Below are 71,810 nucleotides of genomic sequence, written 5' to 3' on the forward strand. Positions count from 1 at the left end.
CTCAGATGGCTCCCCACCACCGAGACCATAACTCGTTGTGGGGTTGCCCTAGACACATGGAGGCAAGCTTGGCATGCCCAGAATTCTTGCCTGTGAGCCCTGGTGTGTGGGGGAGGCATCTGAGCAGGGTGACACTGCTAGTAGGAGGCTGTGAGTAGGCCTGCTGTAAGTTTTGGGTCGGTAGGAAGGTGAGCCAGGCACGTGTTTTCAGGCTGACCTAGGCATGTGGAATCAAGCTTGGCATGCGCAGAGCTCTTGCCTGTGAGCCTTGGTTGGTTGGGGAGCTGTGAGTAGGCCTGGTTTCCTGTGGCTGTGAGGTCAGTTCCACCTGAGGTCCTGATAGGCTTGTGCTAAGCAAATGGCTGCTGTTTGTGGTTGTAAGGTCACTACTGCCTCAGTGTCTGATAGGCCTGTGCTGGTCATGTGGTTGCCTTCTGCGGTTGTGAGGTCTTCTGTGCCTCAGTGTCTGATTTGCCAGTTCTGGTCATGTGGCTGTTGTTTGTGGTTGTGAGGTCACTTGTGCCTCAGGGCCTGATAGGCCAGTGCTGGTCATGTGGCTGCTGTTTGTGGTTGTGAGGTCACTTGTGCACCAGCACTTGATAAACAAGTGTCAGGCCCATGGCTGCTCTTTGTGCTTGTAAGGTCACTTCTGCCTGAGCCCCTGATAGAGTAGTGCCAGGCACATGGCTGGTGTTTGTGGTTGTGAGATCAGTTGTGCCTCAGTGCCTGATAGGTCAGTGAGGTCATGTGGCTGTTGTTTTGGTTGTGAGGTCACTACTGCCTGAGTCTCTGATAGGTCAGTACTGGTCACATGGCTGCTGTTTGTGGTTGTGAGGTCACTTCTTCCTCACTGTCTCATATGCCAGTGCTGGTTATGTGGCTGTTGGTTTCATTTTGAGGTCACTTCTATCTCAGTGCCTGATAGGCCAGTGCCAGGTCCATGGCTGCTGTTTGTTGTGAGGTCACTTGTGCCCCAGTGCCTGATAGACCAGTACTGGGCACATGACTGCTTTTTGTGGTTGTGAGGTCATTTCTGCCTCAGTGTCTGATAGGCCAGTGCAGGGGCCATAGCTCTTGGTTCTGCTTGTGAGGTCCCTTCTGCCTGTGATATGTGCTAATTTGTTACATCAAAGTGAGAAACAGCCTTGAAACATCCTGGACTGTGATGTGTGCTAATTTGTTACATCAAAGTAAGAAACAGCCTTGGGAACATCTGGGGGAACATCCTACATCCTGTGGTGGGGGCATGTACCCCACCTGAGATAAGGGAGTTGAGATAGCGAAGCGGCAATGTTAGTTTAGATAGCCTAATATGGTAATGGCGATGTCACACAACTGTGAAATATAGCACGACCTCGAAAGTTGTAAAATATATGCGTGACCTGAGGGTCACCACTCACAATGCAGAGGGCTGAAGAAGACCTCCTAGCAACAGCCAGCGCAACCGCAGAAGTTACAGGAAATGCCACATATACCCGGAGCTGGAATTGCATATAAGGAGACTGTGAGGGGGGTATTGGGCGCGCCGTTGGTGGAGCAGGAGACTCCCCGGCCGCCCAGCGCTGTTTTGCTTACTTGTAACTTGCTCAATTATTCTATTAAATTGGAATTTATGCAACCCGGCCCGAGTGGTTGTCAATTTGTCGCGTTTACCTATAACAATTTTGGTGCCGTGACTTGGATGCAGGCTTCCCTGGTTTCGGGACTCTGACTCAGGGGAGGCACCCCATCTTCGGATGGCCCCTGAGTGGGTAGTTCCCCTACCAGAACCTGTATTTCCGAACCCTAAATCAGGACAAGTAAGCAAAAGAACTGCAGTACCCCGTAAACTTTGTGCACGAAGATCCGAACGAAGACTCAGGACTGAGTGAGTATATGTATGCGGTTCCGTTCGGTTGGGGTGGGATACCCAGAGCACGTGAGAAGTCCCCAGGGGAGTGCGGACCCTCCAGGAGAGGGGGTCCTTGTGTAACAGGGGACGGAGTGAGTGCGGACCCTCCAGGAGAGGGGGTCCTTGTGTACGGAGTAAGTGCAGACCCTCCAGGAGGGTGATTGTGTAACAGGGGACCGAAACGGGGCACCCGTCGGCCGACTGGGCCGCCCGCTGCGAAGGGACAACCGTCCTAGCAGTTAAAGACTCGGGTGGTGTGAGTGCGGTGCCCTGCGGAAAGAAAGAGAGTGGCTGAGGTGGGTGCTCCGGAAGATGGGACAGAAAAAGAGCAAGTCTTCTGATCCCATGGAGGGCTTTACAGTACGGTTACCAGATATACCGCCCGATAGCCCTTTAGGATTAATGATTAAGTACTGGAACGATAGGCCCTCCAGAAAAGGCAAAAGTCGAAAAAAAAATGATACATTACTGTATGCAAGTATGGGGCGGGAAGCAAATTAGAAAAGACCACCTTTATTGGCCAGTATATGGGTCTTTTGAAAATTGGATATGTCAGGCTCTAAATATATATGTGAATTCAAAAGAGCCCTTTAGTTTAGAAGAAAGTGAGTATGCTAGTTTATGGATAAGACCAGATACTCGGACCATGATATTTACCTTGAAAGAAAAGGGTTCAAGGAAGAAAAGCAAAACACTGGAGGAACTTCCCGTTTCTCCTCCCCCCTATATTCCCTCAGCTCCGGCTCAAAATCCAACACCAGCCCCTCCTCATAGCCCCTCTCCAACGACCCCAGACTGGGATCTAGACCCTCCTAGTTCCCCAGAAGAAACCCAAAGGGTCACGAGGAGTCAAATGAGGGGAGGTGGGCAACCTGATCAGCTGTACCCCTTGTGAGAACTCCCTATGGGAGGACCACAACCGGGGATGGGATTTGTGTCTATGCCCCTAAGTTCAGAAGACATACGGTATTTTAAGAAAGAAATGGGGAATTTATTAGAGGACCCTTTAGGGGTGGCTGAGAAATTAGATCAGTTTTTAGGTCCTAGCCTTTATACATGGGAGGAATTACAATCCATCTTAAGCATATTATTTACAGCGGAAGAAAGGGAAATGATCCGTAGGGCTGGGATGCGGATTTGGGATCAACAACACCAACAAGGTCCCACGGCAGATATTAAATGGCCAACCCAACGGCCGGACTGGGACAATCAGAATGCTGAGCATCGGACACATATGTCCGATCTGAGAACCATAATAGTTCAGGGAATCAGGGAATCTGTTCCCAGGGGGCAAAATATTAATAAGGCCTTCATGGAACAACAAAAGAAGGATGAGACACCAACAGAATGGCTCGAGAGACTTAGGAAAAATCTGCAACTTTATTCCGGGGTAGACCCCAGTACCCCTGTGGGACAGGCTCTATTGAAAACACAGTTTGTAGCAAAGGCCTTTCCAGATATTAGAAGAAAGCTAGAGAAGTTAGATGATTGGCAAGATAGGGGGCTGGATGAATTGCTGAGGGAAGCTCAGAAAGTGCATGTGCGGAGGGAAGAGGAAACCCATTGGTGGCAGGCAAAGATTCTGATGGCAGCAGTCCGAGAAGGGCAGAGAGGAAGCCAGGCACAACCCCCTAGGTCATATAACAGACCCAAAAGAAAGCCACTTCACCAAGAAGGACAACCCAGGGAAGTTGTGACGAGGGACTTGAGGCAGGTGGAGTGTTTTTATTGCCAGAAAAAAGGGCATCTGAAGAGGAATTGTAGGAAGCGAATGCAGGATGAGCAAATGTTCCAAGAAGATTAGGGGGGTCAGGGGCTCTATCTTCTGGGGACTCATAAAGGAACCGAGCCCTTGATAAAATTGAAATTGGGTCCCCAGCGACAAGAAGTAGAATTCCTTGTGGATTCTGGGGCAGAAAGATCTACTGTCCAAACAGTACCCTGGGGGTGTAAACCATCCCCAGAGAAATTACAAGTGATAGGAGCTAAGGGAGAGCCCTTTAAGGTCCCAGTAATTAAAAATGTGGAAATAGAATCAGACTCTCGATTAAGTGTTGGATCCTTTTTATTAGTTCCCGAAGCTGAATATAATTTACTGGGCCGAGATATGATGGTTGAATTAGGAGTCAATTTAGAAGTAGAGAATCAAGAATTAGTTATAAAATTATGCACCCTTACTATTGAAGATGAGGCCAAAATCAACCCTGAAGTTTGGTATACCCCAGAATCAGTAGGGAAACTAGATATTGCTCCCTTTGAAGTGAGTATACGGAACCCAGAAATCCCTGTTAGAGTCAAGCAATATCCAATGTCACAGGAAGGGAGGCAAGGACTCCGACGAGTAATCCAGAGGCTAATAAATCAAAGGTTACTGGAGCCTTGTATGTCTCCCCATAATACCCCCATACTACCCGTAAAGAAATCAGATGGTACTTATAGACTGGTACAAGATTTAAGAGAAATAAACAAAAGAACAATTACCAGGTTCCCAATTGTAGCTAACCCCTATACCATACTTAGTCAGCTGTCACCTGAGGCTAAATGGTATATGGTTATAGACCTGAAAGATGCGTTCTGGGCATGCCCCCTTAAAGAAGAATGTAGAGACTTTTTTGCCTTCGAGTGGGAAGACCCAGATACCCATAGGAAACAGCAACTCCGATGGACTGTTTTGCCACAAGGGTTTACAGAATCCCCTAATTTGTTTGGGCAAGCCCTGGAGCAGGTTCTAAGTACTTACGAAACTAATCCTCAAATTACTTTAACACAATATGTGGATGATTTGCTTTTAGCAGGAAAAACCCAGGAGGAAGTTAGATGTGAGAGTATTAAGTTGTTAAATTTCCTAAGTTTAAAGGGATTGAAAGTATCGAAATCAAAGTTGCAATTTACGGAAGAAGAGGTGAAGTATTTGGGACATTGGCTTAGCAAGGGCACAAAAAAATTGGACCCTGAAAGGGTAAATGGCATACTGTCAATAAGACCCCCGAAGAGCAAAAGACAGGTCCGACAATTACTGGGGTTATTAGGGTATTGCAGACAATGGATTGAAAATTATAGCAATAAAGTAAAATTTTTATATAAAAAACTAATAGTAGATGGGCTAATAAAATGGACTCAAACCGATAATCAAAGCCTCGAAGAATTGAAGGCTGACTTGGTGAATGCACCTGTTTTGAGTTTACCAGATATTAAGAGACCATTCTACATGTTTATTAATACACAGGAAGGAACAGCCTTTGGAGTCCTAACACAGGAATGGGCAGGGAAAAAGAAACCTATAGGGTATTTTTCAAAATTGCTAGACCCCGTCAGTCGGGGATGGCCCACTTGCCTACAAGCCATTGTAGCTACAGCCTTATTAGTAGAAGAGGCTAAAAAGATAACCTTTGGAGGAGAATTAAAAATATATACCCCTCATAATATACGAGGAGTATTACAACAAAAAGCCGAAAAATGGATAACCGATGCCAGACTATTAAAATACGAGGGCATTTTAATCCATTCTCCAAAGTTGGAAATTGAGACTACAAGCTTGTAGAATCCAGCCCAGTTCCTGTATGGGGAACCCAGTGGTCAATTAAGACATGATTGCATGCGTCTAATAGAATACCAAACTAAAATAAGAGAAGATTTAGAAGAAGAAGAGTTACCAGAGGGGACTAAATTCTTTGTGGACGGATCCTCTCGCGTAGTTGAAGGGAAACACAGATCAGGGTATGCTATTGTAGATGGGAAGTCTCTAGAGTTAATAGAATCAGGGCCCCTAGACAAAACTTGGTCGGCCCAGGCTTGTGAATTGTATGCAGTTTTTAGAGCCTTAGAAATTTTAAAAGGCAAAATAGGGACTATATACACCGACTCTAAATATGCTTATGGAGTAGTACACACATTTGGGAAAATATGGGAAGAAAGGGGACTGATTAATTCACAAGGGAAGAATTTAGTGCATGAAAAATTAATTAGAAAAACTTTAGAAGCTCTGAGGGGACCTCGGAGAATCGCAGTAGTACATGTTAGGGGCCATCAAAAAGGCACATCTTACCACATAAGGGGAAATAATCTAGCAGATGAAGAAGCAAAAAAAGCAGCTTTACACCTATTGTCTGAAGGAAAAGAGGGCCAAGATAAACTAGATACCAGGATGAGTTTTACTAAACAGGAAATAGATAAATTACGACAGATAGGAGCCCTAGAAAAAGAAGGTAAATGGGTGCTGCCCGATGATAGAGAAATTGTATCCAAAGGTGTAGCTTGGAGAATCATGAAAGAATTCCACCGACAGACTCATTGGGGAGTGCAAGCATTAGTAGATCAGTCTGGGACCAAGTATATGTGCATTGGAATATATGACATAGCAAAAAAACTAGTAGAAGAATGTTTGACCTGTCAGAAGGTTAACAAGCAGCACCTCAGAGAAAAGGTCCCAGGGGGACGATCCATAGCCAGGAGACCATTTGAGAAAATACACGTTGACTTTACAGAACTCCCAAAAGTGGGCAGGTATAAATACCTATTAGTTATAGTAGATCATTTAACTTACTTTGTAGAAGCCTTTCCCGTAGCCCGAGCAACTGCGAAATTGGTAACCAAGATATTGTTAGAAAATATCATACCCCGGTATGGGAATGTGTTGGTCATGGACTCAGACAGGGGGCCACATTTTACATCCAAGGTCATTAAAGAAACATTAGATCCTTTAGGAATCAAGTGGGAGTATCACACTCCCTGGCATCCTCAAAGTTCAGGAAAGGTAGAAAGGATGAATGGGGAAATAAAAAAACAGTTAACAAAGCTAATGATGGAAACCCAGATGAATTGGATCAAGTGTTTACCCTTAGCTTTGTTGAATATACGAACTCAGCCCAGAACTGACACAGGAGTCTCCCCTTTTGAAATGTTATATGGGATGCCATACGATTTAGAAATACCAAAAGAACATCCTAAAGTAGAAGAGAGATTATTACAGAAATATATTACAGAGCTTATGAAGAGAAGACAAGAATTGATAAAGAAAGGACTAATAGCACAGAGACCTCCACTAGATGTAGCTATTCACTGAGTTAACCCTGGAGACAAGGTTTTAATTAAAACCTGGAAAGACACGTCCTTGACTCCCTGCTGGGAGGGACCTTTTCTTGTCTTACTTACCACAGACACTGCTATTCGTACCGCAGAGCGAGGATGGACACATGCTAGCAGAATTAAAGGACCGATTTCAGAATCATCGTGGGAAGCCTTTGGAAACCCGGACAATTTAAAAGTAACCTTTAAGAAGAAACCTGGAAACCTCGATAAGTGAGACCACCTTTTGTAAAACCTAACATAGTATTTGTTATAACTCCACATTGTATTTGTTATCCCTTTGTGTGTTATGCATGTAGGGTTTGTAAAGGGAAGTAGTGGACTCATTGTTAGTACGGGTATCTCCCTAACGGCATTTGCCGCCTTTGTTACGACAAAATTGACTTATTGGACATTAAAAGATCTTAAGAAAAGATCGGTAGAATGGTGGGAAGCCTTTGTTAAAAGGAGCACAACCAGAGAAAGGTTGTACCCACGCCAACCACCCCAAATCACATAAGGCTAAAATTGAAAACACCAATTGCAGGCGGACCGCGCCGTATGTTGAGTGTCACTCTTGGGAACTGGGAAGCCTTTAAAAATCTAAAAGGCTCATACAGGAGGTTCCCCTGAAGAATACGGCTGCTGCCGAGAAGACGGTACACCCTGCTGCTCTGAAGCAAAAGAGTAGGCAGGGGAGGCAGAGACGTATAGAACTTGTGGGGATCGAGGCTGATAAGCCACCTCCTAAGCAGGAATACCCAAAATTGTAAGACCCAGACTCTTTAAAGTCCCAGAGACACTTGGCATCACGGACCGCCCCTCCAAGGCATTAAGAGTTTGTAAAATATCCGTTGACCAAGCCATGGGTCCACTACTCCTCTGGAAGATGATTGTGCTGGGCTTATTAGGAAGACGAATCCAAGGGGAACATAATGTACACCAACCCTTTAAATGGTCATTAATGAGATGGGAAGATCAAACAGTGATCCAAGTACGAAGCGTACCCGGGAACCCTACATTCACACCTACCTTGTGTGAATTGGTACCCATTAAGCCATGTTTAAATCTAAAGGGTTTTACTTTTGCCCTAGTTCTAATCCTGGGCGAGGATACTGTAACTACCCAAACTCTTATTATTGTGCTTATTGGGGATGTGAAACTATAGCCTCTGATTGGACACCTGGCGCAGGATCAGATAAGTTTATTCAGACCCAGTGGGGACCCTATGGTTGTACACCCCCCAAACGAGACTCTTCTGGAGGTATGCGTCCGTCCTCCCATTCGGACTGTAAATGTTTAATGATAAATATCACCCGTCCTGAAGATCCAAGGTGGTTTTTGGGAAAGACCTGGGGAGTCCGGTAGTGGGAGCCCGGGACTGATAGGGGTGGATTGATTTTCATAAAGAAAGAAAGTGTGCAACCTGCTCCTCAAGCAATAGGGCCGAATCTAGCCGTTAAAGGAGCACAATTAAGAATCAAACCAACGGCTGAGATAATGAATTTGACAAGTATTCCTATGAGCCACCCCACCCCGAAAGATACTGTTGTAATCTCAGAAAGTAAAGCCACAGAGGGGGTAGACAATCCTCTGTGGAAGATTGTACAGGCAACCTACAAAGTATTAAATGCTACAACCCTTAGTATAACCACCCATTGCTGGTTATGCTACGACATAAGACCCCCTTTTTATGAAGCAATAGGAGTAAATATGACATATACTGTGAGCAATGATCCCGGCTCACAGTGTCAATGGGAAGATAAGAAGAAGGGGTTGACCATGGAGCAAGTTACGGGAATGGGAATGTGTATTGGTAAAATACCAAAATCAAAGAGAAAGCTGTGTGGGTCTGTGACACTGCAAACCTACACCTCCGAAATTGGATGGATTATTCCCACCCAAGGAGCTAGGTGGATATGTTCAAAAATGGGCCTAACTCCCTGTGTCTCCCTAAGGGTACTTGGTGAGTCCCAAGAATATTGTATACAAATAGAGGTAGTTCCCAGGATCTTGTACCACCCAGAAAATGTGATGTACGACCATTGGGACACCCCTCATCTGGTCCGAGTAAAGAGAGAACCAATCACCGCAATTACCATAGCCACCTTACTGGGCCTAGGGGCAGTAGGAGCGGGAACTGGAATCTCCTCCTTAGTGGTGCAGCAGCAGAGCCTTAGCACCCTACGAGCGGCAGTGGATGAGGACTTAGAACGAATAGAAAAATCCATTACAGCCTTAGAAAAATTGTTGACATCGCTATCAGAAGTAGTTTTACAGAACAGAAGAGGGATGGACCTCTTATTTTTGCAACAGGGAGGATTGTGTGCAGCCCTAGGAGAAGAATGTTGTTTTTACGCAGATCATACAGGAATTGTTAGGGATACTATGGCAAAATTGAGAGAAGGCCTTGAAAGACGTAAAAAGGAAAGAGAAGCCCCACAAGGGTGGTATGAATCATGGTTCAGTCATTCTCCCTGGCTAACAACCTTATTGTCTACCATCGCGGGTCCATTGGCTTTACTAGTACTAGTGTTGACCTTTGGACCGTGTATAGTAAATAAAATAATTAACTTAGCAAAAAGCAGACTCGAAGCTGCCCACCTACTGTTGATAAAAAGTCAATATGAACAACTAAATGAAGATGAGAGTAAGCATAACCCTATGCTCTCCCTGGCACAGGAGGCTGTTGCTCAATTTGATGAACAAATTAGAAGGGACCAAAACAAAAGGGGGGATTGTGATATGTGCTAATTTGTTACATCAAAGTGAGAAACAGCCTTGAAACATCCTGGACTGTGATGTGTGCTAATTTGTTACATCAAAGTAAGAAACAGCCTTGGGAACATCTGGGGGAACATCCTACATCCTGTGGTGGGGGCATGTACCCCACCTGAGATAAGGGAGTTGAGATAGCGAAGCGGCAATGTTAGTTTAGATAGCCTAATATGGTAATGGCGATGTCACACAACTGTGAAATATAGCACGACCTCGAAAGTTGTAAAATATATGCGTGACCTGAGGGTCACCACTCACAATGCAGAGGGCTGAAGAAGACCCCCTAGCAACAGCCGGCGCAACCGCAGAAGTTACAGGAAATGCCACATATACCCGGAGCTGGAATTGCATATAAGGAGACTGTGAGGGGGGTATTGGGCGCGCCGTTGGTGGAGCAGGAGACTCCCCGGCCGCCCAGCGCTGTTTTGCTTACTTGTAACTTGCTCAATTATTCTATTAAATTGGAATTTATGCAACCCAGCCCGAGTGGTTGTCAATTTGTTGCATTTACCTATAACATGCCTGAGGGCCTGATAGGCCAGTGCTATGGCCATGGCTGCTGTTTGTGTTTGTGAGGTCACCTTTGCCTTAGTGCCTGATAGGCCAGTGTCGATCATGTGGCTGGTGTTTGTGGTTTTGAGGTCACTTCTACCTGACGCCCTTTTAGGCCACTGGTAGGCCCACGACTGCTGTTTGTGGTTGTGAGATTCCCTTCTGCCTCAGTGCGTGATTGGCCAGTGCCAGACACATGGCTGCTCTTTGCGTTTGTGAGGTCACTTGTGCCTCAGTGCCTGATAGGCCAGTGGTGGTCATGTGGCTCCTGTTTGTGGTTGTGAGGTCACTTGTGTCTCAGTGACTGATGTTGAAGGAAATAAGCTGTCGCCACCTTTTACCATAGGAATTATACTGTTGCCATCTGAGATTGTTGCAGGAATTTCGTAGGTGCCACCTGTTGCAGTAGGAATTACACAGTTGCCACCTTTAACTGTTTTGGCTTGACCCTAGGTTTCAGCTTATTTCCCCAATTAAAATCAAATATTTTTCCAGACCAAAAAAAAAAAAAAAAAGTTTTATTATGCGTAACGAAGGTACAGCTTAAGTTTTGTGCCTCCAAGGAGGGACCCCTCCAGAGGTTCTTAGTTCTATTTATTCCATTACAAACCAATTGCACACACCCCTCCCTATAGTCTGATCCCTTTTAACCTATCCTGTGACTTCTCTTACTAATTTTCTAGTGTGCCATTGGCGCTCTCTGTTGCTTGGACAGGTTTCTCTAGGTTACCTCTGCAAGGTCTATCTGCGATGGTTACAATATTCCTTGTTCTGTAAAAGCAGGCTCCAGCTGGCCTTGGCTGCACCTTTGGCTGTGGCTGAAGGCTTCAACTACTTTAGTGACTAGTGCTAACTGTTAGTACTCTTGGTCTTCCCTCCTTACACCCATCAAGACTACCAAGCACTGGGGCAGGCTACACAGAGAGGTTGTACCACCTTCCTCCTCAGAGGTTTGCAAGTCATAAATGAATAAAGCCCTGAGCCACCTGGTCAGACCTGATCGCTGACCCTGCTGTGGGAAGGATGTTGGGCTAGAGACCTCCTGACGTTCCTTCCAGTCTGAATGATTCTGCATTTCCTTCCATGCCAGGTCTTCCCTTGCTGACCGTACAGAAAAACATTCAGCTTCCTTGTGACCATGGAAGTAAGTCGGACAAAGGTATTATTCTATCAAGGGCCTGTTTCTTGTCCTGCTCCAGTCAGAGGAGTTCAGATTCAGGGTTGTTTGGCAGGTACCCCCAAACAGCCCTGTTTTTTCTTTTGCTTCACCTTTTATTCCTTTTTTTCCTCTTTTCTACCTTCCAAGTACTTCTCTTTTACCATCCTGATGCCATCCCATACAGTCAGCCATCCCTCTGTGCACTTTCCCCATTGGCCCTGCTTTCGCCTGCTTTCTACCCTCATTTGGGTAGAAGGTATCTTTTCTGAGATGCTTGCCATACTAATTTCTATCTTTGTCAGCAACTCCATTTAACTAGTATCTCCTTTTATTATGGGTAGTGTCCTGCAGTTCCTCATACTGTTATTCTGTCAGAAGCAGTGCAAGACAGGATGAACCATCTGCGCACACACACACACACACATACACACACACACACACACACACACGCACACACACACACACACACATACACACACACACACACACACACACACAAAGATACAAACAGCTGACACAAAGGAGTTTTGTTCCAGAGGGGCCTTGAAAGACTGGGAGATTTGGCCAACAGAAAATTCTTGACGTCATACAAGAAGTGGCAGGTCCTGCACCGGGGTGTAGAATAGCCCATGCATCAGGACAGGCTGGGACCTGACTGGTAGAGGAGTGACCCTGAGGAGAAGGGTCTAGGCATTACAAGGGATGCCATATGAACCAGCAGTGTGGGCTCACCACAAATCAGGCCAGTTTAGTATGGAGCTGCATTAGGAAGTGAGTGGCCACCCAGACAAGGTGAATTAATATCCTCCTCGACTCAGCACTGTCATGGCCACATTGGGAATAGTGTGTCCCAGTGTGGGCTGCCCAGTGCTGGAGGAATGGGGAGGAACTGGAGAGGGTCCAGAGGTGGTCTGCCAAGATGGGATTGGGGCCTAAAGCACATGGCCTCTAAGGAGAGGCTGAGGGACCTGCGCTTCTTTAGCCTGGTGAAGTGGAGGCTATGGGCAGTAGAGTAGTAGCCTCTGACTGCCTGAAGGGTTGTTTCAGAGGTGATGGCACTCTTCTTGGTGGTGGGAAACATCATGAGAAGGGGAAACAGCCACAAACTGCAACTTGAGAGGTTCAGACTGGACTTCAGGAGAAAGAAATGTCATTTGAAGGACAGTGCTGTGGTTCAACTGGTTACCCAGCAGGAGTCTGTGATCAGCCCCTGGCTTTGTACTTCAAGGACAAGCAAGTGAGAGCAGAGAGACATCAGTAGAAGTCTGGAGACCCTGGGGGTGAGAGCACAGTGGGGAAGTAGGTTGTGTGTCTATAGTCTGCAAGGAAACAGGTGCAGGCATGGAACAGCATAGGACAGCCTGTGGTGGAGCTGGCCAAGGGCTCTGCCAAGGCTGAAAGTTCCCAACAGAACTGAAGTCTTTGTCCTCTTGGCAATGTCTGTTGTCTCTGCCACCAAGGCCTACGAGAAGACATCATTTCCTTAAAGCACTGTGGCCTCGCTGCCTCCTTGTCCCTGGGAGACCAGGAGGTGCTGTACCATTTACACGCACTCAGCATTGCCCACTCCCACCTTCTTGCTGACCCCAGGAAGACCCCTGAGCAAAATGTGAGGGAGAGCATTACCCTAACCAGGGGCTGGGTGTCAGTGCTTGGACGATCTTGATAAAACACATCAAGGTTTACTTGACATCAGAGCCACCTGCACTTTTCCTTTGCCTACCTGCAATCAGTGCCTCCAACTTCCTGCTCTAATCAGCCCCTGAGGAAACTTTGTTGGTAATGGCCCTCAGTGGGACACATTATCGCTCCAAGAAACTTTGGGGTTTAATTCTGACTTTAACTTCTTGAGCAATTTGTTCAGTCTCCTCTCAGTACCTGAGGTTCATGGACTCAGCACCAAACACACCCAAGGGGCCATTAAAATACAAAAGCCCTAAGGAGCCATGTCTTTTTCCATAATTTTCTTCAGCTCTTCAATTCTTATGTGGCTAATTGGAAAGTTTTTAGAAGTGTATTTAAAAGAGGAAGCTTTCAATGAGCAGCTGGAAAAAAAAAGTGATTTTTTGCTTTTTAAGTTTTATTTTCCAGCTTACAGAATGATATCCACATTCTCCAATTCATACTGACCCAAAGTGTCTTCTAATGAAGTTTGGATGTATAGCAAAAGCAGTATTTTCAATAGCAGACCTGACTGGACAACCCTCCTCCTCACTTCTCCAACCTCACCATTTCTCTCACCAGCCACCTGGGACTTGCATCACTCTTATTAAACCAAAACCATTTTCCATTCAAGTTTGTAGCTGAATGTTACAGCTTGTATGCACCATTTCCCTTCTGCTCTCCTTAGAGAATTAGTTGCAAATAGACACAGAAGGATTTCTCTTAATTGCAAACAGACAAAAATAAAATGTGACACAGGTTAATAAAAAATAAAATACACTCCTAAACTATATGTTAAGTCTAAGCTGCCTCCAATGAGGTCCACTTTCCACACGGAATAAGTAGACCTTAGAAACGATCAATTAAATCAGGCCAGGTGAAAGATTAGTGAGATTAAATCTGCAGCAACACAGAAAGAGCAATTCATATACACAGCATAACAGAGAATTGGTAAGGCAATTTCAGGGGAAGATCAATATTTCTTCTCTTGAGATTAATACCCTTCCTTAAAATTTCCATTATTTCATCATGGAAAAACATTGATTTTTTAATTGAAATTATTCTGTCATTTCAGCTGATGAAAAATTGCTCATATTTTTTCTTTAAATGTTGAAAACAGTACTTCACCTTTTCAGGCAAAGCTCAGGTGTCTAACCATAAGCACCCAGTGGCACTTAGAGGGGCCCTAGCCTGTGTCAAAGGCCTTGCTAAAGTGAAGGTACACCAAAACCCCTTGTGCACACAGTCATTCATCTTATGATAGAAGGCAATCAGGTTGCTCAGGCATGGTTTACATTTCCCCTTGATCAGCCCATGCTGGCTTTTCCAAACCTGACCATTCATATGCTTGGAGATGGTTTCTGGGGGGGGTTGCTCCATCACCTTCCCAGGGACTAAGATGAAGCTGGCCAGCCTATAGTTCCCTGGATCTTCTTTCTTGCCCTTCTAGAAAATAGGTGCTATTTCTGCCTTTTCCCAGATATCTGGAGCCTCCCTGATTGCTCTGACATTTCAAAGACAATAAAGAGCAGCATCACAATGACACCAACCAGCTCCCCAAGCACCCAAGAGTGCATCCCGTCAAGTCTAATGGACTGCTGTGTGCCCAATTTGCCCACTTGGCATGAGGGCTCCCCAACTGTATCCTCTTCAACCATGGGTGTGGCTTCACTACCAAAGATGCTGCTAAGAGACTTGGAGACTGGGGCCGGGGGGGGGCGGGAGGGTTGGGGGAGATAGATCTTTCCAGTACTATGCAAGGTAGAAGAGACAATGAGCAACTCAGCCATTTCCCTGTCTTTGTCACTACATTCCCTGCCCCACTGAGCAGTGAAACCACATTTTCCTCGGCTGCCTTCCTTGTGCTGCCAGCATTCTTACAGAAGACCTTCTCGTTGCCTTCCACTACCCATGCAAGCTCCAGCTGAGCTTCGGCATTCCCAACTCTATCACTGCATCCATAGGCAAAGTCTCTCTCTGCCTCCTGGGTAGCCTCTTCCCCCTTTCAAACTCTGCTTGACTCCCTGCACATCACACTGATGTGTTCCTGTGTTTTGAGGACCTTGTCCTTGAAGATCCAGAATGGATCCAGGACCCATCTACCCTCCAGGGCTGTCTCCTGTCGGATCCTGCCAAGCAACTCCTGAATTAGCTGAATTCTGCTCTCCAGCAGTGCTGGGCTGTGATTCTGCTTTTTGTCTTACTTTTCTATCATCTCATGATCACTGCAGCTATGGCTGCCCTCAACCTTTATATCTCCATTCAGTTCTGTTTTGCTTGTGACTAACAGAGTCCAGAAATCGCTTGCTTGTTGATTGCTGTGTCAAGAAATTCTTTCCAACACCCTCCAGAAATCTCTTGGTCTGCTTGTGCCCAGGCCAACTGCCCTTCCAGTGGATTTCAGTGTGCTTAAACTACCTTGTGAAAACCACGATCTGTAACCAAGAGGCTTCTTCCAGATGCCTAAAGGTTTCAGCTACCTCCTCTCTCTCCACAGGCAGACATTAGCAAACTCCTACCAGAATGTCACCCATATTAGTGTGTCTGCTTATCCTTACTGCAAGGTCTCAACTAGCTCATTACCTGCTGCAAGGCAAAGCTGTTTGCACTCCAGCCACTCCACCTTTGGCAGCTCAACTTTCCCAAAGTAGCACATGTCATCATAGCTGTCAGTGGAATGATACTTGAGAATAACATGAAACATTTTCAGAAATGTTCTCTTCAAATTTTGTGATATGTTCAAATCCTAGGACTAAAGGAACTGCTGCATATGTTTAATCCAAACTCAGGAAATTGTGAAAGTTTCCTAATTTAAAATTTTCTAACTATTTCTTCCCTCTATACTTGCTGATGCAGAAAAGGAGCTTTTAATAAGAAAACTATCTCAAATTGGACATAATTTGGGAGTATGAAAACTTCCCTCTTGGCTTTTCCTTTATGTAATACTGACAGGTGCACACCAAATTAACTACACAGTAACTTAACTAACTACACTGGAACTAGACAGTCAGTATGCTGTAGCTATGCAGTAACTGTGCTATAACTAACTATGCAGACAGTATACAGTCACTATGCAATAACAGTATAAACTAAGTAATAAAGAACTTTTCAAAGTCTATACGTATGGCAGAATCCCAGAGAAGAGGTTTCTGAAGAACCTGGGCAGCCATGAAGGCAGGAAGGGGAAGAGGGATGAACTAGTCCTGGGAAAAGGTCCTGTGTAGCAGCTGCTGGACTCCCACTTCAGTGCGAGGACAAGGAGGTGATGTCCAGGCTGGCCATTCTCGGTCTCCTCTGATGCCTTTGTCCCAGCTAGGCCCTGCCAGGCGCCTGAGCCAGCAAAGGCTGCTCCTGCATCACAAAACATGCTCTCCAGGGCTGTCCAGGAGGGTGAAGGAGGGACAGGAGTGCTAGCTCACTGCAGGAGGAGAGGTGAGCAGTGCCAACCTCTTGGCACTTGTTAGCTGCTCATGCAAACTATCAAAGATGATGACATCGATGTTCATGTTCCTTGCAATCATGACACTTCAGTTATTTGCAATAACTGGTCTTTTCCAGGATGTGAGTGCACAAAACAGTAGAGGTAATAGGTGGGACCCCTTGTAGCTAGAGAAAAATTGTAATAAAAAGGGGAATTATTTGGCTCTCAAAAGCTCAGTCAGAACTGTTTTGACTCCTGGTAGATAAGCATCACTTAAAGAAGACACACCCCTGAGATGGTGTTCTCCCCCCCCCCCCAAATGTGCTTTCTCCCCCTCAACCTGACCTCTCTGTAAACAGCACATATGCAGGGGCCAATTGAGCATGTGCCAGCTAAGGCCCGTCTGGTATGCAAATATGACTATGAGTCAATCATCTCCCCCCATAAATAGGGGGCAGCCCAGAGCCCATTGAGCTCTCCTGCACAGCAGTGGACTGCACTGCAGAAACTCCTCTTGAGCAGGGACGCCTCTCAAGGTTACTCCTCGAGGTTGAGAGAGATTCCTTACCTGTGACAGATCCTCGGTAAGTGATTAATAGCACGCTGAACTTTTGCGAATTTCGCAAAACTTTGCTGAGTTGTATCTCTGATTAATTGTGCACATAATCCCTTAGACATAAACCGTTGACCAAGTCTGAGACTAGGATCGGATCTAGCCGCACCTAGGCTCCTCTCCAAAGGAGTTTAGAAAGCAAGGGGGTCCTTTCCGAACCTCGTGACTCAGTGGGAGGGTCTCCTTTGCACACACTCCTTTAGACATGAACCGTTGACCAAGTCTGAGACTAGGATTGGATCCAGCCGCACCTAGGCTCCTCTCTGAAGGAGTTTAGAAAGCAAGGGGGTCCTTTCTGAACCTTGTGACTCAACGGGAGGGTCTCCGTTGCATGTGCATCTGACCCTGTCCTTCATGCAGTAAATAACTGAGTGAACCTTGCCAATCGAACCTCATTAAATCGTTCTTATTCACCATTGAACTTTGTTAAGTCGCTATCTTACTGCAATAAACATAGTGCTGCTTCCCTCTTATGAATGAAGTGCATCACTCCTTTTGCGACAACCCCCCCCCCCCGCAGTAATAACCTATCTATTTATCTGTACATAACTAAAAATACCAGTATGCACCTTTATTGTGAGTGAGAGTGAAAAAAAGACTCCAAAAAACCTACCTCCCCCACCCCAGTTCAATAGGGATCACATTAGCTTCAAGAGCCAAAATACTGTTAGGAATGTTTCAAAATACTGCATACAGGTTAAAGAAAGAGACCCTGAAGTACTGCCAGGAGGAGACTTGAACTGTACTCTAAGTTCTGTATTTTGATGGAATCAGAAAGAATACTTGTTTTGCTTGACCAAGAAATAAAAAAAAAAGCACTACCTGGACTGCAGAGAAATCATAAGACGATCATACTTTCCATCCACCTTTTCTGCAGCCCTGTTTTCTTCTGTCTTTCAGTTACAAACATTTCAGCATCTGTAGTTCTTCAGATGTGGAATAAACATGCAGTTACTCATTGCTTGGGTATGGCTTTGTTCAGAACAGAACAAATGCAGTCATCCGAGAGAAGGTGACAAATAGGCAGTGCTTGCACACAGACGGAGACACAGGGATGCCACCCACAGCAAGCTGGAGGGTTTCTTGTTCTGGCATTGCTGACCTTGAGCACTGAGGAAACAGCAGGAGACAGCTCGAACACAACATCTGTCCACTGCAGGCAACCGAACCAGGGACATGCTTCTAGTGGTGTCTATGAACAAATTCCACCATCTCAGAGACAAGTAGAATGGGAAACAGTAAGAACAGGCAGTCACGAAAGTCAGAGCAACCTGAAAGAACGCAGCATAATGAAGGGTAGCAAAGCAAAAGGACTCACTCACCTAGAGCACAGAAGGCCGGCCAGTGCATGTCTTGGGCTCCCAGTGCTGTGCTGGGGCAAGAGAGGACAATGAACTCTTGGGTTTTGGATCAGCAAAGCAGCAAGTAGTAATACAGAAGTGACTTCTATTTAGAAGAGAAATAAAGACACATAATTGGGATTATCCCCAAAGCAATTAGGGGCAGAGGAAGAAAGCAAAACACCTCTCCAGCCTTTCAAAATTCTGCAGTCATCTGTTCTTGCCAAACAGGCACCCAACCCAGAGTTCACATTCTACTAAAGGCCTCTTTACTAGGAAAGCAGAACACAAACTACAAGGTAGAGACAAGTTCCGCCTGGGATCAGACACTGGCAGAAGTGAAAGGAAGGAGCAGATTTGTCAACTGTGGCTGCCTGTGCACCAGCATGAGAGCTTCCCTGCAAGACATATTTCAATACGGAGTTTCATCAATGGCTGGCCCTGAACCTCCCAGTGACCTTACTGATTCACATGTCTGAACTCCTCCGATCCACTGGGCCATTTCTAAGGAACAAGAAAGGAAGAGGAGAAAGGAAAGAAAACCAACAACTCCAAAGACTCCTTTTCTTTTTACCACTCGGATGTTAACTTTACCTCCATATGCCAACCATTCCCACCTTCATTTGAGCTCATCGCAAAAGATGCCCAAAGACAACACAGCTTCTGCTCTTCCCCAGGGCTCTTACTGCCACTGGCCACACAACAATGACCGTCCTCGCAAAATTCAAAGGACTGGGCATATGTTCACTGAGGAGATCAGAAGCGACACTGCCACACATTACCGGCCGCAGCAGCAAACAGCTTGAAAAAGGAAACAAAGGCTAGTAGGAGTAGATCACAACCACAAAGAACCAGTCTCCAGAAACAGGGGCTGTAGAAGATGAGACCAGAAGAAGGAAAACAGACATTCACAACAACTGTCTCAGTCATGAATGAATGAGTCCAACCAAAGAAGATAATATTCTCCATCCACAGAGGAAACAACCCCAGCCCCAAGATTAGGTAGGACTTCCAAATCTAGGCACTTCAGTCACAACCTCCATAAGTTCAGCAATTTGACTGTTTGGAAGATTTTGTCAGGAATAAGCAGGCTGAGGTTCAGGGAACTGATTAAGGAAAATGGCAGAGATGAGAATAATAGCAGAAAATGTAGAAAATGTGGGAAAAAAAGCAGAACACAGAAATTGGTGGGAAATGCAAAAAAGTAGAAGAAATCAGCAGAAAAAAAAAAGACTTCAGAAAATGGTGGAGAATGGAGAACAATGAAGGACATAAAAAGCCGAAGATGTTGGAAAACAATGGAAAATGATGGAAAATACCAGAAAAATGCAAAAAAGGTGGGAAATAGCATAAAACAAAGAACAGCAGAAAACAGGAAAATAAAAAAAATGCAGGAAATGATGGAAAACAGCAGAAAGGTAGAAAATATTGGAAAATGCCAAAAATTGATGGAATAATGCAAAAAAGTCAGAAAATATGAAAAGAATGGAAAACAGCGTAAAACTCAAAAAGTGGAGAAAAATGCAAAAATGGTAAAAAAATACAGAAATAGCACAAAATGGCATAAACAGCAGTGGGAAACAGCAGAAAATGTACATAATAGTGGACCATTCCCCCGCCTGCCAAAAAGACAACCTTGTAAAAAAAAAAGTCTTAAAAAATGCAAAAAAAAGAGTAAAAGATGTGAAAACCATGAAGAAGGTTGGAAACAGAAAATGGCAGAAAATGATGGAAAGCAGGGAAAACAAAAAAAGGGTGAAAAAGCGATATAGTCAATTAAAGGCAGAAAACGGCAGTGTATGCATACAAAGATTGGAAAAAGAAAGAAAAAAAACTGGTTGACGCAATAAATGGCAAAAAATGGCAAGAAAAAATAGGAAAAATGCACACGAAAAAAGCCATAATGTCCATAAAGCAGTGGAAAACAGCAGAAAACACAAAAATTGATGGAAAACTGGAAGCACTCTAATATAGTGGATAATGCAAAAAAGCTGGGAAATGCAAAAAAAAAAACAGAAAAATAAATAGACCCCCCCCCACAAGATGGAAAAATGCAGAAAATCTAAATAACAATGAACATGCTGGAAAATGAAAAAAAAAGGCAAAAATGCAAAAAATGGTCGCACATGACAGAAAAAGTCAGAAAACTTCAGAATACACAAGCAATGGTGGAAAATGCCAAAAACATCAAAACCTGACAGAAAATGGTGGAAAGTCCCCAAAGCCGGAAAGAACGCAAAAGCAAGCGGAAAAGAGTGGAAAGGGGAAAAATGGTTGAGAAAGCACAAAAAAGGGCAGAAAACACACAGAATAGCTGAAAAAGACAGATGGCACAAAATGCAGAAAGTGATGGAAAACGGTAGAAGGGGACAGAAACCACTTAAAATTATAAAAATAGCAGGAAATGTTGGAAAACCAACACCAGCAAACACAAAAAGTGAGAAATTAAAAAAAAAAGCTGAAAATGTGAGAAAGTGAAGAAACACCCGAAAAACCAAAAAACAAAGGAAAATGGTGGTAAAAACTGAAGAAGGTGGAAAAAGCGAGAAAAGGCAGATAACATGAAAAAGGCAGAAAAAAAGAACTGCATGCAGTTGCAATGGCAGACAATGCAAGAAATGTCAGAAAGTGTAAGAAATGCAGAAAACTGTGGAAAATGGCAGAAAATTAATAAAAGGGAAAACTGAAAACACTTGAAATATCAGGAAACACAGAAATGGGGGAAATTTCTGAAAAGGGGAAAAAATGGCCAAAACCAGTAAAAAACTGTGGAGAATGAAAAAAGAAAAATTGTGGAGAATGTCAGAAAATGCAAAAAAAAAAAAAAATGCTTGAAAACTGTGCATAATGCAAAAAGCAGCAGAAAACAGCAGCAAAGAGTGAAAAGTATTGAAAAAGGTGGAGAACATACGAAAAAGGTAAAAAAGGAAAAAAGATGGAAAAGGCAAAAGACAGCAGAAATGACAAAAATGGTGGATAATAATGGAGAACAGCAGTGAACAGTGGAAAAGAACAGAAAACACAGGCAAGTCAGATAATGTCATAAAAATATGAAAACACAAAACACAGAAAATGCAAACAAGGGAAAAAAATCAGAAAATGCAAAAAACAGCAGAAAACAGCAGAAAGCAAATAACTAGCAGATCATGAAATGAAAGGTGTGCTATGCAAAAAAGGAACTAAAAGAAAAACACTTAAACCTACAGAAATGGTGTGGAAAATGATGGAGAATGCCAACAAAATGGAAAACAGAACACACTTTAAATATCATAAAATAAGCAAACAGCAGTAAATTGTGAAAAAAGCAAGAAATGCAGAAAATTAGGGTTAGAAAATGTCAGAGAATGCACAGAGTGGTGGCAAACAACAGAAAAGAGTGGTAGACTTTGGAAAACAGTGGAAAATCCCCAAAAGGCAGAAAATGAAAAAAACTTTGGAAAATGGTGTTAACTGAAAAAACAGGAGAAAATTCAAAAACTTGAGAAAACAATGGAAAACAAAACAAAGTGAAAAAAAACAAAAAAGGTATAAAATTGTAAAAAGTATAAAAGTGAAAATGCTTACCATAATGGAAATGCAAGAATAGTGAAAAATGGTTGAAAATGAAAAAAAAAAAAGAAACTGAAAATCCTTATAAATCCTTAAAATGCAATAATGGCAGAAAAGTAAAAATGACAGGAATTTTCAGAAAATGACATAAACTATGAAAAAAAATCAGAAAATTAAAGTCCAGAGAAAAATTAAGAAAAAGCCAGAAGTGGTAGAATACAAAAAAAAGATTGGAAAGTGCAAATAAGGAAAAAAAATCACAAAAATGGCGGAAAACAGCAGAATGTGGAAGAAAGGAAAAATTACAGAAAATAGCAGAAAATACTAAAAAATTATGAAATGGCAGAAAACAAAAATGCAGAAAATGCAGAAAAGGTGGAAAACGCAAGAAGTGCAAGAACCACAAAAAAAAGCAGAAATGCAAAAAATGGAGGAAAATGGCAGAAAATGGTGGAAAGTGCAAAATTTGGTGGAAAATGCAAAGCAGACTGAAAATTGAGGAAAATGGCAAACAAAATACCTACAGAAAAAGTCCAAAGACTAGCCTGCAAAACAATCTCCAAAAGGCCAAAAGAAAAAGGCAAAAGCCCACCAAAGAAATACTCAACTCAAAAAATACCAGTCCTCCCCACAGAATCTCCCAACCCTCGTGTAAGGGACGAGAACCAAGTAACTGTACTGTGAGCCCAAACAACGCCCCAAAAGAGGGTTCCTGAAACAGGAGAAAGTTCCCAAAAGTCACGGGGAGGGGCCTGGTGTCACTTCCCTTGATTAGTGTCTCAACCACTCCTGGAACTGGGGTGAGATAAGGTTCTGGAAGTCCAAGAACTGGGGCAATAAATAGGGGCACATACGAGCCCTGGGTGGGCACTGTACACCAAACACCCCCGTGGGCAGGTCTGACGCTGGATCCAGGACTGGTGATCTCCCTATCTCTTTCTCTCAAAGTTGTTAAGTAATGCAAAGCCTACTTTGGTTTAAATATAATTGTGAGAGGGCCAATGTTTGCAGGATATTTGTTCCATTAAAGTTGATGCTTGTGTAAGGACCTCGAGTGTTATCGCGCCTTAGTCCACACCGAAGGGGATTTGCGAATCTGAGTCACTCCCCCCCCCCCCCCTTTTTGGAGGTGGAATGTGACACCACATAAAAAAAACCACACACACACACAAAATGCAGTTCACACCAACCCCAAATCCCTGCTTAAACAAAGCATAGAAACATGCATTAAAAAAACTCTGCCACCCCCCCCAAAAAGACTCTTAGTCCCCCAAATTTTGAATCTCCAAAAACAAATACTCACAACCACACACTCTGGGGTGATGTGCATCTCATGCCTGTAGTGGCCCTAGATGCAGATGGGATGGATCTTGCCTACATGCAGTGGTGGGAACCAGTTGTCGGCCCAAGGCCCTGAAGCCGTGTGAGATCCCTGGGGTGTCTGTCCAGCACTATCCCAAAGGGCATGGTGTTCCTGTAAGTCCTCTGCTGGCCCTGCCAGCCACATGCAGTTGTGCTGGACACACCAGGCACGTGACATGGTTGCGAAGACCTACTTTCAGACTATTAAATTGAGTAGTTGCACTGAATTATGTTGTGTGTCTGCAGTGTCTGAGTTGAAACCTCATACTGAAAGGTGAAAGAGTAAATGCAGTTGATGGAGCTGAGAGAAGGACCTGCCTCTCCCAATGGTACACACTGCTGTTTGGTCAGCAGGATAGCTGTGAACTTACTGGCTAGGGACAGGCTTAGCTGTCCAAAATGTGGGCACCTGTTGTCATGCTGGGGGCAAAGGGAATCTCCCTGCGAGCCCCTGCTGATGCTCCACAACAATGTGGGTGCCTCAGCAGTGCTCCATCAGAGCTTGCTGGGACTAGCACATCTTGGACCTCCTCTGGCACCTTAGATGTCTCCAGTGGTTTCTGGGTGAACAACTGACTCCTGTCCTCTCCACTGATGGTAGTGGAAGCTTAGATGAGATATTTGCATGCAGACACTTTTATTTTTTTCACACCTACACTTCGACAAGAGAATTTACACTTTGTTTAGTTTTGTGGTGTGCATGAGAGTGAGCTAAATAGTCTTCCACTTCGGGCCAGGATTAGACATCTAGACTGATTTACCTGGATCTCTGCCCTAAGCAGGGGAAAAGGAAACTCTGTGGATGTTTAGATGTCCTCTCTAATAATGGGACAAGATCATATTTATCTTAGGCACCCATACACTGATAGAAGAAAATGCACTGCTGTAATCAGTCTCTCTGAGCTTCAAGAGGCAACATAGGTGATTATTTTTGTCTACTTCAAAGTAGGTATGCTGGGGTGACCCTGCTGCCTTTCAGGAGCTGTCAGCACTGCTGTTCCAGGGACATCTCAAGGGTACACAAGGGACAAAGAAAGCCACAGCTTTGGCTGGGCCTCTGCTCCTGAGCTGGGTCAGGCTCCTGGGACCAAGGCAGCTCACAGCACCTGGGCAGGTGCTGCAGAGAGACAGCTCTGGGCAAGTGCAGCAGGGCTCCAGACACTGCCTGTGGGTGCCAAGACAAGATGATACAAATGAGAGAGATGTTAAAGTCAGTTCGGGGCGGGACAACAGAGGAGAGTTCATTGCAGGAGAAAGCTTCATAGCTCTTAACACAGTAAGTCCCTGGCAGCACAACAATGTAGCTGAGGTTCCAAGAGGGGGTCTTTCGAAGCTAGCACATCCCATGCCTGAAAGGTTCTGTCAGGATGACTCTCCCAGTTGCTCTTGCATAGAGCAGCTGGTGCTTTAGAGCAGAAATTTCCTGCCACACCATCAGAAGGACAGGGCATCACGGCTCCCTTCTCCAGGGAATGGCTGCCAGGGTGTGCACACTGGTCTGCACAGGCTCTGCACCTCAGCCTACAGACAGCACCAACATCACCTTTGTGGCCTCATCAGGGTTTATAGGACCTGCTCCTTAGGATCTGCAAGCACAGAGATGCCCCTGGACAGTGCCCTCACCCAGGAGGTTTCTCTAGGGCAGAACTGGGCACAGAGAGGGCAGGATGGGGTCTGTGAGCACTGACCAGGAAAAGATGTTGGGACAGAGAATCAGCTCCCTTCAGGGACAGCTCCAGGCAGCAGAGATGGGCATGGAATGAGAGGGAACTGCTAAGAGAATTGTCCTTGGAGGATGAATTTGGGTAAGTCATGGTCTGCTGCAGACACTTTCCTCTGAGCAAGCCCCCTGTGTCTCTTTTCGCACCCAGCAGAGCCTCTGCCCTGACAGCCATGGAGTCCAGGGCATGCACCACCTCCTCTGCAGCTATACCTGTGGCAGAGGAGAGGGGTATATCTCCTGCCATGGGCCCTTTTCATGCTGCCCAACAAAGGGGCTGAGTGCGACTGTCCTGCAATGTCATCATCTGTGAGGTGGCATGCCCAGCTGGGTAAGGTGAAGGCTTTCCTGAGTGCCCATCTGCCTCTCTCCTTGCCTCCCTTGGCAGCAGGATCATGGTGTTGCTCTTTATTTCCTCTCCTGTCCATGCTGCTCCTGTTCTGCTCTTGGGTTCCCTGAGGTTGGGGGATTTCAGCTGCAGTTCAGACATTGACACTGCAAGTTGTGCAACAGAGGGGTCTGAATGGGAGCGAGTTTGCCCCAGCCCCCTTCTAACCTGTGGGGCTCCAGGAAATGTAGTCCATGGACTTGGAAAATGAGCAGACTCTGCCTCAAGGAGAGCTCATCTTCAGCCCTAACAGTCCTTTGACTGTTTCCCTGTTGTGTCCTGCAAGGCTGCGAGCTGCCCTCCAGGACACCACTGTCTCATAGCATCTCTGTGCTATCTGAGAGACCCATGAAAAAGGTGCAGAGATGCTAAGACTATGGAAACGGTGGTGGGAGATTGTATATGGGCAGCTGAAAAGAGCCCTGTGTGTCCTTGGCTAGAAGGGGAGTGTGGAGACCTCCCTCTGGCACTCTAAGAATGAGAGAGAAGTTTCAAGTTCTGTACTTTGAAACTGGACTGCTCTCAGCAATGGCCAGTTTCTTTTTAGGGCAACGTAGGAGTGTGATCATCCTCCAGCTCAAAGCAGTGCAAGCACAGGAGAGCTGGCACCAAGGCTAATAGACAGACTAGCTGTCCTCACTCTGCACCAAGTGAGAGTGAATCCTTTCCTCTCAAGACTCAGTAGAAATGCCAAAGATTCCTACCTTTGAGGAACACTCCCCAGGGGTAACAAGGACATCTAAAAGAAAAAAAAAAACAATGTTAAAAAATCCCTAAAACTCTGTTCCTTGAAACCTCATCCTTTAGAACTGGTGGTGAAGATGCTGAAAAGGCCTTCCACATAAGGAGTGGATTTGACCTGACAGAAATTCTGTATGTCAGAGCTAGTCAACTCCATTCCCTCCTTCCCACCACTGCACAGCCGGACTGACTGCTCTGCAGCCCATGGGCAGAGGCCCCTGCTCCTCACAGCACACTCAGCCAGTGCAAAGTGGAGCTCAAGCAAAGGAGCTGCACAAAGATCCTATCAGCAAAGAGAGATGCAATATGGGGAATTCAAAATGGGGGATTGTATGAGAACTGGAACTTTTTTTTTTTCTGGAAAAGTCTCTCCTAACTGTCACTGTCTTTTCCTCCTTGGACAGCCCTCTGTGCCCAGGGCAAGCAAATGTACAACAGGAGCTCCTTCAACGAGTTCCTCCTCCTGGTGCTCATGGACACACAGGAGCTGCAGCTCTTGCACTTCTCGCTATTTCTTGGCATCTACCTTGCTGCTCTCCTGGGCAACGGGCTCATTATCACAGCTGTAGCCTGCGACCACCGACTCCACACCCCAATGTACTTCTTCCTCCTCAACCTCTCCCTCCTTGACCTTGGCTCCATCTCTGTCACTGTCCCCAAATCCATGGCCAATTCCCTGTGGGACACAAGGGCCATTTCCTACTCAGAATGTGCTGCCCAGGTCTTTCTGCTTCTCTTCTTGCTATCAGCAGAATATTTTCTTCTCACTGTCATGGCGTATGACCGCTTTGTTGCCATCTGCAAACCCCTGCACTATGAGACCCTCATGGGCACTAGAGCTTGTGTCAAAATGGCAGCAGCTGACTGGGGAAGTGGTTTTCTCTATGCTGTCCTGCAAACTGCTAACACATTTTCACTATCACTCTGCCAAGGCAATGTCCTAGAGCAGTTCTTCTGTGAAATCGCCCAGATCCTCAAGCTCTCCTGCTCAAGCTCCTACCTCAGGGAAGTCGGGGTTGTTGTGGTTAGTCTTTGTTTATTCTTTGGGTGTTTCATTTTCATTGTGCTGTCCTATGTGCAGATCTTCACAGCTGAACTGAGGATCCCCTCTGAGCAGGGCCGGCACAAAGCTTTTTCCATGTGCCTCCCTCACCTGGCTGTCGTCTCCCTGTTTGTCAGCACTCTCACATTTGCCTACCTGAAGCCCCCCTCCATTTCCTCCCCAGTTCTGGATCTGGCGCTAGCCGTTCTGTACTCGGTGGTGCCTCCAGCAGTGAACCCCCTCATCTACAGCTTGCGGAACAAGGAGCTCAAGGAGGCACTGAGGAAACTAGTTCAATGGGTACAATGTCAGCCCCAATAACTATTCCATGTGCATCCACTCATCATTCACAGGGCATTTGACCTCAAGGCTATGTGTTGTTCATTTCTTTCTTTTTTTACTTTCCTCTGTTGCATTCTTGTAAAAAGGAAAAAAAGGTTTGGTTCATGCCACTTGTCCTCAGGAATCTCTCACTTGAATCTGACCAAGAGACCTTGTTGAAGCCAGAAGCCAGGCTTCCCTGTTCAACAGCAGAGGTGGGGGAACCTCAGAGCCTGCTACTCTGAGCTCACTCAGATGCCTTCATTGCGATGAGGAGAGTTTCCATTTGCAGTGTCTCTTTTGCACTGACACCAAGGAAGCTCAGGGGACAGAGCCAGGCTCAGATGAATAAAAATGGATTGAAACCATGGCTCCCATGTCCATTAGGAGAGCCCAGCATCCCTGGCTATCATCAAGGTTTTATCTCACACTGCTCTCCTGTGAGGGTGGAAGCCGGTTGTTACCTTGGGCTGGTCCCTTCCCTCTCCAGTGCTCCAAAACTACAAGTGGAGGAGAAGGAGAGGGGAGGGGAGTCAGGCAGCAGCTTGTGGGGGCAGACCCTGTCAGGTCCTGCCAGGACCATCCCCCCACTGCCACAGCAGGCATTTCCTCACTGCAGCCTTCGTGTGGTTGTTGCAGCTTTCCCAAGACATGTCCATCAATAGCAGCAGAAATTTTTCTTTTTAGAGTTGTTTTCTTCATTTCCATGCTGTCCTGTGCTCTGTTCTGGGTATATGGCCCAGTAGTTCTCATAACCTGGTAGTAGTAGGGTTGTGTTTCCATGTGCATGTGTCCTGTAAGTTCAGGCAGGACAAGGCAATGGGCACTCTTATGCCAGACCTGGCCTCCAGAATAACATTCCTATAATAAAAAGGGATCTCCTCTGTGACATGCCTGAAGTTTGGCCTTTCTTCAGAAGCTGGGGTTAAAATTATGCCCAAGGGATTGTACCACAGAAGGATTTGCTGTTCTGCTTGTGGGCTCCAGGGAATGAGTTCAGAGTCCCAGTGTGATCTGTTAGGGACCACAGGCTGCATCCAGGGCTCATTTCTCAGTGACCAGTGCCAGCAGCGATGGTGAATGATCTCTGAAATGCCTGCCTGTCAGGGCTTTCCTACAGGTGACAGTGCTGATGACAGATGTCCACCCTACTGGAGGAGAACCTGAGCCACCAGGAAAGCTGCTGTTGCAGTAGGGTGACTGTGGCCTTTGCCTCCCTCGCAAAAGGTCCCACACCACCCCCAGCAAGGAACAGGCTGTTTCTCCATCCCCGTGCTGCCTTCCCAGCAGGATGGGCACGCGAGGAAGGGCTCAGCCTGCCCTGTGCTCAGGGCCAGCTCCCCAGGGCTGGCACAGCTTGGTCTGAGGCACCTCCAGCTCCTCAGCCTCTGCTCCAGTACGACTGGCATAGGGACAAGAGCTCCTAGGGCAGGGCAGAACAAGCTTGGCTGGGAGAGTGTCAGGGGAAGATCCAAAGGTCCGTGGCTCAGCCTGGGGCTTTGAAAAATGCGCTCATGCACCCTGAGAGAGTCCATCTGCCTCGTCTACTCTGCCCTGTGCTCCTCTCCTGTCAGCCAAAGGAGAGTCCAGCATTGCCTGGGGACTCTCTTCTCCAGCCCCACACTGCCTTTTCCACCCCCAGCCTTTGCAGTTGCATGTGCCTGGTCTACCCACTTGCCTTCACCACAGTCACAGCTGCACTAGAAGCCCATGAAAATCCTGCTGCTCCTACACTCGAGCTGGCATCCACTCTGAATCTGCTGCCTAGCCAGCCACAAACGCATCAGCCATCCAGTGCCCAAGCCTTGCAGCTGAGGTCAGGAGTCTTCACCCTAATTTTCCTGCTCTTCTCCCTGCTCCCAGCATCACTGCTTTCCTGGGTAAGCTCTGCTTGAGGCCTTCAAGTTCCACCAGCATCCTAGCAGAGGCTGGGGGGTCTGAGCACTCAGGCCCCACCCAGCCAGGACTGTGCCCCATGAGGAGCTCAGCAGACAGCCATGCTCCCAGATCTGCAAGGGTCTGGGTGCACAAGACAGGCCATGCAAGGCTGGCCTTTTCTTCTCTGTCAGGATATGGTGACCAGCAGGAGGACAAAGCTGGCCATGTACCACCCCACAGCTGGGATGAGCAGCCAGCATTGGAAAGGGGCGATGTGAGGGGCTGGTCTGGGATGATGACCCTGGCACAGCTTCTCCAGTGTGTCCATGCAACACAAGGAACAACCTGGACTCTTCTCCTCTGCACCCTCCATGTCCTGGTGCCTTTCCTAGGAGACCTGCATTTGCCCTGCAAGCACACTGGTGAGTGCTCCCACACTGCCCATTCACACACAGTAGCTGAATGACAGCATTTTCCTCTCCTGGGCCTCTCCAGCCCAGCCAGTCCCTTACTGGGCTCTCCTCGCCTCTCCCACCCTCTCCCCAGCTCAGCCCAGCAGAGTAGCCCAGTCTGGGGTGGCCGCACAGCAGTGTCCACTGCAGGGTGCTGCAGAGCTCTGGGCACTCACACCACAGTCCCAGCCCCTGCCCAGGACAGCACCAGAGTTCTGGCCCCAGGGCTCCTCAGGCAGATCCTGCTGCCCTAGTGACAGAGATGCCTGCCCCGACCTGGTTCATACAGGAAAGGTTTTCTCCTTCTATTCCTCCCCTGCACACACACGCACCCCTGCTCTTCCCTTGGATGTCCCTGCTCCCCGCAGAGCCTTTCCCCACCTGAGTGCTGGCCTGGCTGGCTGTTCTTGTACTGGGCTTTGAGCTCATCCCCCCAAACCTGTGGACAACCCCAGAAAAGCAAGAGGCCCACTTAGGGTGCCATTTATTGGGTATATTCTTGACACCAACTTTGGAAGAGGAGTCCAGCCTCCTGGCATTGCACTGAGGACCGCCCCTTTCATTACGGTGGTGCTCAGGGAGGTCAGCTCTGATACAGGGGGTTGCACTGCTTGTTCCTGCCTGTAGTCACAGGAATGTGACTGTAGACACAGCAGTGCTGTCACCAAGGTACAACAGACCTCAGGGCTTACACAAATACCAGGGTGTCAGAGTCCAATACTCTCTGACCAGGTTCTCATAGATATTCCATGCATGGAGAGTGTTATGTCTAATTGCAAATTTACATTTTTGATGATATTTGACATTACACAGGATTTGGATTTAGCAGAGTGATACAGCAAAATACTGAAATCACAATGCATGTCTAAGTTACGCTTAGCAGAATATAGCAATTGTAATATAAGGTTGAGTCACAGTACAAATGTGATTCCTATTACTGGTCTTTATAACATGCTCACCATCATGACGTTGGGCATCCTCAATTGCCAGGAAGGAATACATGGGTTTAAAACACCTCAAGTCCATTGCTCTCTTCAAAGTTCTTTTGTTAGTTGTTCAGTTTTTATACTCTGTGTTGGGAAACCAGTAATTTACAATAGTTTAGGATGTGATTTAACTTAGTATTTCATTCATATGTACTATTCAATTTTTAAGACAGCAGAGGTTACGACAAATAACAAGACAGTGATCATTAACAGTAAGAGCACAGGATGTAACATCAACCACAATACACTGGTAGCTTTTGGTGACCAACCTTAAGGATACCATATCAATGATGCTTAGTAAGGTTGGTTTCCACTTTAGCTAGATGAATCAGTTCATTATTATCATATATTGTCTTTTATTTCTTCTAAGTGTTTTCCAGTTTCAGGCAGGTGTTGAGTAACCTTTGTGGATTGTTTGAGAAAGCTGTCTAATTGATGGAAGGTTACTCCAAGTGTTACTGATGTAATAAATGGTGCAAAAATAAGCCATCATTTGTTCAGTCATAGGAGAAGCTAAGCAAGTAAGCCTGCATGGTGATTTGGTCAAAAACGTGTATCACATTACAACAGCAAATTTTGCCTTACAGGTCTGTAGTACCCATTTCACTCTATTGCCAAAATCATGTGCAGCTTCCCATCCAGTGTGTTATTACATATAGTTACATTTAGACTTACTTTAGATCTTAGGGTTAGTGTAACGTTATTGCCTATTATCAGTCCTTGACCTCATGCTATTACAGATGGTATTCCTCCTGTAACTGCAGTTTTAAAAATGGCTTGTAACTTCAATAGCTGACTTGTCCCATGGGTAATGTGGAAAGGCAGAACCTGCTAGAAACAGGTTTCAGGTGTCTGTTGCAGTTATCAGTGTTCCCATGGTGAGAAGGTAACACCACATTTTCCTGCAAGAGAAGACACCTAGGTCTGGGACATAATCCAGCCTTCACTTATAGTTAACTTATTCCCTTTAGCATTTGCAGCATCCCATGCTTCGTTCCTTATTAAACAGCAGAGTCACACAGATTGATCCCTGAGTTGGATTATAACCACAACCTTATCTCCAGGACTTTGAGAGTTTCACTTCTGCTTTAACATGAATTCATGCAGCTACTGACAAAACACCTTATCTATGGGACTTCCCACAAGGGTGTGTTACTTATTTAGCTGACTTACGACTTCCCACAAATGGGATCACTTAGAATTATTCTACAAGAGAAGAGTCACTCTTGTGTAGCTGTTGTTGTTTTCTGTCCATTCTGTCTTTTTACTACCCCATTACTTTGAGGTCAATATGGTAGGTGGAAAGTCCACTGAACTCCATTTGAAGCACACCAAGTTTGCATTTTATTCTTCAAAGGTGATCCATTATCAGATTGTATTTCTCTGGGCAAGGGAAAAGCAGCAAGCCACCAGTTCAAACCAGCAGGCTGACCAGGGCCCCTTTCCCGAAATATCTCAGTGAGCAGCCCCCAAGCCAGGCACAGCCGGTCCCACCACACTGCCAGCCTCATGGGGCTCAGACCTAGCATCTGCACCAGTGTCTAGAAGCCTGTGTCAGTGTGTTCAAGGCACAAAATGCTCTCCAGTGTCCAGAGCTCCTTGACAGCTGGCCCAGCCAGTGGGATGGGACAGGCAAGGATGGGGCAGTGCCTGTTCAAGTTTCTCAGGAGGGAGTCTGTGCACTGATCCTGGACAGGGACAGGGAGGTCTTTCAGGAAGGAGCCTTTGAGCATCCCTAGCGAAAATCTGGGCTGAGGCCCCTCAAGACCTTAATAACCAAGAGACAGTACAAGGCAGAGGGTGGCTCAGGATGTGGCAGATGCATTTGGGTGACTGCAGTTCTGGAGGAAACAGGCTGTGAACTGAGAAAGGGACTCCCTTCAGCACAACACTCCCGACTCCACCTTTGCCCCTAGATGTGTTTGATACCCAGGGTCTTGGATGGAGGAACAGGCCAGGGGGGATCCTAATGGCTCTGTGGCACCTTTGGCACCGGTGCCCAAGCAGCCCCTCCTGTGAGTTCTGCTGGGTGCCAGGCACCAACAGTAGCCACTGGCAGTGCCCATGGGGAAATTGCTGCCATGCTGGGAGGAGGCAGGTGGGACACAGGACTCCCTGTGTGCTGACAGCAGGGAGACTGGCTTATGGAGAGCTGGACCGGATCCATCAGCCAGGAGCGATGGTGGCAGTTCTGGGGACAGCTCCCTGCCACCTGCCAGGCTGCTCCCTGCCCCAGGGAAGACACTGCTGTCAATGAAAAGCTCCAGGGGAAAAAAGAAACCTTCCAACTTGGTCTTGAGCCAAGGGAAGAGACAGATGCTATAGTTGAACTTTCAGCAGAGAGGTGGGATGCCTCTCCTCTGTCCTCCCTTCTCCCCCCTAGAAAAGGGGCTGATGACAGATGGGAGCCCGCTCAGAAGTGGGGTGATGCTGCTACTTGCCACCCCCTTCCCCACACCGAGAGCTGGCTTCATCCCTCTCCCTGCAAATGCCTCTTTTCCTTTTTCAGGCTCTGAAGGGGGCCAAGAGGGCCACATCAGATCGCTGGACAGAGCAGGACATGGTGAACAGTGGCTTCGGTGGCCAGGTATCACCTAAGCACACAGCTGACGCCATGGACCTTGGCAGGAGGGGCTTTGGTGGGGCTCTGCTGCTAGGTGCAGGTCCTGGGCTCCTGGGGGGAGCACGATGTCAGGTTCAGCTCCTGCACCAGAAAAGCTTAATCACAGCAGCCATGGCCCAGGCAGAGAAGGAAATCAACTTTCCTTCTCTTACGGCCCTGCCAACCAGACTCACCCTTTTCCTCCCTTTCCCCTTTGCCTCACTCTGAACCCACCTTCAGACCAGGCTTGGGGCAGGCATGTGGTACATGCACTCCTTCCCCAAAGAACAAGCTGCCTTCACAGCTGGGGCCTGGACATGCTGCTCCCACATTATGCTCCTGTAAAAATGCCACAGAGACTGTGCTGCTGGCATGGTATTCAGTCCCATGTGCCAGCCAACTCAGCTCTGATGCAGGGAGTCCCACAGCCAAGGTGTCTGTTGTCCTCCTAGGGTTTTGCAGCCTCCCTCCTTTGGGCTCCTGTCAGGACAATGGACTGCTGCCCTGAAGCAGGGGGAAAAAATGAGGAAAGTGAGAGGCCACTGTCAGACCAAGGAAGCTAAGAAAGTGAGAGCCTGCATACAGCAGCCATCAGGCATACATGGGGCTGCAACAGCCTCCCAGCCACTTCTGCCTTTTCCCCAAGCCCAGCTGACCCCCAACACTGCTCACAGGACAGGGACAGACCAGGGTTGGAAGTGAGGGGCGATGCAGGGCTCCTGCTCAGCACCCACAGCCAGGGCAGGGACTTGCCCTTATGCAACCTGTGGTTAGGGGTTGCAAGACAGGCCCGGCGCTGGCATGCTCCAGGCTGCTCCTTCTCCCAAGGGCCATGTCACATGGTAGCCTGGGCCATGCTCCACCAGGCCCTAGTGCCAAGGTCGTGCTGCCGCCTGCGTGGTGGCAGTGGGCCTCAGAGGGATGTGCAGGGATCACTCTGGGCTCCTTCCCCAATGCTGATCCCAGCACATGTGACTGCAGGACACAGTGAACCCTGAGCCAGCCTGCATCAGGAGCCCACATCACTGTACTGCTGACCTTTGTCAGACCACGGCAAGGAGGTGCACCAAAGCCTGCATGGCTCTGGGGGGGGGGGCACCCTGCACCCCGCTCCCCACCACTGCTGGCAAAAGGGTCCCCTCGGGAGGGAGCAGTGGTGGAGAGGAGCGCTGGAGGGACGGCTCCTGCCAGCAGAAAGCTCAGCCATGGGCACTCCCCGTACATTGGGCTGGCATGCACCGGTAACACAGGCAGGAGAGTGCACCAGCCACCACCAACTTCACCAGTCCCTTCCCCTAGCATAGAGCACTGAACACAGCCAGAGGGAGAAAACAGATTATTTGATTAAAGCAGCTGCAAATGGACTTTTATAATGCTGCTCAGAGTTTTAGCAGTCTGGGAACAGGGGGCTCAATCTCCTGTGTAAAATACTGGAAAGTGCTGGGATGGCACCCAAAGACAGATTGATGCACAGGACAGTACTGTCTTGTGTGTTCTGACACCTGGCAAAGCAGACAGGGCAGGTGTTGAGCTCCAGCCCTTCCTGTGCAGCACCAGCTTCTACTTCTGCTGCAATTCAGCACAAATGGACTCCTATGAGGCTTGTTCTGAGGAGTGTCCTGGTTGGAAATGCTCTCTTGGGAGAATAACTTCCCTGTAAAGACACTAACAGGGACCTAAGCTTTTTGCTGCCACCAAAACAAAGGGCCTGCAGCCCTACTTGATCCTTCTTTTGGCAAACCCAGGAATTTAAGTCAGAAACAACTGTTGTAACCTCCAATGTGTCATTGTCTTTAGCCTCAAAAGATGGGCGGTGTTGGATTTTGAGTCTTCAGGGACCACCAGGAAGACAGTGCATAGCCAGCAGTCATCCCCCACTGCAATCCACAGTTGCCACTTGGGTCACTAGAGAGAAAAAGGAAATCTAGGCTATGGCAGAGGGGAGAGCCAAGATGCAGTGCAGAAGGGCTATAAGGCAAAAGGTTCATAAGGCAATAGGGTCTCAATCCTGGAATATACTAAATGCATATTTATAATAGATACAGTTCTGTGTAAATCGTATAGTAGCTGTCTGACAGACTAAACTACACTGTAAGCTATATACTGTTAGTCTGCATTAGCACAAGTATATAATAATAAATATATAAATTAAAAGTGTATGATGTTCTCCATGGGGAGCTGAGTGATGCTGCTGGGGAGGCCCTGGGCAGAGAGCTCTGTGTAACCTGGGAACCCATCAAACACTGCCAGGTCCCTCTTCCAATGTCTCCTGGGACTGGGGTGGGGAGGAAGTAGCAGGATCCCACGGCAGGACCTGGTCTCTACTGCCTCCTCCCTGCCCAGTCCCAACAGCCACCTGAGCTGCAGCAAGGCACCATGAGGGTTTCGGGGGGATGTGGGAAGACTCCCCAGCCCTGAGTGCAGCTGGCTTTATGCCCCCAGCAGGCAGGAGGGTGCATGGTCACTGGGGCTGGCAGTGGATGGGAAGCCATCCCTATGGGGCTGGGTGCCAGGGACCTTTGTTGCACTGCTGTGCCCCACAGCTGAGCACTGGCACCCTGGGAGCTGGCACCTGGCTGGGCCGCGGGGGCCTCCTGTGCCCCCAGTCCTCTGGTCAGGGTCTGCTCCCTTTGGGGCCCCTCATCTGCCCTCCCGTGCAGCCCATGACCCCCCCATTTCCTTCTGGAGTTTCATCAGTGTTTAGCAGAATTTGGGGCAAAGTGACATTGTCTTAACAATGATCTTAATATTGATCTTAATATTCCTCTATGAATGTTAAGAAAATGCTATAACCATCAATTACATATGTGAATAGTCATCAATTTAAATAAGTACATGGAAATGAAAATGTTGTTATTATTTTCAAAAGTCATTTCAAAGTATTTTTTGAAAGAGCTTGTTCTACCATACCACCAAGCTTATACTTTCCAGAGGGCACTTCAGGGGGCTTCGATGATTATTTTGCTCTTTCTTGCTCCAGCAGAGGTTGGGCTCAGTGCTGATGGAGAGGGAAGGACTTGGTAGGGGGCGAGAGCTTCCTTGGGGGCTCCTCGGATAACATCCCACCACCTCCATCTGTCCATCCCTCAGTAGCATGTCTGCAGGAGAAGGCAATGGGAAACCACTCTGTCACTGGGCTGCTCCATCCCGATGTTCAGTGAGGTGATGTGGAGCTGTGGAGAGGCCACAGTACATGCAGACAGATTGGCTGTGAACCTGAGCTAAGCCCTGGCAAAATTGGGACACAAATTAGGGCTGTAACTTGCACTGGGGAAGAGGGATATACTGGGATACGAGCAACATGGCTGCATCGTACTGTGGAAAGGCACTTAGTGCTCCATACAACACCAAATATGCAGTAGGTGAGCCCTGATCCCCCCTACAGCACCCTCTCAGTGCCTTTTGGAAAAACCCAGATCTCTACGTGTGCCAGCAAAGACACTCTAGGTGGCAAAATATCTCCCCTTGGATCACCTTTTCCCCTGGCTTGGGACTGGTGCTATTGGAGTAGGCTCAGCTGACTGGCAAAGTCTAGGGTTGGGATTGGGAAAGAGAAAGCCTCGAGCTCCCAAAAGGCACATGGAGGCACCTGAGTACTTGACAACTTCTACCCTGACAAGCGCACTCGAACTTGCCACTGTTGCAAGCGTGTCTCTTCCAGTGTTGACATCCACAGAGGTTTCAGAGCTGTGCTCTGGCAGGAGGTCAGATGAAGGTATGGCTTCAGTGGTTACAGAGTGGGGTGAGGCTTCAGGAAGGGCTGGGGTTTGGCTTATGGTTTCTGGTAATCACCTAAAGTATGTTTTAGAGTTTGGGGTTAGAGGACTGGATTAGGGCCAAAGTTTGGGGCTTACATAATAAGGCTAGGCATAAGAGCTAGGGATTAGGTCACTGTTGGGGGAAAAGTTAGGGGAAGGTGTTAAGGGTTAAGGGAACTACAGGCCAGTCAGCCTCACCTCGATTCCTGGAAAAGTGATGGAACAGCTCATCCTCAATGTCATCTCTAAGCATGTGAAGGATAAGAAGGCGATCAGGAGTAGTCAGCATGGCTTCACCAAGGGGAAATCATGCTTAACCAATCTGAGGGCCTTCTCTGATGGAATGACTGGCTGGGGAGATGAGGGGAGAGCAGTGGATGTTGTCTACCTAGACTTCAGCAAGGCTTTTGACACTGTCTCCCATAACATCCTCATAGGCAAGCTCAGGAAGTGCGGGATAGATGAGCGGACAGGGAGGTGGATTGAGAACTGGCTGAATGGCAGAGCTCAGAGGGTTGTGCTCAGTGGCGCAGAGTCTGGTTGGCAGTCTGTAGCTAGCGGTGTCCCCCAGGGGTCAGGACTGGGTCCAGTCTTGTTCAGCTTCTTCATCAGTGACCTGGATGAAAGGACAGAGTGCACCGTCATCAAGTTTGCCGACAACACAAAACTGGGAGGAGTGGCCAATACCCCAGAAGGCTGTGCTGCCATTCAGAGAGACCTGGACAGGCTGGAAAGATGGGCAGAGAGGAACCTCATGAAGTTCAAGAAAGGCAAGTGCAGGGTCCTGCACCTGGGGAGGACTAACCCCATGCACCAGTACAGGTTGGGGGTTGACCTGCCTGAAAGCAGCCGTGTGGAGAAGGACCTGGGAGTGCTGGTGGACACCAAGTTAAGCATGAGGCAGCAATGTGCCCTTGTGGCCAAGAAGGCCAATGGTATGCTGGGGTGCATGAGGAAGAGTGTTGCCAGCAGGTCAAGGGAGGTGATCCTTTCCCTCTACTCAGCCCTGCTGAGGCTACATCTGGAGTACTGTGTCCAATTTTGGGCTCCCCAGTACAAGAGAGACATGGAACTGCTAGAGAGAGTCCAGTGGAGGGCTACAAAGATGCTTAGGGGACTGGAGCATCTCTCTTATGAGGAAAGGCTGAGAGAGCTGGGCCTGTTTAGCCTAGAGAAGAGAAGGCTGAGAGGGGAGCTTACCAATGTATACAAGTATCTTACAGGAGGATGTCGAGAGGATGGGACCAGACTCTTTTCAGTGGTGCCCAGTGATAGGACAAGAGGCAACGGGCACAAACTGAAACACAGGAAGTTCTGTCTGAATATCAGGAAAAATTTCTTTACTGTGAGGGTGACTGAGCACTGTAACAGGTTACCAGAGAGGTTGTGGAGTCTCCATCCTTGGAGATATTCAACCCCCCCCCCCACCCCGGATGCGATACTGTACAATGTGCTCTAGGTGGCCCTGCTTGAGCATGGGTGTTGGACTAGTTGATCTCCAGCGGTCCCTTCCAACCTCAACCGTTCTGTGATTCTGTGGGGAGAGGGGATGGGAGATGGGGCAGCACAGGGGTGGCGGCAGGTTGGCAGGGGCAAGGGGGCAGTGGGGGGGGTGGCTGCATAAAGGGGTCGTAGCCAGTGTTTCTGCAGTGCAGAGGCTGTCACATTCACCTCATGTGCAAAAGTCCTGTGCTGACCCCAGGCAGAAACAGGCCTCTTCCCTAGTGCCCATGCCACCCTCCCAGCAGGACAGGGACATACGAGAAGGTGCTCAGGATCAGCTCCCTGAGGCTGGCACAGCTTGCCTGAGGGACCTCTTGGTCGTTGACTTCTGCTCGGCCATGGCTGGACCAGTGAGAAGAGCTTGTGGGGCAGGGCTGGGAGAGCTCTCCCGGGAGTTTCTCTTTTGCAGTGTAGCAGTGAGGAGCATCCTGGCTCCCATTTGTGCCCTGTCCTTGTGCCCATCGAGACCTGTTGCCCCTCACACAGCCCCATGGCATCACTATGCAGACTCTACACAGGGCAGGGTGTTCAGGTGTGGGGAAACATCCCCCTGGCATGGTCCCCACAACAGCCCTCGGTACCTTGTCCCCCGCAACCCTCCTGCTTTGGCAGTCTTCCACAGCGCACAGCCCAAGCCCAGCTCCAGCCATGTCCCATGAGGGGGTTAGTGCACAGCCATCCTCTGGGGTCTGCCAGGGTCTCGGCCAGGAGAGAAGCTGTGCGGGGCTGGTCATTGCCCTCAATACAGGTACTGAGCACAGCAGGACGGAGCTGGCCACACAATAAAATACACCCATAAACCTGAAACCCTCAGGGACACCTCCCCAGTTGGTCCATGCAACTAAGAGCACAGACCGGCCTCCTCTCTTCTGAGCCTGGCATGTCTTGGTTCCTCTCCATGAGACCTGGCTCTGCACCACAAACCCACCAGTGTGTGTCCTCACCCTGCCTGTTCAGACAGCTTAGCTAACATTGGTGCTTTCTTCTGGGCCCTTTCAAGCCCAGCCTAGCCCCTCCTTGGCTCTCCCCACCTCCCCTGCCCTCTCCCCCACCTATCCAGCAGAGTACCCCAGGCTAGGGGTGGCTCTGCAGCAGTGCCTGTTGCAGGGTGCTGCAGAGCTCTGGGCACTCACACCACAGCCCGACCATCTTGTGGGTATGGCAGCCCCGGGAGGCAGGGGTGTGTGTCAGCTGCCCCATCAACCTCCAAGCTGGAACTGGCCCCAGTGGCACAAGGAGACAGGGGACAGTGACACTCTGTTTCCCTTGTTCTTGTGTCTAGGAGCCTCCTACCCCCAGACTGCCTGCAGCCCCTGTGCCATCTCCTCTTTCCAGGACAACACAAGAGTTCCTGCCCTGGGGCTCCTCTGGCAGCTCCTGCTGCCCCAGAGACACAGTAGCCTGCCCTTAGTTGACATATAGAGAAACAGATTTCTTTTTCTCATATACTTCACCTTTCAAACACAAAATTGCTCCTTTCCTCTCCTCCAGGGATGTCCCTGCTCCCTGGAGAACCTTTCCCCAGATGAGTGCATCAGTGCTGGCCTGCCCAGCCATTTCTGGACCCTCCCCTGTGCTCTCCGCGGGGCCCCAAGCTGCTGGTGTTGCTCTGCAGAGCAAGCAGGCTGTGGTGCCCCAGGGCCCTGAAGTGACTCCACAGTGGCCATGGTGGTCAGAGTGGGAAGTGGACCCAGCTGGATGGCAGCATTGCACCTGACAACCCCCTACCAAAGGGTCTGTGACTGTGGATGATGCTCTGAGCAATTGCAGGGCATTTCAAATGGCTCAGGCTGTGTTCAGGTGTGTCGCCAGATCCAGACCATGGGTTTTCATTGAAGGTGCCATGAACCAATATCTGCAGGCTCCCTTTCCTCTGCCTGCAAGGTCTCCACTGTGGGCAATTGCTACCAGCCATGTCATATGGGAGACAGTCCCAGGCAGATATCGCTTGACCATTCACCACTGTCGGGAGCACTGGTAACCCATGGCTGCATCCAGCCCTCATTCCCTAAAACATTAGTCCATGGGCTCATCACCTTGAGCCCATGTAGCTCCCCAGAAAAGCAACTAGTCCTTTCATGGTGAAAGTCCTTGAGTGCATTCTTGGCTCCAGTTTTGGAAGAAGAGCCCAAACTTCAAGTATTGCACTGAGGAAATCCCCTTTTATTACAGAGAGGCCAGCTATGAAACTGCTAGACACGTTTACAGAAGGCCTCTGGATCAGAAAGACAGGGTTCACACCTCTGGAGAAGTGGGATGAATTCAAACATTTCTGCACAAACACCATTATCACAGAGAGAACGGCCAAAGCACAAGAGTTATCCATGAAAATTACAAATCACTTGTGAAGAGGAATGGGTAGCTTACTGCTGCTGAGCTAGTACCAGTTAAATCATTTTTTCAGTGCATCCTTGAGTTCCTTGTTCCTCATGCTGTAGATGAGAGGGTTCACTGTTGGAAGCACCACTGAGTACAGAATGGCCAGCACCATATCCAGAGCTGGGGAAGAGAAAGCAGGGAGCTTCAGGTAGGCAAACATGACAGAGCTGATGAACAGGGAGGCCAAGTGAGGGAGGCACATGGAAAAGGCTTTGTGCCAGCCCTGTGCAGAGGGGCTCCTCAGCACAGCAGTAAATATCTGCACGTAGGACAGCACAGTGAAAATGAAACACCCAAAGGCTAAACAGACACTAATCACCAGAACCCCAACTTCCCTGAGATAGGAGTCTGAACAGGAGAGCTTGAGGATCTGGGAAACTTCACAGAAGAACTCGCCCAGAGCATTGCCTTGGCAGAATGTTACTGAAAATGTATTAGCAGTGTGCAGCATCGCATTTGGAAAATTACTGCCCTGGGCAGCTGCTTCCATTTTGGCACAAGCTCTTATGCTCATGAGTGTGCTGTAGTGCAACAATTTGCAGATGGCAATATAATAGTCGTAGGCCATGACTGTGAGAAGAGAATACTCTGCAGAAATGAAAAAGCCAAACAAAAAGACTTGGACAGCACATCCTGAGTAGGAAATGGCCCTGATGTCCCACAGGGAATTGGCCATGGATTTGGGGACAGTGGTGGCGATGGAGCCAAGGTCAAGGAGGGAGAGACTGATGAGGAAGAAGTACACGGGAGTGTGGAGGCGGTGGTCGTAGGCTATGGCTGTGATGATCAGGCTGTTGCCCAAGAAGGCAGCCAGGTAGATGCGCAGGAAGAGCGAGAAGTGCAAGAGCTGCAGCTCCCCCGTGTCTGTGAACGCCAGGAGGAGGAACTCATTGAGGGAGCTGCTTTTGGACATTTGTTCCCTCTCAGTCTGGGGCACTGTCCAAAGAGGAAAAGGAATTGACAAGTTAGGACAGGCTTCTCTGAGCAAATCCCATTCCCCACATCATAGTCCCCCCATATTGCCTCTCTCTTTTGTCTTGTTCAGCTCCCTTTTCTGACCTCCTGTTTGTCCTGGCTGAGTGTGCCATGCAGAGCAGGGAACTCTGTCTGTGGGCTCCAGAGGAGTCAGTCCTGCTCTACTGGGGTGTGTAAATGGAGGTGTCAGACTGTCCTGTGTAATTTGTAGGGACACCTGGGAATGGGTGCCGTGAACTGAATGAAGGGAATTTGGTCCATTGAACCAGGGGGAATATTCTCTTTTATCTTTGTTAGAAACAAATGCAGCACTCATGCCAGCTGTCTTGGAAAGAGAAGATCCTTGTGAGGGATTCATCTCCTGCCACCTTGCCCTCCTGAACAGAGGTATCTGTATCTCAATCAGTCCCAGCAGCTCCCACTCTAGCAAGTGAGAGAAACAGTGAAGTGAAGGCAGGGGGTGACCTGACCTTTTCTACATGTCTCTGTTCCACTGAGATGGACCCTGTCCTCACATCAGTTTATCATCTGCACTTTTTATTCAGACACTGTAGTGGAAGTGGGAATCTATTCCTTAACTGCAGCTCCACCCCACACCTTAAGAGCAGAGAGAGCAAGAGCAGAACCAGATCAGCACAGAGAAGTAAAAAAACAAGGAGCAATACTGTGACCCTGCTACCAAAGGGAAAGCAAGGAGAAAGAGACAAAATGGCACTCAGGAAAGCTTTAACCTTACGAGCTATGCACACCACTTCCCAGATGGCAGTCAGTCTCAGCCCCTTTGCTGTGCAGTGGGAAATGGGCATGTTGCAGGAGAGATGCCCCTCTCCTCTGCTGGAACCCAGGCTGCCAAAGAGGGTCTCATGCCCTGGACCCCTTGGCCTTGAGGGCAGAGGCTCTACTGGGTGGGACAGGAGACACAGGGGACTTGCTCAGAGGAAGAGTGGATGACAGGGAATTTTCCAAATTCCCCCTCCCCTTCAAATTCCCCCTTGATTCAGAGGAGTTAATCAATACCTCTAATGCCCCCTGAGAAGTCCCTGGGATGGAATGGGATTCAGTTCCCTCCCATGCACTCCACAAACTCATAGGAGGTGGGATTTCCTTGCCCAGGTTTTAGTGTGCACAAAATGGATTTCTGCATGCGAGCTCCTTGTCTAAGCTCTCACTGTAATTGAGATGGAAGGAGGGAGTCCACTATACACACACAAACACCTTCTGACATCTGAGGTGCCAGAGTTGGTCCAAGACATGTGCAAGTGTCTGCTTGCTCTAATGGAACAACTATGAGACCCACAACCTTCCGGAGCATGAGCTGGGGACCAGGTGGAGAATCTCCTTGGCCATTTGAAATGATGCTCGATGCCTACTATGACCCCTAGAGCTCTACTCACTAAGAAGCTCAGACCTATACAAATCCAGACATTGCAAATAGCTTATGTAATTCAGTGCAGACACTTGATTTAATGCAATGACAATAGGCCTGCAGGGCCATGTCAGATGCATGGGCTCTCCAGAACAACCACCATGTTTCTAGCAGACACAGCACGGGACCTAGAAGAAAACCATGCCCTTTCAGAGAAATTTTTGAGAAAACAGCCCAGGGCATCTCAGATTTCCCACCTGTTCCCAAACAATGGATTCCCACCACTGCCTTTAGGCAAAGTCCATCCCATTTACAACCAAGCATGCTGCCAAGATGGAAGGCACATCACACCAAGGTCTCCACACATATGCTTACACTCAAACCATGCCAGCTCTCCTCTCCCTAAACCTTTTCTGATTCCCAGTGCTATGAACAGGGACTGTGCTAATGATGCAGCCACAGGGTGGCTGGATGGCAGGCTGTTCAAACCCCAAAACCAAACACCTCTTCTGCCATAGTTGCACAGCACAGCTCTGTTTCTTTCTGGCCTTGGGTGCTGCAGGGCTTGATTTCTTAGTAGACCCCTCATATCATCATTACATTCCCATCTGCTATCTACACCAGCATACCTTTGCTCTGAAGTTGGGCCTTTGCATACACAGTGTCCTTGGCTCTTGGAAACAGGTTTCAGTGTGGCAAGTCTGCGCTCAGCCCTGATGCCACAGGTGAGGTTCTGCAGCCCAAATTTACACAAATACACAAAGTCCGGGGCATAAACAAGAGGAAGTGGAGATGTCACAGAACTGCAAATTTTTTAAACAGCCTTAGGAAGTCTGGGGATCACAGACTCTTTCTCATAGGGGGAACTTGAATCTCCCTGACATTCATTGGGAGGGCAAAATAGTAGGGTGCAAACAGTCCAGAAGGATTCTGCAGGTTGTGGAGGACAACTTCCTAGCACAGTGAAGCAAGAAAGGTCAACCAGGGTGACACGTTCTTGGACCTGGAACCTGAAAACAAGGAAGAACTGATCAAGGATGTGATTCATAATCAGTGTCAGCCTTGCCTGCAGTGGCCATAAGGTAGTGGAGTTCCTGATCCAGAGGGGAGTGAGGAATAAGAATAGCAGAGTCCAGACTCTGGATGTCAGAGGATCAGTCTTGGGCCTACTGAGGGAACTGGTAGGGGGATCCCATGGGAGGCAGCTCTGAAGAACAGAGGAGCTCAGGAAAGCTGGCAGGTCTTTAAGGACAGCATCCTCCAGCTCAATAACGGCCCATACTGATACTCAGGAAAACAAGTAGACGTCTCAGGAGACAGGGTGGCTAAACAGGGAACTCACAACTGAGCTCCAGATAGAAAGGCAGCACACAGGAAAGGGAAGCAGGGAGAGGCTGAAAAGGAGGAATTTAAAAATATTGTTCAGGGAAGCAGGGAAGCAGTTAACAAAGCCAAAACTCCTGTAGGACTGACATTTGCAAGGGATGTCAAAGGCTCAAAGATGACCTGCTATTGCTTCATTAACAGTAAAAGCATAAACAAGGAAAACATGGGCCCATGCTGAATGGGGCAGGGAATCTGGTAACAGCAGATGCAGATAAGTCTGGGGAACTCAATCCCTTTTCTTCAGTCCCCACCAAGGAGGTCTCCCAGGCCATCATGCCCAAAGTCAGGACTCCCAAGGAGAAAAAGAATACAGCAGTGCCTGAGGGTTGAGTCAGGCATTAATGGCAAGAACACAAGTCTACAGGATTGGATGGGCTGCAGCTGAGGATGCTGAGAGAGCTGGCTGCTATCTAGCAAGGCCACTCTCTATCATCTTTGAAAGCTGTGGAGACTCAGGGAGGTCCCAGAGACTGGAGAAAGGCAAACGTTGCATCCATCTTCAAAAAGGGCCACAAGGACAACCTGGGGAATTACAGGCTGTTCAGACTTGCTTTGATCAGGGGAATGTCATGGAGCAACTCCTCTCCAATCACATTTCTGGGTAAATGAAGGAGAAGAAGGTGACAGGGAACAGTCAGCATAGATTTACCGATGGTAAATCATGCCTCACCAACCCGATGGCCTTCTGTCTTAAAAGAACTGTATTTGTGGGTGAAAGAACAGTGAATGTCAGTTACCTCAGCTTTAGGAAGGCTTTTGACACTTTGTCCCACAGTATACTTGCATACAAATTAGGCACAACAGGTCAGGGTGAACCATCTACACACACACATTAACAGCGGACACAAGGAGCGTCAGAAACTTGGGGATTTGGCCAACAGAAACCTCATGGAGTTTTACAAGGAGAAGGGGCAGTCCTGCGCATGGGGAAGAATAACCCCGTGCATCAAGACCAGCTCAGGAGTAGCCTGAGGAGAAGGCTTGGGTGTTATGAGGGTTGTCACATGAGCCAGTGGTACATGCTTACTGTGAATAAGGCCACATGCATACAGGGCTGCATTAGGAGGAGGGTGGCCACGCAGAAAAGGGAAGTTATTATCCCCCTTTACTCAGCACTAGTGTGTCCCATTGTGGGGCTCCCAGGAGCTTTTTCTTTCTAGTGGGAGACAGCATGGGAAGGGTAAACAGCCCCAACTGCAGCTTGGGAAGTTCAAACTGGACATTAGGATGAAGAAATATCACTCAAAGGGTAGTGCTGTGGTGAAACAGGTCACCCAGAGGGAGTCTGTGATCAGCCCATGGCTTTGTGTTTCAAGAAAGAGCCAGGGAGGATGGAGAAATATCAGTGAAGGGAGGGAGATCATAGGGTGAGAGCAAGGTGGGGAAGCAGGCCAGGTGTCTACAGTCTGCAGGGGCACAGCAGCAGACGTTGGACAGTGTAGGACAGCCTGTGGTGGAGTCGGCCGAGGGCACTGGCAAGGCTGAATGGCCCTGACAGAACTAAGGTCTTTGTCCCCCTGGCTATGGATGTTGTCTCTGCCACTGAGGCTATCAGGACACACTAGGGCCTTGTTGCCTCCTTGCCCCCCAGGGAGCCCGGGAGGTCTTGTGCCATTGTCCTGCACTTGGTATTACACACCCCCACCTGCACACTGATGCCAGGAAAAGCCCTGGGCAAAGAATGAGGGAAAGGATATCCCTTCACAGGGGTTCGGTGTCCATGGTTGGTCATTTTGCTTGATAAAACATGTGAAGGGTGTTTTATCAAGGACCTGCATTTTGACTCATTCAGAAGTTTGTAAGATGACCGGCTCCCAGCTCTGCAGCTGCTGAAGCTTGAGAGCATCCCTGCAACCAGCCTTCCTGCTCTTCCTAGTCTCTGCACAGTCCTGGGGCAGATCTTGCAGAAGGGAGACTCCATCCCCCTTGAATACTGTCAGAGAGGTGGCTTTCTAAGTCACTGCAGAAGGAGTTGGTTTGCTTATTCAGCCTGTGGCACCCCATCTACGATGCTGGGAGCCCAGCACTGCACCCTGGGGTCTCTGCCCTTTCTCTCCCTTGTCTCCTGTGCATCTACCCAAAGTCTTGCCACTGCAGCAGGGGCATGGGAAGTGTTGCTTGAGAGAGCTCCCTTGAAGCTATGTGACGAGCGAGTAAAGAGTTAACAGGACTGTAGAAGCTTGCCAACTGATATGTGCAAGAACTGATATGCACAAAGCTGTGGAATAGAAGAATTAGCAAGACTAAAGAAGTCTACCACCTGATAAGGCTGGGAATCAAAACTGCATGAACCCCCAGGGAGGGCAGAAGCGACAGGGACCATATTGTGGTCTTGCCTCGCTAGCAGGGTCTTTCCAAGCAGAAAAACAAACAGTCCTGTGATTGTGAAACTCGCAAAGGTCATCAAAAGCAGTATTTGCCCAGAGCCCCAGCCGTATAAAAAGAGACTTGGAAGCTAAGAGAGTTTGAGCAGGGGACAGGAACGTGACCTGATCATCTTCTCCGCCTGGACCGTGAGTATTCCCCCCCCCCTCCTTTTTCCTGGGATGCTGGGTTAAGGTAACTCCTCGAGGTTGAGAGTCCTTTCACTAAGATCGTGAACAAGCTAGCTTTCAAGCAGTGTTTCCAATCAATAGCCCAGTAGCCGATGGGTGCATGGGAGAGAATGGATTTGGGTTATCCTTTCTAAATTAGTAATCGCATTATTTTAACGGGTGTTACCAATCCAAGAGCTTGTGTGAGGAAATAAACATATTTTTTTATTACGTTACTGTCTCAGTCGTTACTATGGAACCTTCATAGCGTGACACTATGAGACGTTGCGGAGCTGAAGGCCTGATGGAGGTTAGCCTGGGATGTGGCCTGCCCCCACAGCCCTCCCTGCTACCAGCCCAAGGGTCCAGGAAGGTCTCCAGGGAGAGCAGTGGGTTTGGTGTGGGTGGGATGGTAGACAGACTACTGAAAGATGGAACAAGCTTTAAGATCCCTGAAGGGCAAATCAGCAGGTCAGTATGGGAATGAACAAAGAGTAAGGGGAGGAGTTAGAATGTTGCAATGTCCAGATAGCATGCTGTAAAAGTGATGTTAGACATAGTCAATTTAATCAGGACATGTGGAAATGGAAAAGAGAGCCATACAGCTCCTGGGGGTCCTGGGCTGTGCCAGGGTCTGTGCTGCTCTTGGGGATCTTGGACCGGGATGTGTTTCTGTACAAAAGTCTGGAAAACCTTTGATGCAAGCCCCTAGAGAAGAGGGATTTTCCTGGGCGCTCAGAGCAACCCACGCAGGAAGTGGGGTGGTGCCCTGACTTCCCTGTGAGGTCCAGGTGCTGCTGGGCACTGCTCACGCACTCCCCACCGACACCCTTCGTGGTGGCTCCATGGCAAGGAGGGGGGACAGGAGGTAGTGGGCATGCATTGGGGCTCCTTGCCAACAGGCAGAGGAGCAGGGGCATGTTGGAAGGGAGTTTTGGGTGACAAGACAGGAAGAAAATCCCTCCTCCCTGGCTGGAGAAGTGATCTGAAGGCAAGGGGGCAAGCAAGATGGAAGGCTGCTGGATGAACACCATCAGCCAGGACCACAGTTCCTTGCTCCCAATGCTCCTGTGGCTCCCCAACAAGGGTAAGGGCTTTGGGAGCTCCTTCCCAAGGTGTCACACAGAAACTGTTAACTGCAAAACTGCTGTGGATCCTGGGCTGTGGGAGTGGCTGGACAGGGCTGGGGGCTGCCGTGAGAGTCCTGCCTGAGGGTCCCATCTGGCTTGGGTGACGCTGTGGCAGCCAGGACACCTGGCTCCTGGGGCTGAGGCTGACCAGAGCCCCAAGGCTCCTGTGGGGCCAGCTCCATCCCCTTGTGGGTGGGGGGTAGTGGGTGGGAAATCCATGGCCATTTTTCCCAGGGAGTGGGTCCCCCTTTGGGGTCTGGCTCTGAGAGGAAAGGGGTCCTGCATCCCAGAGGCTGGGGTATCCTGCAGCTCCCGTGAGGCCCTCAGGAGCCTGCTGGAAATGTCCATACAGGAAATGAAACTTTCACCTTGTAATAACCCCAAGTCCTATGTGTGTTTGGGAAAACCTCTGATCCTTCCCCAAGGATCCTTTTATGCTTTGAACTTGGCAGAGCATGTTTTGGGCTCAGAGATGCCATCTTCAGATGGCCACAGCCCCTGTCCACCTGCAAATTGGGCTCAAATCTCTGCACCCAAAAGAAAATACATTTGAGAGAGTAGGTTGGAAACAAGTGAAAGAGCCATCCCCACTGCACAGGTCCTGGCTGACCCCAAGGACTTTTCTCTGAGCTGGGGTGGGCAGTGCTGGGGTGAGCCCAACACAGCCAGCTACCCCAGCCGCCTCACAACCCCACACCACCGCTCCCCAGCACCGGCAGGCACAGAGCTGGTCTCCCCCTTGCTGCCTGGTGCCTCCATGGGCTCCTCAGCCTTCCGGAGCAAACCCCTGGGCACAGCCCGGCCCCACAGAGAGCAGCCCCTGCCTGGCCGCGGCCCAGCCCTGCTGGGTGCAGCGGGAGGGCTGCTGCTCCCCATGGCTGCTGCGGGGAGGGGGCCAGGGCAGAAGCGGTCAGAGGACACTGCCCTGCCCTGGGGGCAGCAGGACAGTGCCTGCGGGCTCTGGCACCCCGGCCATCCCCAGGGCCCCCATGCCAGCGCCAGGGCTGGCACCAGCACAGGCCCCAAGGGTATCCCCCCACGTCACCCATGGCCCCCAGGGCAGAGGGCGGCAAGGAGCCCCTCAGAGCCCCTGCAGCTGACCCCAGCCCCAGCGGGGCAGCGGCCGCGCCCCGGGACTCCGCACTGCCCGGACACACGGGGCCAGGCTGCCCAGGCACCCTGCAATGCCCCATGCCCTGCGCTGCCGCCCACAACATGGAGCCATGCCGCGGGGGGAGGGGGCAGAGCAGGCCGCCAGGGCAGGAGGGCCCAACGTTGCCATGGCATCGCCCCCACTGCAGCCCTTCTATTGGCTGGCATGAGGAGGTGGGCAGGGCTACATTTGACTGATGGCTCTGTCAGCCAATTGGACTCCACATGTAAAAAAGAAAGACCTGCAAGAGGTGAAAGAGGAGTGGGAGCAAAGCAGGAGAGAAGCGAGCGGGAGAGAGAGCAGGTGTGAGTGGGTTCAGTGGGGGCTGCGGGTGTGTTCAAATGCCGGCGGGTGCCCTCACGATGGGGCAGGGGCAGCGGTGCTGGCGACGGGGCTGGTGGGGCTGTGACCACAGGACAAAGCGACCTGTAACAGACGGGGGACCTGATCTGTGAGCCAGACGTGCCAGCCTGCCCCCAACCAGCTCGACCTGGGTGGTTTGGTGGGGTTTTTGGGTGCAGGAAACTTTGGCCCTGTTGTGGGTCTGAGATCCATGTTAAAGTGTTTCCCGAACCGCTGCTGCCACCGCAGCCCCCAGGTGCTGCTCAGAACTGCGTTTGGGAGCTGCTGGGCAAAGTCTGAGCAGCGTTGCTGGTGTCCTCATGAGGTGCCCTTCCCAATGGTCTCTTTTGTTCTGAAAACTGCATTTCAGAGTGGCTCTGAGAGATGCTCTCCCCGCATGTCATGCCATGTTTTTTGCTCCGTGCCTCTTGCTTCGCCCTGACACCTGTGACCATGGAAGCAGCCTGAAGGGTCTTTCCAGAACAACTGTGTAATTGTGAGCTGTTTTGTTTTTTAAGGGCCTTGAAAGTTGATGAACGACCAGTCCTCCCACTTGCCATTGTTATTTCCATACTCCTAGGTCAGGGTGAAGAGTTGCTGAATTGTGGCTCTGCTGGTTTCACCAATTGAAATGCCCTGTCCTGAGTCCTTCCCCGTGTCTCAAACTGTCAGCGCATAAAATAGGAGAATGCTCGTTGTCCTTGATGTGTAGAGGATTTGCTGGGTTTGTTCAGCATTGGGAGGAGCTAGACTTCTGAGTTGCAGGAAGGCTTCTCCCTGTGCCTGGGACATGAGGCCCTGCTGTCTTCAGTTTCATGATCGCTATTCCCATGCAATCCTCCCATTAGAAAATGTTGCCAAGAATTACTTGCAGGTCTTTTTCCAATTGCTAATTTTTGTGGGCTACATGTAGAGACTACCTAGGCAAAAGCTAATCTTCTTTTGGGGTAGTAACTGGAATGTAATGGGTGTTTTGCTGCGCTGTGAACATTGTGATGCCACAAAGTGAATCAGGGAGGCTGTTCAGTAGCTGGCTCAGCCTTGGGGGAGGGCAAGGGGAGCTGCAGGTGGCAACAGCCACATGGTCAGGGTGTGGGTGGTGAGATCACCACTGTCTATTGTTAGAGAATATTGGACTGGAGTTATCTGGGGTTAATTGCTACCATTAGGCTGTAGAAGTGTATTAGAGATGAATCCTTTTTTCTTATGCAAACATAAGCTGATGTAAGCATGAGTTAACACCACCTATATAAACTTGCTTAGCATGAGTAGCTAAATTTGCTGAAGCCTTAGGCCGCACTTAGATCATATGATGAACTTTTACCTAGTTAAGTAAAGGAGGGCCCCAGAAATGGTTTAAGCCAGAAAGATAGAGAAGTTATGACCAACAGCAGAAGCTGCAAGCTTGAAAATAAGATAAGAGGCAACCTGCCTAAGAGACAATGAAGGGACCCAATGAAGAAGGGGAAGACCCCAGGTCTAAATATTACTGGTCTGAACTATCACATAAGGGTGGGAATTTAGGCTGTAATGGTATAATTGCCCAGGGATTTCTTTGTTCGGGGTACCTCTTCAGAGACACCCAGCTCGAGTGGTAATTACTGCACATGCGTCATTAAAATTTATTTTACTCCAGTTTGACTTTGATTTTCTGCCTCAGCAGGAACCTAGGGTCAGACCTTGTTATGGTGGCCAGCGAGCCTAATTTTCCATAACAGTTTGGCACCCCAGATGGGAACCTAGGCGACTACCATTGGGTCCTCTCATCTCCAGTGGTGCCATCGGGTGAGTTCACCCCAGATCTTTGGCTACGGGAGGCATCAAGAGGGTGAGTCTTTAAATCCTGCCTAAATTCTAGTTTGGTAACAAATTGCACCTTCACTGGTATGCAGGCTGATCACCGTAAGGCATACCAGGTAGTAAATTTTGGGGAGGGTGGGTTTGCATCACACCCCCAGGATTTGAGAGGATTCAAGTCCCATCTTGATCTGGCCGAAAAAGGGGGAGTGGGCACCCTGATCAGCATAAGGCGCACTGCAAAAACCAGCTGACTAGTGTGAGTGTGGATAGCACCCGGTACTGTGACTAGTGTGAGTGCATATGACCTGGGAACCAAAGGGGGCACCCGTCAACTGACAAAGTCACCCGCTGCAAAGGGACATCAGTCCTATCAGTCAAAGACTTGGGTGGTGTGGGTGCAGTTCCCAGAGAGTGAATGAGAGAGAGGGTGAGAGAGACAGTGTGATAACAATGGGAAATAAGTTTGGCATAGAAAAGGGGACGCCCTTAGCTGAAATTTTGCAAAACTGGAATAAGATTGATGGTACAAAAAAACCTAGGGAAAAAAGGTTGATCCAACTATGTCAGGAGGATTGGCCATTCCTGACAAAGGATGGTAACACGGCAGAACGATGGCTTCCGCAGGGAACCTTTGATCATCAGGAGTTAACTTTCCTGTGTCACCATTTGGAGGAGGTTGCTCCTCACATTTGGATAGGTTCCCCAGACAAATGGATTATTGGTATGTATGGGACAGTTGGGCATTTGCTAGACAAAAGGAAGCGCCTAGAAAAGGAGGAGAGAAATTTTCTCAGAATGCTGAAAGTAGTGCAGCTGCTAAAATGCTTGTGGAAACCGGTCTACACTATGCGCCATCCTCTGTTTCAACTTCTCTATACTCCCCCTTGCCTTCCACCTCCACCTTTCAAGCCCCTTTGCAAGCCATTCCTGTGCCAGGAGTGCCCCCACCAGGTCTGGATGGGGTACCTCAAGTAGTTACTACGTGAATTTACCGAACCTGGAGGCCCCAAGATTTGATTGCATGGAGTCAATAAACTCACAGGCTTAGGGAAGATCCAGAGAAAGTGTTAGAAATTGTAAGAGGAATACTGCAGACATATGATCCTACCTGGGGGGATGTGCAAATGCTCCTTGAAGTTTTGTTCACTCCAGGTGAAAAACACTCAATTCTGAATGCAAACTGTCGTTAGGCAGAACGGGGGGGGGTGTTGTGGCTGATCGAACGGCCTGGCCGCCTGTGGACCCCAGGTGGAATTTTAATGTAGAGGCAGATTAGAGGCAGTTGCAATTAGCCAGACAAGGCTTGGAAGAAGCTATACGTTTGGCAGGACAGAAGACTGCGAATTGGTCTAAAATAAGGGCGTGTCAGCAACAACCTGAGGAACACCCCTCAGCTTTCCTTTTTGGCTATTTAAACAAATCAGAATGTTTGGAGGGGGGATAGATCCAGAAGCTGAAGCTAACAGGCGTCTAATAGTTTCCACATTTGTAGATCAAACGGCCTCGGACATTAAAAAGTATTTTTCTAAACATGTTCCTGACTGACCAGGGAAGTCTATGGACGAAATAGTACGTTTAGCCACATTTGTATATAACAGTTGAGATGAAGAGAAGGTGAAAGAAAAGAGACAACAAAAAAAAGAGGAAGTGAGCGTGTTAGCGGGAGACAAACGGAATCAAAGCCAACATATTGTACGCTTAGGAGTTAATGATTATTGCCATTATTGCAGGGAACAAGGGCACTGGAAGTGGCAATGCCCAGTGAAGCCCCGCATGCCCAGGAATAGAGGGGACAGCATGAGACAGTTGAGTACTGGGAATGACACCAGGCAATTCCCAGCCAGTCCACAATGACAGGAGATGGGAGACTCGGAAAATACTGTGGAAATTGGGGTAAATTCGTGGGATATAGATTTGGATTTCAGGGGGCAGATAATGGCAAATATAGAAGGTCAAGAGATTTCCTTCTTAGTGGATACCGGAGCTACCCTTTCCCTTTTGAATTTTCAGCCTAAAAGATGTAAGTGATCAGATAAAATAACAGTACAGGGAGTAATGGGGAAAAGGCGAACGGATGTTAACTAAACCCTTGTGGCTCACTATTGGGGGTAAAGGAATGTGGGGACATTTCATAATTTCCATGGATTCACCCTGTTGCCTTTTAGGAAGAGATTTCTTACAAGCCTTGGATACTCAGATCTGCTTACAGCCGGAAGGGATGAAATTAATAATAATGGGCTCATGTGTTCTGGCTGAGACACCAGAACCAGAGTCAAGTAATCTGCAAATTCTGACAGATTTAGAATTAGTTCCTGGAAAGTTATGGAGCTCTTCAGGAATGGATGTTGGACTATTGAAATCAGCTAGTCCAGTCTCGATCAAAACAAAGGGGGGATTACCTCCCATGGTTAAACAATACCCTATCCCAAAGGAAGCAGAGAAGAGTATCCAAAAGGAGATGGATCACTATTTAAAATTGGGTATCCTTAGAGTTTGTGAATCCCCATACAACACTCCAGTTCTGCCGGTTAAAAAGAATAGGCAGGATTTTGATGGCGATCCAGAGTATCGGTTTGTACAAGACTTGGGAGTTATAAACCAACGTGTAATTGCTCCACATCCAGTAGTTCCTGACCAGTCAATTATATTATTACAGATACCCCATTGGGCAACTTATTTTACCATGACTGATTTAACGGCAGCCTTTTTTTAGTATACCAGTAGTTGAGGACAGCCAAGATCTTTTTGCCTTCACTTGGAGAGGACAACAATTAACTTGGACTAGACTACCACAGGGATTTACTGGGTCTCTGACTATTTTTTCGCGTATACTTAAAAACGATCTTGCAGATATCAAACTTCCAGGACGTTCAGTGTTATTACAATATGTGGATGATTTGTTATTAGCAAGTAAAGATTATGAGACATGTTTGAAAGACACTTTTTCCTCTGTGTAACGCTCTTGCAGAGAAGGGGCATCGAGCATCTCCGTCCAAGCTCCAGCTGTGTCAACAAGAGGTAGAGTATTTGGGGTTTATCTTGAAGGAAGGGCACAGATTAATTGATCCAGAACGAGTAAAGACAATTCTTGATATACCTTGTCCTGTAACAAAAAAGCAACTCGGGATTTTTAGGAGCTGTAGGATTTTGCCGACCATGGATTCCCGGGTTGGGAGAACTTACCAAACCTTTGATCCAGGCAACAAAAAAGGAGGAGACAGAGCCTTTGGCCTGGGGTCCAGACAAAGAGAAAGCTTTCACATCTGTAGAAAGGGTGTTGGTCTCAGCCCTGGCTCTAGGACTACCAGATTATAGTAAGCCATTTGAATTATTCGTTCATGAATGACAAGGAGTAGCAAGTGGAGTACTCACTCAAAAACTAGGTCCTCACTGTAGGCCAGTGGCCTATTACTCCACCCAGCTAGATGTGATAACCAGAGGCACTCCAGGATGCATCAGAGCAATAGCAGCTACAGCAGCCCTTATTGAAAAAACATGACCTGTAGTTTTGGGTCACCCAATTATTGTGTATCTATCTGCCACATGAAGTAGAACTGTTAATGAAACAATACGCTACTCAAGCACTATCCCCACAGAGAGCTCACGGCTATGAACTAATAATACTGCACGCAGATAATGTGACCTTAAAGAGATGCAACATCTTAATTCCAGTGACACTATTGCCCCTACCTGAACATGAAGAGCCTCATCATTCCTGTGAACAAGTGGTTGTCAGCTCGAGCAAGCCCCGGGAGGATCTCAAAGATGAACCTTTGGGAAACCCAGACTTAGTTCTCTTTACAGATGGATCATCCTATTATTTGGATGGAAAACACCATTCAGGCTATGCTGTCACCAGCCTCTTTGAGGTACTTGAGGCTAATCCCTTATCTCCATCCATAAGTGCTCAAGGGGCAGAATTAATAGCATTAACCCAAGCAGCAAAGATAGGTAAGAACCTGCGAGTAAATGTATATACCAACTCTAAATACACATTTGGAGTATGTCATGCAACTGGGATGTTATAGAAAGAACGAGGATTTTTTACATCATCAGGAAAGAAAATAGCTAATGGAGAAGAAATACGTAATTTACTGGAATCAGTCCAACTGCCCAAAGAAATTGCTATAATACACTGCCCAGCCCATACTAAAGGTACTACAGAAATTAGTAAAGGAAATGCTTTAGCTGATGCCGCTGCGAAGGCAGCCGCCCGACAACTTTTGAGGGACTGTATGGTCGCAATTCCAATGATGGACCAGAGCGAATGGACAAATTTAATAGACCCCAAAACCACGTATGAAAAAGACTGCTTAGCAGAAGAGAAAAAATAATGGGAAAAGTCGGAAGCAAAACATAATGATGATGGAATATGGACAATTGGAGGAAAACCAATTCTACCAAAGAAATATGTAATTACTGTGGCCAGGTGGTTCCACGATAAAGCTCATGGGGGAGCAGAGGTGGTAGCTAACCAGGTACAAAAAATATGGGCAGCTCCAGGAATTTATGCTGCTGCGAAAAGGATAACCAACAGCTGCCCGACCTGCCAAAAGTTCTCAAGCAGCAAACCAAGCTCAGAGTTAGGGAGATGACTGTGGGCCTACTTCCCTTTTCAAAGGCTACAAATACATTACGTGGATATGCCTTCCGCCAATGGGTACAAACATTTGTTAGTGATAGTAGATCAGTTATCAGGCTGGGTAGAGGCTTTTCCAACAAGGAAGGCTGACTCAGGAGGGGTGGTAAAAGCCTTACTAAAAGAAAACATACCCAGGTATGGGGTTCCAGAAGCCATTGATTCAGACAGGGGCGCCCATTTTACAGCAAACATAATCAATCAGTTACATAAATCACTGGAAATAGAGAAAAACCTACATACCCCTTACCACCCACAGTTTTCAGAACAGGTAGAAAGAATGAACAGAACACTAAAAGAAAAAATACCAAAAGTATGCACACATGCTAACCTAAAATGGCCCAAAGCCCTAAACTTAGTCCTATGGGATGTTTGAAATGCTCTGCGACAACCCATAGGACTAACACCAGCAGAAATTCTCTTCGGGAGACATTTAGCCATACCAGGGACTTATATCCCAACTAAGACCAGCCTGTTGGATGGGGATGAACAGCTGATCCAGTAAGTCATATGTATGCAAAAAAGGTTTGAAAATCTAAAAAAAAAATTTATTTCTGAGAGTAACACTACCAAAGCTTAAGACATTTGCCTTGACACTGAACAAAATGTTTGTCATTTTGAAATATATCCTGATGAACCCCCCGAAACTGTACTTGTATATATCAGAAAAGGATGTGTTTGTATAAGAACCCTCTGTGATTTTATATCAGCAGATAGCATTACTGTAGATACCAGTAATCACTCAAAGGTTTGTGTTTGTAACTTCACTACAATTATAGGATGCAATTTTAATTATTTAGCTCCTGTTACGTCTTATCAATTGCTACAATCAAATTATGCATTAAGTCAAGATTTATTGCCTACCCCCATCAAAATGAATCTTACATTGGTGAAGAAACTACTACAACATGATGATCTGTGTCAACTGCTAAAATGCATCCAAAACAATGGACAAAAAACTCTAATGACCGTTCATCATGATACAGAAGAGATACACCACATCTTGGAAAGAGTGAAGAAGGATGGAGAATATGATTGGTGGGAAACTCTCTTGCGATGGTCACCACCCGCAACAAGGATTTATAATCACATGTTGCACCCAGTAGTAGTTTTGTTAAGTTTAACTGTGTTATGCCTATTATTTACAATCATATTGTACATAAGATTATGCAGAGTGATAGTATGCCTCAAAAGGCTTCAAGAACTCTGCTTAACATATTAGCAGGGATGTTTAATAAGAACAAAGGGAGGACTGTTAAAGAATATTGGACTGAAGTGGTCTAGAGTTAATCGTTTAGCATAACTTGCTTAGCATTAGTGGCTAAATTTGCTGAAGCCTTAGGCCACAAGCTGTGAACTTTCACCTAGATATGTTGAACTTTTACTTAGTTAAGTAAAAGAAGACCCCAGACTTGGTTCAAGTCAGAGTGATTGCCGGGGGGGGGGGGGGAGGGGGAATTGTATAGAGAAATAAGTGGTTTAGCATTAATGAGCACCAGCAGGGAGATGGACTTTAACCTAGGACGCAGAAGAAAGAAAGGAACCACAAGACTGATTCTGGAGGACAAGATAAGAAAGTAGAAGAGCCATCGACAATTATGCAGACGTGCTATAAGAAGTAAAGAACACACCTGGAAACTATGGAAAGGACCAACTGGGAGCTGGAAGACCCCAAACTCTAATATTATGATTGGTTCAGAACTATGGGGTGGATACTAGACTGGAAGGGTATAATTACCCAGGGATTTGTTCAAACAGGGTCCCTTTTTGGAGGCACCCAGCTCGAGCTGTAATTACCACATGTGTGTCATTAAAATTTATTTTGCTCCGATCTGACTTTGAACTTCTGCCTCAGCGGGAACCTAGGGTCGGACCCTGTTATGGTGGCCAGCGAGCCTAATTTTCTGTAACAGTGAGGTCACTTCTGCCTCAGTGCCTGACAGGCCAGCAGCAAGCACAGGGTTTCAACGCAGATTCTGAGGTCACTGTGGCTGAAGAATTGGTTAGGCCAGCAACAGACACATTGTTGCTGTTTCTGGTTCTGAGCTCACTTCTGCATGAGCATCTGGTAGACTAGCGGTATGGAGATTAGTGCTGTTTGTGCTTCTGAGGTTCGTGTGTCTCAGTCCATGACAGGCCAGCAGTCCACACATGGCTTCAATACAGACTGTGAGGTCACTTTTGCTTCCGTAAGTTGAGTGGCCAGTTGTAGTCACATGGCTGCTGTTTTTGCTTGTGAGGTCACTATTGCCTTCCTAACAGATAGGATAGCAGATGGAAGGTGGCTTTGATGAAGATGGTGAAGTCACTCAGTCACCAGAACCAGATAAGCAAGCAGCAAGCAAATTCCTTTGATACAAATTGTTATTCCGCTTGTGTACCTGTAAATGCCAGGCAACAAAGAGACATGTTATTGCTGTTTGTGGTTGTGAGATCACTTGTGCCTCAGTGCCTGAGATGGCAGTGCTGGTCATGTGGCTGCTGTTTGTAGTTGTGAGGTCACTTGTGCCCCTCTGCCTGAGAGGCCATGGCTGGGGAAATGTCTGCTGTTTGTTGTTGTGAGGTCACTTGTGCCTCTCTGCCTGAGAGGTCAGTGCTGGTCATGTGTTGCTGTTTCTCTTTGTGAGGTGACTTGTGCCTCAGTGCCTGAGAGGGCGGTGCTAGACTTGCGGCTGCTGTTTGAGCTTGTGAGGTCATTTGAGCCTCAGTGGCTAATCATGTGGCTGTTGTTTGTGTTCATGAGGTCAGTTGTGCCTCAGTGCTTGAGAGGGCAGTGCTAGTCATGTGGCTCGAGTTTGTGGTTGTGAGGTCACTCCTGCCTCAGTGCCTGATAGGCCAGTGCTGGTCTTGTCATTGCTGTTTGTAGTTGTGAGGTCCCTTGTGCCTCAGTGCCTGAGAGGGCAGTACTGATCATTTTGTTGCTGATTGTGGTTGTAAGGGCACTGGTGCCTCAGTGCCTCATAGGCCTGTTCTGGTCATGTGGCTGCTCTTTTTGGTTGTCAGGTCACTTGTGCCTTTATGCCTGATAGGCCAGTGCTGGTCACGTGACTATTGTTTGTTATTGCTAGTCTTCTGGAAATTTAGGCTCACCAGCCCCATAATGGGGCCCAACCCTAGATTCCTGCTGAGGCAGAAAATCGAAGTCAAATCAGAGCAAAATAAATTTTAATGACACATGTGCAGTAATTACAGCTCCAACTGGGTGTCTCCAAAGAGGGACTCTGAACAAAGAAATCCCTGGGCAATTATACCCTTACAGTTTGAATTCCCACCCTCATGCAATAGTTTGGACCAGTAATATTTAGGCCTGGGGTCTTCCCCTTCTTCATTGTGTCCCTTCATTGCCTCTTAGGCAGGTTGTCTCTTATCTATTTTTCTAAGTGCAGCCTAAGGTGCCAGCAAATTTAGCTACTTGTGCTAAGCAAGTTCATATAGGTAGTGTTAAGTCATGCTTCCATCAGCTTATGTTTGCATAAGTAAGAAGGATTCATCTCTAATACACTTCTACAGTCTGAAGCTAGCAATTAACCCTAGAAAACTCCAGTCCAATGTTCTCTAAGAAACTGACCTCAAAAGAACAAACAGCAGCCATGGGTCTAGCACTGGCCTATCAGGCACTGAGGTACAAGTGACCTCACAACCACAAACAGCAGCTGTGTGACCAGCACTGGCCTATCAGGCACTAACAATCAAATGACCTCACAACAACAAAAGGCAGCCATGGGCCTAGCACCAGCCTAACAGGCACTGAGGCAGAAGTGACCTCACAAACACAAACAGCGAATATATGACGAGCACTGGCCTATCAAGCACTGAGGCAGGAGTGACCTCATAACCACAAACAGCATGCAAGGGTGTAGCACTGGCCTATATGGCACTGAGGGTAAAGTGACCTCAGAACCACAAACAGCAGCAATGGGCCTAGCACCAGCCTATCAAACACTGACGCACAGCAGACTTCACAACCGAAAACAACCACCGTATGACCAGCTCTGGCCTGTCTGGCACTGAGGCACAAGTGACCTCACAACCACAAACAAGACCATGTGACCAGCACTGGCCTATCAGGCACTGAGGAAGAAGTGACGTCACAAGCACAAGCAGCGATGCTACCGACACTGCCCAATCAGGCACTGAGGCACAAGTGACCTCACAAACACAAACAGCAGCCACAGGTCCAGCACTGGCCTCTCAGGCCCTGAGGCACAAGTGACCTCACAAACACAAACAGCAGCCACAAGTCCAGCACTGACCTATCAAGCATTGAGGCGCAAGTGACTTAACAAGGAGAAACAGCAGACATTTCCCCAGCCATGGCCTATAAGACACTCAGCCACAAGTGAGCTCACAACCACAAGCAACAGCCACAAGTCCAGCACAGGCCTATGAGGAAGCGAGGCACAAGGGACCTCACAACCACAAACAGCAGCCAAATGACCAGAACTGGCCTATGAGGCACTGAGGCACAACTGACCTCAGAAAAAAAAAGGGCAGCCACGTGACCCGCACTGGCCTATCAGGCACTGAGGCACAAGTGACCTGACAACCACAAACAGCAGCTACAAGTCCAGCACTGGCCTATCAGGCACAGAGGCACCAGTGACCTCACAATCACAAACAGCAATGACATGACCAGAAACAGCCTATCAGGTATCGAGGTCCCAGTGACCTTACAACCACAAAAAGGAGCCACAAGTCCAGCACTGCCCTACCAGGCAGAGAGGCACAAGTGACCTCACAACCACAAAGAACTTCATGAGTAGCACTGGCCTATCAGGAGGCGAGGTACAAGTGACCTCACAACCACAAAGATCAGACATTTCCCCAGCCATGGCCTATCAGACACTGAGGCACAAGTAACCTCACCACCACAAACAGCAGCCACAAGTCCAGCGTTGGCCTATAAGACAGTGAGCCAGAAGTGACCTCACAGCCACAAACAGCAGCCACAAGTCCAGCACTGCCCTATTGGGCACTGAAGCACAAGTCACCTCACAAAGAGAAACAGTAACGCATGACCAGCACTGGCCTATCAGACACTGAGGTTCCAGTGACCTCACAACCACAAAAAGCAGCCATGGGCCTAGCACTGGCCTAGCAGGCATTGAGGCACAAGTCACCTCACAACCACAAACAAGCACATAATGAGCACTGAGCACTGGTTTATCAGGAACTGAGACACAAGTGATCTCAGGAGCACAAGCAGGAGCCACATGACCAGCACTGAGCTCTCAGGCACTGAGGCACAAGTGACCTCACAACCACAAACAGCAGCCACAAGTCCAGCACTGCCCTCTCAGGCACTGAGGCACAAGGGACCTCACAACCACAAAGAGCAGACATTTCCCCAGCCATGGCCTCTCAGGCACTGAGGTCCCAGTGACCTCACAACCACAAACAGCAGCCACAAGTCTAGGACTGTCCTTTCAGGCCCTGAGGCACAAGTGTGCTCAAAACTACAAACAGCAGACATTTCCGCAGCACTGGCCTGTAAGGCACTGGGGCACCAGTGACCTCACAACCACAAACAGCAATGAAATGATCAGTACTGCCCTTTCAGGCACTGAGGCACAAGCGGCCTCACAACCACAAACAGCAGCCACAAGTCCAGCACTTGCCTATCAGGTAGTGAGGCACAAGTGTCTTCACAAGTACAAAGAGTAATAATGTGTCTCATTGTTTCCTGTCATTTACAGTTGCACAAGTGTATCAAATGTGTGTCAAAGGAATTTACTTGCTGCTTGCCTATCCAGTTCTGAGGAAGCAGTGACTTCACAGTTTTCATAAAAGCTACATGCCATCTGCTGGCCTATCACATAGTAAGGCAATAGTGACCTCACAAGCAAAAACAGCAGTCATGTGCCTACCACTGGCCTCAAATACTGAAACAAAAGTGACTTTACAGTCTGCGTGGAAATCATATACACCCTGGTGGCCTGTCATGCACTGAGGCACATGAACCTCAGAAGCACAAACAGCAGTAATCTCCATATTGCTGGTCTACCTGGTGCTCATGCAGTAGGGAGCTCAGAACCAGAAACAGCAGCAATGGGTTTGTGGCTGGCCTGTCAGATTCTTCAGCAACAATGACCTCAGATTCTCCATTGAAGCCATGTGCTTGCTGCTGGCCTATCGGGCACTGAGGCAGAAGTGATCTCACAAGCACAAAAGAAGCATTGTGCTTAATGCTGTCTAATCAGGCACTGAAATAAAGGTCACCTCACAAGTACAAACATCAGCAATGTGGCTGCTGGTGGCCTAGCAGATATTGAGGATTAATTACTCCACAAACACAAACATCAGCAATATGCATTGAGCTGTACTGGCAGGTACTGAGGCTGAAGTGACCTCACAGTCAGCCATGAAGCCATATATCTGCTTCTGGCCTGTTGGCAACCAAGGCACTACTGACCTAAACAAACACAAACAGCAGCAATGTGCATGCTGATCACCAGTCACATAATGATGCACAACTGATCACAAAAGCACAAACAGCAGCAATGGACCTGCTCCCAGTTTATGAGGCATTGAGACACAAGGGACCTCACCATCATCACCAAAGCTACAGCATGCTCTTGGCCTACTAGGTCCAGAGGCACAACTTACCTCACAAGCGCAAATGGCATTGATGTGCCTGCTGGTGGCCTACTGGTACTGAGTCACAAGGGATCTGAAAAGTGCAAACCTTCACAGAGGAGAAGCTCACCTGGGCCACTCACATGTACCTTGATTACGCTGTTATTGCTCTGTACAGAACAGTCTTCTGCAAATGGCTTCCATCTCCTGGCAAGACTCTCTCCAGATCATGGCACAGCTCCACTCTGTCACCCTGGTGACAAATCACAAAAGGGAACAATTGGTCTTACTTTTCCTTTAGTACCATCAAGTCCAATCTGTGAGCCTTTGCACTGGAGCAGATACACAATGACAGCAGGATGCCACTTTCACTTCTAGTGCCTAGGTATAGAGATTAGCTGAGGAAGCAGCTGCACTGGAAAGGGTTTCTGACACTGTCAGATCAACTCAGCACTGCACCAGGCATCAACCTGATGCCAGACCTCTGCTGAGCCAGCTAGTCTACAAACACACTGTCTCTGTCCCACAGAGCTGGCCATTCTGCAGGACACTCACCACTTGCATACTCTCCAGGCACTGCTCTGCTCGCTGCCTTCCCTTGGCTCCTCAACCCAGACACACAGCAAAGCTCTTGTGGTAACACCACAAGGTGGCCGAGGCACTCTAGGCTCACAAGGCCTGTGCAAATGAGCAGCACAAGATCAGGGACAGAGCTGGCTCCTTGCACGATGCTGCTGATTTCAGAGGGAAGGATCCTGCCTTCTTTGGGCAGAGCAGGCTGCTGCTTTCCACCTCCATCCCCTCATGAACCTCCAGCTAGGGATGGGGGCATGGGGATTTTCTTTAGTAATACAAAATAACAGATACAATGGAGAAACATTAGAGAGTCCTGAAGGCATCCTGAGCCCAAAGTAACCTTGGTTCATTTCCTTTAGTTACTTGTACAAGGAGCCCCGGTGAAGGGAAAAAGGGTGCAGAGGCTTTGAAATGAGGTCCAAGCAATGAGACAGCCCCAGCCTGGAGGTTTGCTGAAATGCCAGCTGTCCTGGCTGCATAGGCTCTGCAGCAGGAGTTCAGGCTCCACAGCCGGGTTCACAGAGCACTGAGGACTGGGTGCCATGGGCAACCTGGCCCTGGGCACATCCTCATCCCTCACAGAGCCAGGAGCCCAAGAGCTGTGAGATTTCCTCAGGTCAAGCAACAGAGACTTTGGGCACGCAGACAAAGGCACTCAAGACATGCTGGCATTTATTATAAGGGTCTTGGACTCATCCCATATGGCACCACAACCTTCTTGGAAAAGGAGGGGGCACAATAGCATTTGCTGAGTGGGCTGGCAGTAACAGCAGTTGTGGGAGGAGGAATTTGCAGCACAGCAGAGGTACCAGGAGGTGAAGCCACACCCCAAGTCACCTAAGGAAGCCAGGCGCGTTTATGGAAGTCTTCACATCCATACGTAGCCTCATCTCATTCACTTGCAGCTGCTTTCACAGAGAGCTCACCATGTTGGCAAAGATGTTGAGAGGCGCAGGGACACATCCTGGCATCCTGCCTCCACCCTCAGGGGCTCTACGACTGCACTGGAAACCTCCAGGAGTGGAGCAACCTAGAAAGAAAGAAAGAATCGGAGTGTTACTGGCAGTTCTGCTGGCCTTACAGAGTCTCAACAGGCAGGAGCAAATGTCTCCCCTCCATGTTGAGCTGTATTGGTGAGAGCCTGATCAAAACTTCCCTGGAAAAGGACCCAAGACACCTCATCTACTGAGACCTGCCTTGAGCAGGGCGTTGAATCCCTACCTCCACGTCTCCCCCATTGCAGCCTCAAGGAATCTGCTATTCTGAGACTCTTCCCAAAGGGATCAGCAGCTTTGGAGATGCCACCTCCACCACTCACCAAGGACAGGTGTCTCAGAGACACCCATCACCCTCAGAGGCCTGACTTCTTGTGAGGTGGCATCTCCCCTGTCTGCAAGGGTCTGCATAGGCAGAAAGTGGAAAAATGACTCTGACTGCTTTCATTAACTACCCATCTCGCTGAGGGATCGGAATGGATTAGGGTCTGAGATGGGAAGATGCAATGAGGGTCCAGATTCAGCAGATAAGCCTTTAAGGAGGGAGAAGAGACCTCTCTCCAGCAGTCAGTAAAATCCCAGACTCACAGAAGCATCAAACCCTTCAGAAGCTGCAAGCCTGGACCTCAGCTGACACAAACCACCAAACTGTGAGCAGCCCTGCCTCGCACCACGATGCTCCAAGGAGGCAACACGGTCACCAACAGTCCTCAACCAGGTCTCCCAGAAGGACACTGTGATGGCAGGCTGGGCTCTGGGAGCAGAGCACTGCTCTCTGCAGCCACCTCCAACCATGCTGAGCAGCAAAACACTGGTGCCACCACCTGGCTCCACCACAGGGCACCCTGCACTGTGACACGCCGCTACCCCCGCACCTCACAGAGGGTTGGCAACCAACACATGTCTTTGCATCAGCAACATACAGGCCACAGCACCACACATGGCAGCACACAGGGCACCCACAAGTGCCCCACAACACACAAAGCCCAACTCTCCAGCCCTTCCATTCCCTTCTAGTCCTCCAAGGCCTTGCAACAGGCACTGCCTCTGAACATCCACTCACAGCCCGGGGCCTGCTCACTTCCCACCTCCAGGAAGCAGAGAAGAAGTGCTCTCACAGCAGCTGATCAGGCCAGCTCTTGCCTCGTGCTTGTGCCTCTACTTCTCTGAAAAAGAAATCTTTTTGAAAATGTGACCCCTACCTTCTGGGAGGGTGACATTCCTTCTGTCTCCTTCAACAGCCTTTGCACCCATTCTCCAGTGACCGCATATTTGGACAGAAAATCAGAGACCTCTAATGTGTTACAGTTCCAAATGTCTCAAAAGCAGGTGGACACCTCAAAGACAGAGACAGCATTCAGACCTTGCAGGAAAATCTCACAAGCTCCCTGCTCTTTTGACAGGGGCAACTTCTAAAGCACACACCCCCTGGAAATAAGAGATTACTAACACCACTGCTCACACCAGCACTAGATTCATTTAGCAGCCAAAAAAGTCTAGTTGGACTCCCTAGCTGACCAGGAGGAGGCTGCAAGCTTCTACTTAGCAACAAGTGGAAAGGCAAACTCCATCTCCATGTTCACCACAGAACATCATCCGCATTTGAAATGTAGCAGTACTAACTCATGATGACAGAATGGAATAAAATTTGTGTCAGATGGTGTGGAACATCTACTTCTGCTTGATTAATTAGTTGCATTTCTGTATTGCTATGGAGCTCTGCAGGTGTCAATTCCTCCTCTGAACACATGCAACAAACCCAGAAGTGACCTCATCACCAGCATCCAAGACGTGTCTTCTCCTGACCTATCAGCTGCTCAGATAGAGGTGACCTCACAAGTGCATACCCCCACCACATGCCTGCTACTGGCCTATGGGCTTCAGAGACAGCAGTTTCCTCCAAATAACTTCCGCAGTCATGGACTATTGCTGGCCTATCAGGTACTCTGACAAAAGGGACCTCACAATCAACACCCATGCCTAACCGCCTGCTGCTGCCATATCAGGGACTCAGAAAGACATGACCTCACAGTCACCTTCACGGCCATGTCTCTGTCACTGGCCTAGAAGCCTCTGAGACAGAAAACCTCACTAGAAGTTCCCTAGCCATGAGACAAATGCTGGCTTATCAGCTGCTCAGGCAGAAATAATCTCAAAAACACATATCCCAGCCACGGACCTGCTGTTGCCTATCAACCGCTCAAGTAGGAATGACCTCACAATCACCTTTCCAGTCACATGGCTGCTGCTATCCAATCAGTTCCTCACTCAGAAGTGACCTCACAATCAACATCTAACCCTTCCTCCTGCAGCTGGCCTATCAGGTATTTACAAAGAACTGATTCGACACTGGTGATTTTCTGGCATAGCTCTCATAGACAGTGGTGACCTGACTACCCGTACCCTGACCATGTGGCTGTTGCCACCTGCAGCTCCCCTTACCCTCCCCCAAGGCTGAGCCAGCTACTGAATGGCCTCCCTGATTCACATTGTTACCAAAAGGCCCAGACAAAAAAGTCTCGGCCGGGGGGGGGGAATGGGGGAACTGTTACCAGCTCGGACAAGAAGGAGTCTCAACAGGAGCCTCAGACAAACATACCCAAGGACACAGGTGCAGCTGCGACCGATACATCCTGAGAAAGTACAGATAAACCAGCAGAAGCCAGTTGGAGCCAAGATTAGGACTGAGACAGCTTTTCTCAAACAAGAAGCAGGCCAAGTTGAGACCGTGTATGGAAAAGTAGAGCAAAGTTCATGGCAAAACGTTGAGTGACACCTCTTCTGACACCACTAGAGACCACCAGAGACCACCAGAGACCCCCACAGAAGACCCCCCACAGAAGACCCCCAGAGACTCAGACCGCATGCGTAATGATTATGTAAATGTAGTAATTAGTTCTAGGAAATAGAATGAATATATATAATCATTCCTGGAAATTTAATGCATATGCATAGGATAGAGCACTATAAACTTTAGATGATGCGACACACGGTGTGCATGTTGGGTGGAGCTATCCCCCATGTACCCGGCGCCGTAATAAAGAGAATGCCTGCTTCTTAATGCTACATTGGTGTTAAGGAGTTTTTCCTCCCGATTTCGGTGTCAACATTGTGGCTTCACAATGCTCATAGTGCAGCAAAACACCCATTACATACCAGTTACTACCCCAAAAGAAGATTAGCTTTTGCCCAGGTAGTCTCTACACATAGCAAGACAGCAGGGCCTCATGTCCCAGGCACAGGGAGAAGCCTTCCTGCAACTCAGAAGTCTAGCTCCTCCCAATGCTGAACAATGCTGAACAAACCCAGCAAATCCTCTACACATCAAGGACAACGAGCATTCTCCTATTTTATGCGCTGACAGTTTGAGACACGGGGAAGGACTCAGGACAGGGCATTTCAATTGGTGAAACCAGCAGAGCCACAATTCAGCAACTCTTCACCCTGACCTAGGAGTATGGAAATAACAATGGCAAGTGGGAGGACTGGTCGTTCATCAACTTTCAAGGCCCTTAAAAAACAAAACAGCTCACAATTACACAGTTGTTCTGGAAAGACCCTTCAGGCTGCTTCCATGGTCACAGGTGTCAGGGCGAAGCAAGAGGCACGGAGCAAAAAACATGGCATGACATGCGGGGAGAGCATCTCTCAGAGCCACTCTGAAATGCAGTTTTCAGAACAAAAGAGACCATTGGGAAGGGCACCTCATGAGGACACCAGCAACGCTGCTCAGACTTTGCCCAGCAGCTCCCAAACGCAGTTCTGAGCAGCACCTGGGGGCTGCGGTGGCAGCAGCGGTTCGGGAAACACTTTAACATGGATCTCAGACCCACAACAGGGCCAAAGTTTCCTGCACCCAAAAACCCCACCAAACCACCCAGGTCGAGCTGGTTGGGGGCAGGCTGGCACGTCTGGCTCACAGATCAGGTCCCCCGTCTGTTACAGGTCGCTTTGTCCTGTGGTCACAGCCCCACCAGCCCCGTCGCCAGCACCGCTGCCCCTGCCCCATCGTGAGGGCACCCGCCGGCATTTGAACACACCCGCAGCCCCCACTGAACCCACTCACACCTGCTCTCTCTCCCGCTCGCTTCTCTCCTGCTTTGCTCCCACTCCTCTTTCACCTCTTGCAGGTCTTTCTTTTTTACATGTGGAGTCCAATTGGCTGACAGAGCCATCAGTCAAATGTAGCCCTGCCCACCTCCTCATGCCAGCCAATAGAAGGGCTGCAGTGGGGGCGATGCCATGGCAACGTTGGGCCCTCCTGCCCTGGCGGCCTGCTCTGCCCCCTCCCCCCGCGGCATGGCTCCATGTTGTGGGCGGCAGCGCAGGGCATGGGGCATTGCAGGGTGCCTGGGCAGCCTGGCCCCGTGTGTCCGGGCAGTGCGGAGTCCCGGGGCGCGGCCGCTGCCCCGCTGGGGCTGGGGTCAGCTGCAGGGGCTCTGAGGGGCTCCTTGCCGCCCTCTGCCCTGGGGGCCATGGGTGACGTGGGGGGATACCCTTGGGGCCTGTGCTGGTGCCAGCCCTGGCGCTGGCATGGGGGCCCTGGGGATGGCCGGGGTGCCAGAGCCCGCAGGCACTGTCCTGCTGCCCCCAGGGCAGGGCAGTGTCCTCTGACCGCTTCTGCCCTGGCCCCCTCCCCGCAGCAGCCATGGGGAGCAGCAGCCCTCCCGCTGCACCCAGCAGGGCTGGGCCGCGGCCAGGCAGGGGCTGCTCTCTGTGGGGCCGGGCTGTGCCCAGGGGTTTGCTCCGGAAGGCTGAGGAGCCCATGGAGGCACCAGGCAGCAAGGGGGAGACCAGCTCTGTGCCTGCCGGTGCTGGGGAGCGGTGGTGTGGGGTTGTGAGGCGGCTGGGGTAGCTGGCTGTGTTGGGCTCACCCCAGCACTGCCCACCCCAGCTCAGAGAAAAGTCCTTGGGGTCAGCCAGGACCTGTGCAGTGGGGATGGCTCTTTCACTTGTTTCCAACCTACTCTCTCAAATGTATTTTCTTTTGGGTGCAGAGATTTGAGCCCAATTTGCAGGTGGACAGGGGCTGTGGCCATCTGAAGATGGCATCTCTGAGCCCAAAACATGCTCTGCCAAGTTGGAGGCACAAGAGAGCCCAGGGGGAAGGATCAGAGGTTCTCCCAAACAAGCAGACGAATTGGATTTATTACAAGGTGAAGGATCCCTTTCCAGCAAAGGAATTTCCAGCAGGCTCCTGAGAGCCCCACTGGAGCTGCAGGACACCCCAGCCTCTGGGACACAGGAGCTCTTTCCTCCCACAGCCTGATTCATAGGGGGACCTACTCCCAGGGAAACCTGGCCATGGATTCCTCCCCCATCCCCCATGAGGGGATGGAGCTGGCCTCACAGGAGCCTTGGGGCTCAGGTCAGCCCCAGCACCACAAGCCAGGACTCCTGGCTGCCACATTGTTCCCCGAGCCAGACAGGACCCTCAGGCAGCTCCCAGCCCTGTACGGCCACTCCCACAGCCCAGGAACCACCACAGCAGTTTTTGCAGTTAACAGTCTGTGTGACTCCTCGGGAAGGATCTCCCAGAGCCCTTACCCTTGGTGGAGAGCCATAGGATCCTTGGGAACAAGGAACTGTTGTCCAGGCTGATGGTATGGGTCCAGCAGTCCTCCATCTCGCTTGCCCTTTGCCCTTGGCTCACCACTCCAGCCGAGGAGGAGGGACACTCTTGCCCTCTTGTCACCCAAAACTTCTCTTTGATGTGCCCCCCACTCCTCTGTGTGTCAGCAAGGGGCCCCAGTGTGGCCCCACTGCCTCCTGTCCCCACTACTGGCTATGGAGCCACCACGAAGGGAGTCGGTGGGGAGTGCGTGAGCAGTGTGCAGCAGTGCCTGGACCTCACAGGGAAGTGAACATTCCCCCCGCCCCCCCCCCCACCACCCAAGACACCAGGGAGACCTCCCTGTGATGCAGCGCATCCCACTCTGACCTCAGCTCATGTTATCTGGGGGGTTAGTAAGTCACTGCCATGTAGCTGGTACGCCCAGGGAGAGAGCACAGAGATTTCCCCTCACATCCTGGAAAGCAGTCACCTCCCTTCACCACAGTTATTTTCCAGAACTGCTGACAAATCCTTCAGGAACATCTCCAGATGGTGCCAAAGGCAGTGAAATACCTCAGATGGGGCACTGGAGAAGTCACTTCTGCACCCCTGCACTAACACGTCTCTGCACTGGGCATATCTGTGCAGGAAGCTGGGGTTTGAGGGATGGTTTGGGGTTTGGCATTTTTCAAAACCAGGATCAAAGTCATTTGGGATGAAACAGCACAAAGCATGGCCACAGGCTGAGATGCTTTGGGGAGCTTCAAAACTGAGATAGAGATGATATGCCAGAAAAGAGCAAATGTGCCCTTAACACACATCTTCTGGAGGGCTTTATCCAGGACCGTGGTCCCTGCCAGGCTCCAAAGCCATGGGCCAGGCCAGGTAGCAAATCTGGGGAAGTTTTCCCATTTCTCACAAAATTTGCCCACTTTCCTCTGGCTGAGCCTGGGGAAAGCTGTTTCTCTTCTTGGAACTTAGTTCATCCTTGTGCTTTTCAGTGTCCCCTTGGGGCAGTGCTTCTCCCCTGGGTACAGTCCCTGGCACCCTGGATCCTCCCTGGGCACCCTGGCTCTCTTGGGGGCTGTACAGCCCTGGCACCCTGGATCTCCCACCTTTTTGACCCTGAGCATCTCAGGACATGCCCACATACTGCAGTGCTGCTGCTCAGTCTCCAGTGCAGAGCCTGTAAGGCAGTGTAATGCCTCAGGACCTGTATTTTGACTCATTCAGAAGTTTGTAAGATGACCGGCTCCCAGCTCTGCAGCTGCTGAAATTTGAGAGCATCTCAACAGCCAGCCAGCCTTCCTGCTCTTCCTAATCTCTGCACAGTCCTGGGGCAAATCTTGCAGAAGGGAGACTCCATCTGCCTTGAATACTGTCAGAGATGTGGCTTTCCAAGTCACTGCAAAAGGAAGGGCTTGTTTACTTCTTTGCATTGCTTATTCAGTCTGTGGCACCCCCTCTAAGATGCTGTGAGCCCCAGCTCTGCACTCTGGTGTCTCTGCCCTTTCTCACCCCTGTCTCCTGTGTGTCTATCCAAAGTCTTCTCTACACCCTAGAGGCATGGGAAGTGTTGCTTTAGGGAGCTCACTGAGGCACAAGTGACCTCACAACCACAAA

The 71,810-nt window shown here is 48.7% G+C and overlaps 1 protein-coding gene across 1 annotated transcript; it reads left to right on the forward strand.

Annotated features, from left to right (window-relative positions):
• Window positions 1-26,608: 26,608 nt before the first annotated feature.
• LOC106494083 (olfactory receptor 14A16-like) lies at window positions 26,609-36,746 on the forward strand. The gene is made up of 2 exons (XM_067317338.1): window positions 26,609-27,582; window positions 36,705-36,746. Exons 1-2 carry the CDS (start codon window positions 26,668-26,670, stop codon window positions 36,744-36,746), a joined length of 957 nt encoding a protein of 318 aa, XP_067173439.1. The 5' UTR covers window positions 26,609-26,667.
• Window positions 36,747-71,810: the final 35,064 nt, after the last annotated feature.

Source organism: Apteryx mantelli, unplaced genomic scaffold (genome assembly GCF_036417845.1).
Source record: "Apteryx mantelli isolate bAptMan1 unplaced genomic scaffold, bAptMan1.hap1 HAP1_SCAFFOLD_39, whole genome shotgun sequence".
In the NCBI taxonomy this organism is placed as follows: domain Eukaryota; kingdom Metazoa; phylum Chordata; class Aves; order Apterygiformes; family Apterygidae; genus Apteryx; species Apteryx mantelli.

Bases quoted from the DNA above. Each gene is read 5' to 3' on its own strand.
- LOC106494083 (XM_067317338.1), top strand. From the start codon at position 26,668: ATGTACAACAGGAGCTCCTTCAACGAGTTCCTCCTCCTGGTGCTCATG. The intron at 27,583-36,704 runs GTACAATGTCAG...AGCTGTGGAGAG, and splicing joins TGAGGAAACTAGTTCAATGG to GCCACAGTACATGCAGACAG.